This window comes from Lithobates pipiens, unplaced genomic scaffold (genome assembly GCF_037356315.1).
Source record: "Lithobates pipiens isolate NorthernLeopardFrog02 unplaced genomic scaffold, aLitPip1_a1.2 Scaffold_11, whole genome shotgun sequence".
Classification (NCBI taxonomy): domain Eukaryota; kingdom Metazoa; phylum Chordata; class Amphibia; order Anura; family Ranidae; genus Lithobates; species Lithobates pipiens.
Window position 1 is genome coordinate 19,974,558 of NW_027507696.1, and position 72,089 is coordinate 20,046,646.

General features: G+C 44.9%; 1 protein-coding gene across 1 annotated transcript; it reads left to right on the plus strand.

The window, feature by feature from the left end:
- Positions 1 to 12,871: 12,871 nt before the first annotated feature.
- Positions 12,872 to 45,110, plus strand: PCK2 (phosphoenolpyruvate carboxykinase 2, mitochondrial). The gene is made up of 10 exons (XM_077469433.1): positions 12,872 to 13,050; positions 35,229 to 35,483; positions 37,374 to 37,558; positions 37,752 to 37,955; positions 38,048 to 38,235; positions 38,359 to 38,521; positions 40,625 to 40,843; positions 40,927 to 41,064; positions 44,130 to 44,225; positions 44,321 to 45,110. The coding sequence occupies exons 1-10, from the start codon at positions 13,022 to 13,024 to the stop codon at positions 44,773 to 44,775; spliced, it is 1,932 nt and encodes a 643-aa protein (XP_077325559.1). The 5' UTR covers positions 12,872 to 13,021; the 3' UTR covers positions 44,776 to 45,110.
- The last annotated feature ends 26,979 nt before the right edge of the window (positions 45,111 to 72,089 follow it).

The window sequence follows — 72,089 nt, forward strand, 5'->3', positions numbered from 1 at the left end:
TACAGTTTGTATTCAGTGCATCATAAATCATTTATGTAAAAGTCTAAAAGTTTAACTAGAGAGGCCCATGTGATTACTATGACATTTTGCAGCATAATGAGCTCAGTTCAAAATATGTCTTCCTGGTTAGTACATTCATTCTACAGGATAGAGCAGGCATGTCAGACTCAAGGGAAAGACCCCTTTTCACACTGAGGGCGTTTTGCAGGCGCTATAGCATTAAAAATAGCGCATGCAAAACGCCCTAAAACAGCTGCTCCATGCACTCCAGTGTGAAAGCCCGAGGGCAGGGCGTCAGAAAAAGTCCTGCCAGCAGCTCCTTTGGAGCGGTGAACTCATTGCTCCTCCACCGCTGCTCCCCATTGAAATCAATGGGGCAGCGCTGCAACACTGCCGGCAAAACGCCACTCCGGTGGCGTTCTGCGGGCGGATTTAACCCCTTTTCAGCCACTAGCAGGGGGAATAGCATCGCTAAAACTACGGTTAAGCGGCGCTAAACCTGATATGCTGGTTGTTCCCAAGTTGATCGATCAATCAACTTGGGTACAATTATCTTGCCCATACATTATTCCAATTTTGGCTGGTCCTCGTTGAACCAGCTGAGATTCAAACCGTCTATGGCCAGCTTTAGGGGTGCAAAATCATACCATCCAAGTGTCCTGGATTCCGCTGGACCATTCTGAGATTTCATCAAATTCTCGACTAATCTCCAGACTAAGTCCCAGGGTCTGGTGCTGGAACAAGTTCCAGCACGTGACTCCACAAATTCACCTACCAGGGGCACCTGTCCTGCATCTCCTGTGGGGTGTCCTGGGTCTTTAGCGCTGCAATCTCCTCTGCAGCAGCCAGCAATTCTCCCTTCCAGCTGCCTGTAACAATATACAGTATCTCACAAAAGTGAGTACACCCCTCACATTTTTGTAAATATTTTATTCTATCTTTTCATGTGACAACACTGAAGACTTTTCTAAAATGTAAAGTAGTGAGTGTACAGCTTGCATAGCAGTGTAAATTTGCTGTCTCCTCAAAATAACTCAACACACAGCCATTAATGTCTAAACCACTGGCAACAAAAGTGAGTACACCCCTAAGTGAAAATGTCCAAATTGGGCCCAAAGTGTCAATATTTTGTGTGGTCACCATTATTTTCCAGCACTGCCTTAAACCTCTTGGGCATTGAGTTCACCAGAGCTTCACAGGTTGCCATTGGAGTCCTCTTCCACTCCTCCATGATGGCATCACGGAGCTGGTGGATGTTAGAGACCTTGCGCTCCTCCACCTTCTGTTTTGCCATGTACACACGATCGGAAATCCGGCCAGAAAAAGACCGATGAGGGCTTTTCATCAGAAAATGCAACCGTGTGTAGGCTCCATCGGAATTTAGCTGTCCGAATTTCCGCCAGCCAAAAATTGATAGCATGTTCTCAATTTTCCAGACGGAAAAACTTTCTATCGGAAATTCCGATTGTGTGTATGCAATTCCGACACGCCAAAAATCAGGCATGCTCAGATTCAACTATGAGACAGAAGCTATTGGCTACTGGCTATTGAACTTCCTTTTTCTAGTCCCGTCGTACATGCTGTACGTCACCGCATTCTAAACAAACGGGATTTGATGTGACCGTGTGTAGGCAAGACAGCTGGAGCGGAATTCCGTCAGAAAACCATCAGAACTTCTTCCGGTGAGAATTCCGCTTGAGGATGCCCCACAGATGTTCAATAGGGTTTAGGTCTGGAGACATGCTTGGCCAGTTCATCACCTTTATACCCTCAGCTTCTTTAGCAAGGCAGTGGTCATCTTGGAGGTGTGTTTGGGGTCGTTATCATGTTGGAATACTGCCCTGCTGCCCAGTCTCTGAAGGGAGGGGATCATGCTCTGCTTCAGTATGTCACAGTACATGTTGGCATTCCTGGTTCCCTCAATAAACTGTAGCTCCCAGTTCCGGCAGCACTCATGCAGCTCCAGACCATCACACTCCCACCACCATGCTTGACTGTAGGCAAGACACACTTGTCTTTGTACTCCTCACCTGGTTGCCGCCACACACGCTTGACACCATCTGAATCAAACAAGTTTATCTTGGTCTCATCAGACCACAGGACATGGTTCCAGTAATCCATGTCCTTAGTCTGCTTGTCTTCAGCAAACTGTTTGTGGGCTTTCTTGTGCATTATCTTTAGAAGAGGCTTCTTTCTGGGATGGCAGCCTTACGGACCAATTTGGTGGTGTGTGGCGTATGGCCTGAGCACTGACAGGCTGATGTTCCACCCCTTCAACCTCTGCAGCAATGCTGGCAGCACTCATATGTCTATTTCCCAAAGACAACCTCTGGATATGATGCAGAGCTTGTGCACTCAACTTCTTTGGTTGACCATGGGGAGGCCTGTTCTCTTTATGTAGAGCAACATTTTTTTTTCAAATCCTCAGAGAGTTCTTTGCCATGAGGTGCCATGTTGAACTTCCAGTAACCAGTATAAGAGAGTGAGAGTGATAACACCAAATTTAACACACCTGCCCCCCCATTCACACCTGAGACCTTGTAACACTAACGAGTCACATGACACCGGGGAGGAAAAATGGCTAATTGAGCTAAATTTGGACATTCTCTTAGGGGTGTACTCACTTTTGTTGCCAGCGGTTCAGACATGAATGGCTGTGTGTTGAGTTATTTTGAGGGGACAGCAAATTTACACTGTTATACAAGCTGTACACTCACTACTTTACATTGTAGCAAAGTGTAATTTCTTCAGTGTTGTCACATGAAAAGAATAAAATATTTCTAAAAATGTGAGATGTGTACTCACTTTTGTGAGATACTGTACGTCAGAGCCGAGTGAGGCTATGCCTATATTGACCAAAGTGCAGGCCTTATCTAAGAAGAAAAACAATGATCAGCCAATATTTATGTAAATCTTGGTCAGCCAGGGGACATCAGCTGAGGTCACAAACTAGAAATCTATCCATGTCAATAGACACCTTACATTTACTAGACTAATAATATTTGCAATTAAAGCAAATATTGCAAATTGACAAAAAACACATATATGTGAGACAGGGGTTGTATACAATATCACACCATCTTAGGCATCATCCCAGAAACAACAAACTGGTATACAAGTGGGACTTTGAATATGTCTCAGACGGTAACCAAAGATTAAAAAAAAAAAAAATCGATATCTTTTATTTAAAAAATGTTAACAAAATTGAAATCATTTTAAAATAACCATCGTTGCATGGCTTCCCATTCCAGAGGTCATGACCACAATCGATTACATCAAATGCTCCAAAGGGATGAGATTATGAGCAATGTGTATGGGTTGACGAGTTTTGTGGATTTGTCTGCTTCTTCAGGATCCTCGGCCTCGGGTAAGAGTACAACTTGAAGCTTTACTTCCACATTAATCTCAGGGGGACGTAGCTGGAGTGATGCTGACTGGGGCCTCATTCATCTACATACTAATGCACTGGGTTGGTGAGTGGCACCCTTTCTTTTCTTTAATATGTGTAGGGCTGATTTTCAGCTAGTATACTGTACAGTACATTTTACGTACCTATGTTTTTAGACATTGCATTGTGGCCTCTTACATACTATATAAGTCCTCATGCACACTGAACATTTTGCCATCTCTCCTAGATGTCTTTCCTTCTGGCAGCAAAATGCTTGACGCCTGTAAGCGCATGTCCTCATTGGATAGATTTATAGCAGCAGGAGCCGTTGACTCTCCGTGGGGGCACCCGATGAAGAGCAGGGGCCGGGGCACCCCACAAGAGAATGAATGGGACTGTTCTGTGCAAAACCCTTGCACAGAGCAGGTAAGTATAACATGTTTGTTATTTAAAACTCCTAGCGCTAATGCATGTTTAGATAAGTTCACACGCGTTTACACGTGCCAAGAGTTTCTTTGACCAAAACACCACTGCTCCTGAACACGCTGGCAGTGGGATTTTCTTTCTGCCTCTAAATGCCCCTGCCACTGTGTGCATGGACACATAGGCTACCATGCAGGGGCTTTTAGCAGCAGAGAGAAAAAAAAAAACACCAGACGACCCTAGGAGCAGAATAAAAATGTCCAATGTGCATGAGGCCTAAAAAAATAGACATCACTTTGTTGGCTGCAGAAATGAAATAGTACCTTCTTGATGCAGTTTACTCAAGTGACCTTTGCATTATACAGCTGAATGGAAGCGTTTGGAATAATGCCTTGCTGGTATGTTTGTCTGTATAGCAGGGCGTACCTAGAGCATTTGGCACCCAGGGTGGATCCTATATCTGGCACCCCCCCACTTTAAAATGTAAAAACACCCCATTGTGCCCCCTGCATACCTCCGATCTCCCCCAATATCTCTTTGTCACTACCTCTCCACATCTCCACCCCAGCTCTGGACCCTTGCACACTACACATTGCCCCCCCCCCCAGCTCTAGACCCCTGCACATTATACATTGTCCCCCCCCAGCTCTGGACCCCTGCACATTACACATTGCCCCCCAGCTCTGGACCCCTGCACATTACATATTCCCCCCCCAGCTCTGGACCCCTGCACATTACACATTGTCCCCCCCAGCTCTGGACCCCTGCACATTACACATTGCCCCCCCCCCCCCCCCAGCTCTGGACCCCTGCACATTACACATTGTCCCCCCCAGCTCTGGACCCCTGCACATTACACATTGCCCCCCCCCCCCAGCTCTGGACCCCTGCACATTACACATTGTCCCCCCCAGCTCTGGACACCTGCATATTACACATTGCCCCCCCCCCCCAGCTCTGGACCCCTGCACATTACACATTACCCGCAGCTCTGGACCCCTGCACATTACATATTTCCCCCCAGCTCTGGACCCCTGCACATTACATATTTCCCCCCAGCCCTGGACCCCTGCACATTACATATTTCCCCCCCAGCTCTGGACCACTGCACATTACACATTGCCCCCCCCCAGCTCTGGACCCCTGCACATTACACATTGTCCCCCCAGCTCTGGACCCCTGCACATTACACATTGCCCCCCCAGCTCTGGACCCTTGCACACTACACATTGCCCCCCCCCAGCTCTGGACCCCTGCACATTACACATTGCCCCCCCCCAGCTCTGGACCCCTGCACATTACACATTGCCCCCCCCAGCTCTGGACCCCTGCACATTACATATTTCTCCCCAGCCCTGGACCCCTGCACATTACATATTCCCCCCCCAGCTCTGGACCACTGCACATTACACATTGCCCCCCCCCCCAGCTCTGGACCCCTGCACATTACACATTGCCCCCCCAGCTCTGGACCCCTGCACATTACATATCCCCCCCCCAGCTCTGGACTCCTGCACATTACACACCCCCCCAGCTCTGGACCCCTGCACTTTACACATTGCCCCCCCCCCCAGCTCTGGACTCCTGCACATTACACATTGTCCCCCCAGCTCTGGACCCCTGCACATTACACATTGCCCCCCCCCCCAGCTCTGGACCCCTGCACATTACACATTGCCCCCCCCCCAGCTCTGGACACCTGCACATTACACATTGCCCCCCCCCCAGCTCTGGCCCCCTGCACATTACACATTGCCCCCCCAGCTCTGAACCCCTGCACATTACACATTGCCCCCCCCAGCTCTGGACCCCTGTACATTACACATTGCCCCCCCAGCTCTGGACCCCTGCACATTACACATTGCCCCCCATGCTCTGGACCCCTGCACATTACACATTGCCCCCCCCCAGCTCTGGACCCCTGCACATTACACATTGCCCCCCCCAGCTCTGGACCCCTGCACATTACACATTGCCCCCCCAGCTCTGGAGCCTTGCACATTACACATCCCCCCCCCCAGCTCTGGACCCCTGCACATTACACATTGCCCCCCCCCCAGCTGAGGGACCCCTGCACATTACACATTGCCCCCCCAGCTCTGGACCCCTGCACATTACACATTGCCCCCCAGCTCTGGACCCCTGCACATAACACATTGCACCCCCAGCTCTGGACCCCTGCACATTACACATTCCCCCCCAGCTCTGGACCCCTGCACATTACACATTGCCCCCCCCCCAGCTCTGGACCCCTGCACATTACACATTGTCCCCCCCAGCTCTGGACCCCTGCACATTACACATTGTCCCCCCCCCCCCAGCTCTGGACCCCTGCACATTACACATTGTCCCCCCCCCCAGCTCTGGACCCCTGCACATTACACATTGCCCCCCCAGCTCTGGACCCCTGCACATTACACATTGCCCCCCCCCCAGCTCTGGACCCCTGCACATTACACATTGCCCCCCCCCCCAGCTCTGTGCCCCTGCACATTACACATTGACCCCCCCCAGCTCTGGACCCCTGCACATTACACATTGACCCCCCCCAGCTCTGGACCCCCGCACATTACACATTGCCCCCCATGCTCTGGACCCCTGCACATTACACATTGCCCCCCCCCAGCTCTGGACCCCTGCACATTACACATTGCCCCCCAGCTCTAGACCCCTGCACATTACATATTCCCCCCCCAGCTCTGGACCCCTGCACATTACACATTCCCCCCCCCCCAGCTCTGGACCCCTGCACATTACACATCCCCCCCCCCCAGCTCTGGACCCCTGCACATTACACATTCCCCCCATCCCCCCAGCTCTGGACCCCTGCACATTACACATTGCCGCTCCCCCCCCCCCCCCCCCCCAGTGTATAGCAGTGTGTTTCTCACATTTGCTCAGATATTTCCCCCACACATTCCTGGACTGCTGCAGCAAAGCTGTATGGATGAATTGGGTAGGAATGAAGTATATGATGGGTACACAGGCCTCATACTGTATGCTTTTCACTCCATGACTTGTGTGACTCAGATAGAACTCAGTTTCTCTAAATGCTGTGTATGAGATTCATGGTATTATTGTGATAGTCATACATGTCTACGTGATGGTACGTGCACATGTGGAAGGAGAGGAGGAAGGGTTCACTACTTAAGACTAGTCCATTGTTACATCAGCTAGGTAGGGGGAGGAGGAAGAGAAGGAGGCTGAACTGGAGGGAGATGACTATACAGATGTTCCATACAAAGCTGCATCCCCTGCACACTGCCTGTATGCTGACTACTACACCCTCCACTGCTATGCTTACTGCTTACTGCTACAAAGTAATACTCAGCACTGATACAATGTACTACTTAGTATTGAAGCAATGTAACACTCAGCTTCACTGATGGCTGTATATTTAGTTATACTTTAACCTAATCAAGTCTAGGAGCTCTCTGGTGACTGCATACGAATAAAGGGACACTAAATAAAAACGATCTTCAAGTATGTATTGTTACCCCTTGGGTACTTTCTATTGCTTTCCGCCTTCTTTTTTTGCCCCGTACACACAAGCGGAATTTCCGTCAGAAAAAACTTGGATGGTTTTTCCGACGGAATTCCACTCAAACTTGCCTTGCATACACACGGTCACACAAAAGTTTTTGGAAACTTTTGTCAAGAACGCGGTGACGTACAACACTACGACGAGCTGAGAAAATGAAGTTCAATGCTTCTGAGCATGCGTCGAATCGTTTCCGAGCATGCGTAGGAATTTTTCGCAATGGAATTTCCGATCGTAACTTTTTCTGTCGGAAAAATAGAGAAACTGCGCTCAGTCTTTTGCTAGCGGAAATTATGGAGCATACACACGGTCGGAAATTTCCGACCAAAAGCTCACATCGGACTTTTGCTAGCGGAATTTGCGATCGTGCGTACGGGGCATTTGTGCTGACATCCTGTTAGAAGATGGCTACGTTCTTTCTCTATGGTCCCACTGTATGTAAGTGGATTCAAACAAATAAATCCAAAAAACAACACACTGCCCTGGGGATCTGCAGAGGGTGTCAGTACAAAGGTAAAGGATCACTAAACATAATTTTTTATTTAAAAAAAAAAATAACAAACATGTTATACTTACCTCCACTGTGCAGCTCATTTTTCACAGAGTGGCCCGAACCTGCTCTTCTGGGGTCCCTTGGTGGCTGTCTCGGCTCCCCCCCCCCCCCCCCCGCAAGGACTCAACACCTTCATGCGAGCTCTCTCACATGGTGTGGGGTGCTTGTGGGCGCGCTCCCGTGATACATCCGGCGGCCGTAGCCGCTCACTGTATCACTCGGCCCTGCCCCCGGCACGCCGCCTCATTGGATGTGATTGACAGCAGCGTGAGCCAATCCAACCAGCGCTGCTTTCAATCCATCCACTGTAACAAATCAACGGCCAGGTTGAGCAGCGAAGAGGATGGCGGGGGCGAGCGTGGGACTTTCAAGGGGTCAGGTGAGTAAAATGGGGGGGCTGGGGGGCCGGTATTGTTGGATGTTTTTTCACTTCAATGCATAGAATGCATTAAGGTGAAAAAACACGTACCTTTATAACCCTTTTAACAACCCCCCAAACTGGATCGCTTATTACAAAAGTATCATACGATCCGGTTCGGTGCGATTTCAGCCCATTCATAGTTAATGAGGCTGAACTTGCATTGCACAGAACTGCATGTGAATCGCACAGGAACACTGTGCGATTCCTGTGCGTTTCCCATGCAGTTCCTAGTGTGAAAAGGCTCTCAATTAAAAAAAAAGGGGGGGCAGACTTGATGGACCGCTTGGTCTTTTCTCTGCCGTTACTCTTCTATGTTTCTGTCAATGTAGCCTCCGTCCCTTGCTGACTTCCCAGATGGACTATGGACTTTGTAGTGTGTATAGACCAGTACACATGACCACAAATAGCATGGACTGCTCATTCCAAACAACAGAAGGGAGGGGGAAAAGGAGAAGTTCGAAAGTTCACTGCGGATGTTTAAAGCAGACAGAAAAAAATAGATTACAGAACTGTTAGTGGATGTTTATGTTTTTTTTTGTTTTTTTTTGTTTTTGTTTTTTGCAGCAGCATAGGGACATTTTTAGTGCCATTTTAACCCATTCATGACTACCACCTCCTCGGTGACTGTGATTAATTAACTCTTTCATGACTTGTACTTTCCTGTGACAGGATGCGTTTAACCAATTCATAATTAGCAGCCTGTACATAATTTGTGCCTGTACATTCACACTAGCTTCTTGCATTTGGAATAGTCTGGAACAGCTAAACAAACGTTATGCTTCCAAGATCAAAGCGTTTAAAAATATTTGAGATCATGTGCGTTTAGGCACATTCAGAGTATCTAATTTGCTCATGGACACATAGATTTTTATTGTTTCTAAACGCAGGTAAACTGAGTGCACTCAAGTACGGTGCGAATTAGGAAAAACGCGATTCAACTGCATGTTTTTACCGCAGCACAACCACAAATGAAACAAAGCCATACTGTGTTTCTTGAATCTTTTTAAAAGTGTCTCCCACCCTACTAAATTATGTGCCTGCTCTCACTAGCACCCCACAATACTGCTTGCAAATTTAACAACATCTAGCCAGCTTTTCCAGGCACCTGTACCCTCCAGAGAAGCCATTTCCCATAAGCTAAGCCTCACAGTAATGTTTATCACCCTTCCAAACTATGTGCCTTCAGCTGGACATCCCAGAGTACTGCTTGCTGATCTGTCAACACCTGAGTATCAGAAAACAGGCTGTTTTATATAGGAAGAACCACATTTTTTGGCAAGGTTTAGATTGGCAAATGGACCTTTCATTTTACAAAGTGTGCTGTCTCCTCAGCATTCCACAATGCTGCCTGAAACCCTGCCTATGCCTATCATTCTCAGATTGTTATGCCATGCAACCATGCTGGAGTATATACATATAGACTGGAAGTAGGTGCGAATAGGCTGCAGGAGATCAGCAGTGTTGAACAGCAACAAAGGGAGAAAAAAAAGGTATAATGTATATTTTATATTTAAAAAATTCTCTAGCAAACAAAGTGTCATACAGATTTACATCAACTTTCAGAAATGCCATCCACCCTGTCATACTATTAGGGATGAGCTTGATGTTCGGGTTGAAACATAAGTTTGACTCAAACATCGGGTGTTCGCCCGTCCACAGAACAGCGAACATTATGGGGTGTCCGTGGCAAATTCAAGCGCCGTGGAACGCCCCATAATGCACTGCAAAATCGCAGTGCATTGCTGTATGACGATTGGCCAAAGCATACACCTGACCTGCATGCTTTGGCCAATCACAGCACCCTCTGCTAAGAGAGCCATAATTGGCCAAAGGCTTTGGCCAATCATGGCTCAGGGGGACTAATTCCACTCCCCACACTATATAAGGCAACTTACACGGTGGCCCTGTGTAGTGTTGTTGGCATAGACAGAGAGATAGTTTGAGTTAGCAGGCAGGTTATGCAGTTAGTGGCAGAGAGCTGCTGTCATAAAAGGGGTTAAGTATGAACATATCAATGAGCAGATTGTGAAAGCATTAAAGCTCCATTCTGGCAGATCTCATCTCTCATCTCCTGTGATTTAACAGCTGCCTAGGGTTCCATTTTTACTCATCCACATACACTCAGCAGCTGTCAGTCATGAAAGAGTTAATAAACCACAAATCAGAAGCTGCTGGTCACAAAAAGGTTAATGAACTTCAAATCGGGGAGCTGACAGTCATTTAAGAGTTAAATATTCACAAATTGGGGAGCTGCTGGACATGAAAGGGTTTATAATGCCCAAATTGCAGAGCTGCTGATCATGAAAGGGTTAATAACTTACAATCACCTCACCATCAGTCATTGAAGGGTTGATAGGTCACACTTTGGGGACCTACCAGTCATGAAAGGTCCCCGAATGTTAATCTACAAATCAGGAACCTGCTGGTCAAGATAGGCTTAATAATTCACAAATCGTAGAGCTGCAGGCCATTAAAGGGTTAACTATCACATTCGGGAGCTGCTGGCCATGAAAGGGTTGTTTCGCTACAAATCAGGAACCTTCTAAGGGTTTAAAGCTCCACAGATCAAGGTGCTGTTGGTCATGAAAGGAATGATACGTCACAAATCCGGGACCTGCTAGTCACGAAAAGGTTGTTAATCTACAAATCAGGGTCTGGACAGTTATAGAAAGGGTTAACAATCCACAAATCGGGGTGCTGCTGGCCACGATAGGCTTAATAATCCACAAATCGTAGAGTTGCAGGTCTTTAACGATTTAAAAATCCGCAAATTGGAGAGCTGCTGGTCATGAAAGGGATAATCGCTCACAACTGAGAAGCTTTCAGTCATTGAAGGGTTAATAAATCACACTGGGGGGGACCTGCCAGTCATGAAAGGGTTGTCAATCTACAAATCAGGAATCTGCTGGTTAAGAAAGGGTTAAAACTCCACAAACCAGGGTGCTGTCGGCAATGAAAGGGTTTATCATTCACATACTGGGGACCTGGCAGTCATGAAAAAGTCGTTCATCTATAAATCAGGGTACTGACAATTTTTAAAAGGTTAATAATCCACAATTCAGGGACCTACCAGCAGTGAAAGGGTCTTTAATCTACAATTCATGGACCTACCAGTCATTGGGGTGCTGCTGGTCACGAAAAGGGTTAATGCTCCAGCAATCAGTGATCTGCCAGTCATAAAAGGGTTAATAATCCACAGCTCAGGGAGCTGCTGGTCATGAAAGGGTTAATGCTCAACGAATCAATGATCTGCCAGTCATAAAAGCATTAATAATCCACAGCTTGGGGAGCTGCTGCTCAGATAGACCAGAAAGATTAAAAAAAAAAAAAAATAATGTATTCATTATTATTTATTTGTTATTTATTGTATTTAGACATTTCATTTTTCTATTTGGATACACTAGGAAATATGTTACAACTCATATCAGTGTTTTTTCTCTTGCTGTCTGTCCCAATATGGTGATCTAGCATTACTTCCTGGCCCAGAGACACAACAGCAAGTGAGAGGAAACAACCCCTGCGTTTTTTGCACATGCGTTTGCAAAGGGGTTTCAGTGCGCTTACAGGCACTTTTTAAAATAATTTTCTTGTATTATTTCATTTTTACTAAGTTGCATTTGCGCACATCAATGTGCATTTTCAATGCACTGCGGTAAAAATGCTAGCACGCCGTGCATTTCTAAATTCACATGACAGCACTGTAATGGTGTAAGCTAGGCTCATACATTCATTTTTTCATTCATATGCATCTGTACTGCGTTTATACTTGCACCCAACTGCATGTAATGCCCTGTATGCACGGTCGGACTTTCCGGCGGAAAATGTGCGATCGGATCGTGTTGGCGGAAAATCTGATCGTGTGTGGGCTCCATTGGACTTTCTCCGTCAGAATTTCCGACACACAAAGTTTGAGAGATGGATCAAAAATTTTCCGACAACGAAATCCGGTCGCCGATCGTGTGTAGACAATTCCGACGGACAAAGTGCCATGCATGCTCAGAATAAATTACGAGATGAAAGCTATTGGCTACTGCCCTCTTTATAGTCCCATCGTATGTGTTCTACGTCACCGCGTTCATAACGATCGGATTTTCCGACAACTTGTGCGACCGTGTGTATGCAAGACAAGTTTGGGCCAAAATTCGTCTGAAAAAATCCGACGGATTTTGTGGTCGGAATGTCTGACCGTGTGTACAGGGCATAAGAGATGGAGGTAAGCGTCATCAGGCAGAGCTGGGGGGGGGGGGGGGGACACATGGGATTGCCTGCACACTGTTTTGGGATACAGGGGATGCAGATTTTTGTGTAACACCCCGCCTCCCGATGTCTGCTAGAATTTAGCTGGGTGGGGGAGGGGCACGACCAGGGGCTTGGCTGCCAGCAGCCAATAGTCACCTAGAAAAGTACCGGCTATTCTAGGAAGTTAGGACCTAGGAGGGGGGAGGGGACAGAAAATGGTGACTTGATGACATTGGTTGTTTGTGCTGTGACTCTGATACAGGATGTATAACACACTTAGAGGCAAATAAGACCTTTGGTCTAATTTCACCACCCCAAACCGGTATTCATGTTGTCCTGCCTCTTAATGTGTCCCTACCCCCAGTCCCTCCCTGTTTGCTGTATCCCCACACCTCCCCTTTATCCTCATCTTCTAGGATCTGGGTGACCCACTGCTGTCTCCTATCTGCTGCTAAGATGCCAACCTTCTCTGTGCGCACTGTGGGGTAAGTGAATGGGCTGGGGAGAGCGAGATCAGCACACACATGCATTAAATCCTACACATAACAAAGATATTCTTCACATAACTTCATTCATGACTGGAACTCATTTTTCGATTACATGCATATATATGTGGGACATCATGAGGTCATAACCAGGGCTTTGTTCTCAATGACAACTATGGGTACACCATCCAGTCATATGTGTACATGTAATAAGGGGTCATCTAAACCAGTGTTTCTCAACTCCAGTCTTCAAGGTGCCCCAACAGGTAATGTTTTCAGGATTCCCCTCAGATGAAACCGCTGTGGTAATTACTAAGGCAGTGAAACTGATCAAATCACCTGTGCAAAATAATGGAAATCCTGAAAACATGACCTGTTGGGGCGCTTTGAGGACTGGAGTTAAGAAACACTGATCGAGATGCATAAGATAAAGTTAACGGCAGATGGCAATAGGATTATATGTGATATCAAATCATTACCATCTAACTGCGCATGATCATATATAGTTCTAAAGCTGGCCACGCATCGATCAAAATTTGGCTGGTTCAGCAGGGACTGAAAAAATTTCAGTCAGTGTGTGGCAGCCCCTGCCCTGCCATTTCATTGGCTTCTGTGGAAGGGACATGTTGGAAACTTTGTCTCAATCTGTGGCTGTTTCTGATGATCAATGTATTCTGACAGTGGCTGGTGCTGTTATCAGAATACAATGTCTTGGAAGGAAGGGGGGGGGGGGTACCTGTATCCAACTAACTTCTGTATCCAACTAACTTCTGTGGATGGAGGTGTCTGTAAAGCTGATCATGAGGTTTTTTTTTTTTTCATTCGTGCAGTAGGTTGAATGTAAAAAAAAAAAAAAAAAAACTGACCTGATTCAATGTGGATGGGGGAATCCTCCCAGCTGCGTCATTGTATTCTGACAGTGGGGAGACTCCCTTGACATCAGAATACATAGATCAGCGCTGCAGCCTATTTCATATAGTGCTGATCGAGTTGAAATATACCGACAGCACTGAAAAGAAAGAAGTTGGTCAGTAGATCAACTTGTGTTCAACCACAGTGCCCATACATGGATCGAAATTTGGTCGGTCCCTGCTGAACTGGCTGAATTTTGATCCATGTATGGCCAGCTTTTCCTTTCTATCTACAACAATGAGTTATCCCCCAAAGGGACATTGTATTCTCATAGCGGTATGCGCAGCTGTCAGAATACTCTGATCATTGTATGGCGAGCTTTAGTGTACGTTTAAAGTCATTGTAAAGGATCTTTTTTATTGTTTTGAATAACAAACCTATCATACTTACCTCCACTGTGGAGCTCGTTTTGCACAGAGTGGCCCCGAACATCCTCTTCTGGGGTCCCCCGGCGGCTCCTCCCCGCATCAGATAACCCCCTAGGAGAAGCCAGACTCTGCCCTGGGTGTGCCCACGTCTTTGGATTTGATTGACAGCAGTGGGAGTCAATGGCTGCACTGCTATCAATCTATCCAATCAAGAGACGGGACCCCGTGGAGAGAGGGACAGCGCATCCCCACGAGGCGATGAAGGGGCTCAGCTAAGTAAAACGGAGGGGGGCCTGACTGATGGGTTTTTTTTTTTCACCTTAATGCATTAAGGTGAAAAACATGAGGGTTTACAACCCCTTCAATATGGGGGTGGAATCTACAGCTGGCAATAGATGGTTTGAACAGAGGCGGCTCTAGACTTTGTGAGGCCTTAGGCAAAACTTAGACATGAGGCCCCACTCACACCCATAATGGCAAAAATATTTTAAAAAACTATTAAAAATTAACTGTATAAATGCATATATTAACTTAAATCCTATGAATTCACAGTTGCTATAAATTTCTCTAACCAATTATTTTTTAATCAACTATCATAACATAGGGTGGGTGGGTAGGTATGATTATATATATATATATATATATATATATATATATATATATATATATATATATATATATATATATATATATATATATACATATATATATATATATATATATATAGATATATATATATAGATATATATATATATATAGATATATATATATATATATATATGTTACACGCACACAGATATAGATCAAATTGTGCAGCTGCCTACTTATTATTCTCTGTGCTGTCTGTCTTGTAAATGTAAAATAAATGTGTCAACAAACTTATTCTTGCATATAACCTGTTTAATGCAACAAGGATGCAACAAGTGATTTTTTTTACAAAAATGGAAAACATAAAAACATAGAAATATGTAACTTGGCATATTTGCTCAGTAGTGCATGGAACATAATAGGTGTAAAGTGCAATATTTCTCAAGTAAGAAAATAACTCAGTTTCTTGTTTTCTTTAGCAAAACATCAATAAAATATAAAAAAAACCTTAAATTGGAAGTTTTGTCAGAAAATTAAGTCCTGGTAGATTTAGTGTCTATACTGTTTAAAATGTAGTAGTAGTAGTACACTGTCTCACCCCACTTTGCACTTCCTTAGTTGCTCTCCATTTTTAGACACTGTTGAGTTTGTAGAGGCCAATCTGCTGACAGCCTTAAAGTGACATTAAACTCTCCTATCCTATACAGCCAAGGAAGCTGCTTCTGTTTGATCTGCAGCTACCATGGTGCTGCTCCAATAAATGCCTGTCAATTCTGTACACGTGTCTATTTACGGTGCCTGCAGGAAAACAGCCTGGTGTAAGAGTGCCCTATTAGAATTCTCAGGCACTTACTGAAAGTCAATCAAAACAAAAACAAACAAAAAAAAACTTTGTTTCAATATACAATGCCACAATACATGTGCTAACTATAGTTGGGGCTCATACACAAATCCCCTGGAAAGTTTTAACAGTAATACATTTTTTTTTAATGTTTCAATATCAGAAGTTTCAAAACATTCTCCTACATTTGGCAGTTGTAAATTCATCTATCACAGATGAATAATTTAATTTTGAAGCCAGATCACGTTCAATGGACAAAACTGCTAAGGCAGATAATCTCTCTTGGCTCATAGTTGATCTTAAGTAAGTTTTTATTAATTTTAGTTTTGAAAAGCTCCTCTCAGCTGATGCAACAGTAACTGGAATTGTTAAGATGACTCTCAATGCAATATAGATGTTTGGATAAACGTCAGTTAAATTGTTATCAATGAGATATTTCAAGGAATCGGACATATTCAATTTTGGAGGTACAGTACGCATACACATTCGTAGCTCTTCATACAATTCCAGACCTCTTATGTCAGAATCAGAAGAATTAGGTAAAGTAAGTAGGGCTTCAAGTTCTTTGCAGTCTTCTAATAAGTCTTTCTCAGATTTCATGCATAAAGAGGAGATATCATATAAAAATCCAAAATTGCTGACATAGCTTTTTAAACCTTCAAAGCGAGGCTCAGCACTAGCACGAATCTTGTCGACAATAACATTGAAATATTCTGCTCTAAACCTGTCTGCAGGGTTAACAACTGCTTCATCTGGACACTCATAATCAAACATTCTTTTGGTCCTGCGTATCCTGCACTGTCGAAATTCTTTTGGAATGTCCATTTCTTCAGCAATTTCTCTGGCAGTAACAATGGCAGAATTAAAGCCATGTTGGCGATATTCTTTCAGCCAGCACAGGAAGGCCTCCAAATGTTTTACTGCAGTGTCCAGCTGCATACAAGACTTTTGCCACACCTTGCTGATAAGGTTGATTTTTACTAAAATCTCATACCATACAATTAATGACAGAACAAACTCGTATGACAAAATTTCTTCTTTTAGTGAATTACATTCACTACAGAAAGCAGGATCAGCATTCATCTGTGTCATCTCTTCCAGGCACTCAGCAATTTCTTTTAGCTGGTAACGGACAGCCTTTACACTCTCGACTCTGCACTCCCATCTGGTTTCTGACAATGGCTTGAGGGTAATATTTACCTTCTCTTTTAAAATTGCCCATCTATTGGATGAGCCAGAAAACAATGTGTAAAGTCTTTGCAAAACGCCAAAAAATAATTTGGCTTTTACACAAGATGCTGCTGCATCACCCAGAACCAAATTCCAACTATGGCAACCACAGGGTGTAAAAAAAGCTAAAGGATTGATATTTAATATCCTAGTTTTTACACCACTTTTCTCCCCTCGCATGTTTGCTCCATTGTCATATCCTTGACCACGGCAATTTTTGATGTCCAAACCTGATTCCTCAATTTCCAGCAGTATGGTTTTAGTTAACTCTTCAGCTGTCGTTTTCTCAACTGGTAAAAATCCAATAAAATGCTCTTCAACATCTCCAGATATTTCATCAACATGTCGTAATACCACAGTCATCTGTTCAATGTGGCTCACATCCCTAGTGCAATCCAGAATTATGGAATAATATTTAGCTTGAAGAATTTTTTCAATTACTTTTTGCTTGACAAGTTTGGCCATCAATGAAATTAGTTCATTTTGTATGTTTTTTCCCAAGTAATGGTTGTGAATACGTTTCGCTTCAATTCGTTGCAAGTGTTCACGAAGAACAGGATCAAACCTTGCACAAAGCTTTATTAGATCGATAAAATTGCCACTATTCTCTTCCTCTAAATTATCTCTGTGTCCTCGAAATGGCAAGTTATGGCATGACAAGAATTGAACAGTGGCTATAAGCCTTTCCAGAATTTCATGCCAACGTTGCTTTTCCAGGAGTATTTGCTTTTGCACCGATGCATCAATAGTTTTCCCACATCTAAATCTTTTCTCAGTTTCCATCCATGTGATGATGTTCTTTAAGTGGTCAGAACTGTGTTCATGCAAACCAAGACGATTGCTCAGGTTCTTCCAGTCATTGCAGCCATTAGACACTAAAGCGCTCCCTAATGGTGAGAACAAACGACAGGCAAAACAGAAAACACAGTCCTTGCTTTTGGAATAAACTAACCAGCGCCGGTCTTGTGTTTCCTTGTTGCTTAGAACCCTGGTGTAATGAAAGGTAGAAAAATGTCTTTTTCCACTGTCTAATGGAAAAGTTAAATTTTCTTCCCTTACTGGTCCTTTCTGTATAAAACAGATTCGGTCTTTATCTTCCACTGGAAAAGTCCATTCTCCAGGATCATAACTTAGAGGCTGATATGTAGACTCTGATTGCTCAGAATCAGGAACACTAGGTCTTTCTTGAATTCCTTCTTCTGCGCTACCCCAAATGGCATACGATTCAGATTCAACAGAAGTGCTTGGCTGTGAATCATCTTCTATTTCAGTCAAAACTGATTCCATCGTCTCGTGTTGATGCTCAGGCACCTCTTGACTTGTATTTATCTTGCCTGTCTTCAAAAACTTATGCATAGAGCCACGTAGCTCTTGTTTGCATTCCTCAAAAGCAATATTCTTTTTTCTTTTTTGGTGACCAGATTCAAATTTTCGCCCTTTGTCACGTTCTCTTCCACCTTTTTGCATATTTGTTTTAAATTTATGGAAAACTAAAGTAAATTCTGCTAATCTAGTAATTACACACAGTGTACTAACACACAATTTTAGAACAAAATAAACAAAATGGTAAAAAGACCAATGCTGGAACAGAATTTAATTGATTGAAGTGATTTCTGCTTCTGGTCTCTCAATTGGTCAAACTGTTTTCATGCTAAATCACTTGCTGTTGTCACACCCTTTATAAGCAAACAAATTCACTGGTTAACAAGGGTACTTGCATAATGAGTTTTTCAGTGTATATCTGACAAAAAGCTAAGAGGCAGTCCAATCCAGTTAAGAGGTAGTCCGATCTGTGGGACAGTCAAACCCAGCTGAGGGACAGTCAAACCCAGCTGAGGGACAGCCAAACCCAGCTGAGGGACAGCCAAACCCAGCTGAGGGACAGCCAAACCCAGCTGAGGGACAGTCAAACCCAGCTGAGGGACAGCCAAACCCAGCTGAGGGACAGCCAAACCCATGAGGGATAGTCAAATCCAGCTGAGGGATAGTCAAATCCAGCTGAGGGATAGTCCAATCCAGCTAAGGGAGTGCGACAGTTCAATCCAGCTATGGGACTGTGACAATCCAATCCACCTAAGAGACAGTCCAATCCAGCTAAGGGAAAGTCCCAGATAAGGGACAGTCCGACCCAGATAAGGGACAGTCCGACCCAGATAAGGGACAGTCCGGCCCAGCTAAGGGACAGTCCGGCCCAGCTAAGGGACAGTAACAGATAAGGGACAGCCTGACCCAGCTGAGGGACAGTCCAATATAGCCGAGGGACAGTCCAATCAGATGGGGGACAGGCCAATCAAGCTATGGGAGTGCGGCAGTTCAATCCAGCTATGGGACTGTGACAATCCAATCCACCTAACAAACAGTCCAATCCAGCTGAGGGATAGTCCAATCCGGCTGAGGGATAGTCCAATCCGGCTGAGGGATAGTCCAATCCGGCTGAGGGATAGTCCAATCCGGCTGAGGGATAGTCCAATCCAGCTAAGGGAGTGCGACAGTTCAATCCAGCTATGGGACTGTGACAATCCAATCCACCCAAGAGACAGTCCAATTCAGCTAAAGGACATTCCCAGATAATGGACAATCTGACCCATTTAAGGGACAGTCAATCCAGCTGAGGGACAGTCCAATCCAGTTGAGGGACAGGCCAATCCAGCTATGGGAGTGCGGCAGTTCAATCCAGCTATGGGACTGTGACAATCCAATCCACCTAACAGACAGTCCAATCCAACTAAGGGATAGTCCAATCCAGCTAAGGGAGTGTGACAGTTCAATCCAGCTATGGGACTGTGACAATCCAATCCACCCAATACACAGTCCTACTCAGTTAGGGACAGTGTGACCCATCTAAGGGACAGTCCAATCCAGTCAAGGGTCAGTCCAATCAGATGAGGGACAGGCCAATCCAGCTATGGGAGTGTGACAATCCAATCCACCTAAGGGACAGTCCGACCCAGCTGAGGGACAGTCCGACCCAGCTGAGGGACAGTCCGACCCAGCTGAGGGACAGTCCAATCCAGCTGAGGGACAGTCCAATCCAGCTGAGGGACAGTCCAATCCAGCTGAGGGTCAGGCCAATCTAGCTATGGGAATGTGACAGTTCAATCCAGCTATGGGACTGTGACAATCCAATCCACCTGAGAGACAGTCCAATCCAGTCAAGGGTCAGTCCAATCAGATGAGGGACAGGCCAATCCAGCTATGGGAGTGTGACAATCCAATCCACCTAAGGGACAGTCCGACCCAGCTGAGGGACAGTCCGACCCAGCTGAGGGACAGTCCGACCCAGCTGAGGGACAGTCCAATCCAGCTGAGGGACAGTCCAATCCAGCTGAGGGACAGTCCAATCCAGCTGAGGGTCAGGCCAATCTAGCTATGGGAGTGTGACAGTTCAATCCAGCTATGGGACTGTGACAATCCAATCCACCCAATACACAGTCCTACTCAGTTAAGGGACAGTGTGACCCATCTAAGGGACAGTCCAATCCAGTCAAGGGTCAGTCCAATCAGATGAGGGACAGGCCAATCCAGCTATGGGAGTGTGACAATCCAATCCACCTAAGGGACAGTCCCAGCTGAGGGACAGTCCAACCCAGCTGAGGGACAGTCCAATCCAGCTGAGGGACTGTGACAATCCAATCCACCTAAGGGACAGTCCAAACCAGCTAAGGGACAGCCCAATACAGCTATGGGAGTGTCACAGTTCAATCCAGGTATGGGACTGCGACAATCCAATTCACCTAAGGAATAGTCAAATCCAGCTAAGGGACAGTCCCAGCTAAGCGACAGTCCAATCCAGCTGAGGGACAGCCAAATTCAGCTATAGGAGTGTTACAGTTCAGTTCAGCTATGGGACTGCGACAATCCAGTACACCTAAGGGACAGTCCAAATCAGCTAAGGGATATAGTCATAGTCTGACCCAGCTGAGGGACATAGTCCAACCCAGGTGAGGGACATAGTCCAACCCATCCAATCCAGAAAAGGTACAGTCCCAGCTAAGGGACAGCTAAGCCCACCTGAGGGACAGTCCAAACCATGACACAAGAGAAGGTCAGAGACTGTGTATGAACAATGATACAGGAGATGGTCGGAGACTGTGTATGGACAATGATACAGGAGATGGTCGGAGACTGTGTGTCGACAATGATACAGGAGATGGTGAGAGACTATGCAGACAATAATACAGGAGATGGTGAGAGACTATGCAGACAATAATACAGGAGATGGTGAGAGACTATGCAGACAATAATACAGGAGATGGTCAGAGATTGTGCAGACAGTGCTACAGACGATGGTCAGTGCGGACAATGATACAGGAGATGGTTTTATTATGGTAATGACAAGCAAACTCTTACCTGGTTAACACGATATCAAACGTTGGAGCCACAGACAGGGAGCTGACAGACAATCACCCCAGAAAGATGCAGGAGATGGTCATAGACTGTGCGGAAAATTATACAGGAGATGGTCAGAGACTGCACAGCCATGATACAGGAGATGGTCAGAGACTGTGTGTGGACAATGATACAGGAGATGGTCAGAGACTGTATGTGGACAATGATACAGGAGATGGTCAGAGACTGTGCGGCCATGATACAGGAGGCAATCAGAGACTGTGTGGCCATGATACAGGAGACGGTCAGAAACTGTGCGGCCATGATACAGGAGACGGTCAGAGACTGTGTGGCCATGATACAGGAGACGGTCAGAGACTGTGCAGAAAATGATACAGGAGACAGTTTTATTATGGTAATGACAAGCAAACTCTTACCTTGCCAACACGGTATGAAAAGTTGGAGCCACAGACAGGGAGCTGACAGACAATCACACCACAAAGATACAGGAAATGGTCAGAGACTGTGCGGACAATGATACAGGAGACGGTCAGAGACTGCGCGGCTATGATAACAGAATGAGCATAATTGATAACTTATCAGTGTAATGCTTCTTCATCGTCAGCAGGTTTAGGGAGAGGGTAAATAAAACTGCTGTATTACTTAATTGTAATAAAAAAGGTGGTACTGTCACACCATTCTGTACTGTCTGGCAGAGGAATATGAATCACAAAAATAGCTGCACAGAATTATAAATCTTTTGGTGGAGGAAACATTTCACATATGTGTGTGAATATGTGTGTGAAAGCAGAACTGCAGCAAGATAATGAATTAAAATAATTAAAATGAAAAAGAAAATAATCCCTCCAGTTTGAATGACAGCCAGCCTCATTCAACGGCATTCAACTGGAATGTACATGCCCTCAGCCTGTCATTCAACAAGTAAGGAGAAGGGCACAATGATGATCCCATCCAGTGGTGGCTGGTGCTCAAATTTTTTTTGGGGGGGTGCAAACTGAAAAAAAAGCAGCAATTGCAGGCTCACTGTGCCCATCAAACACAGCCACTGTGTCATCAATTGCAGCCACTGTGCCATCAATTGCAGCCACTGTGCCATAAAACACAGTCACCAAGCCCATCAAATGCAGCCACTGTGCCATAAAACGCAGCCACTGAGCTCATCAATAGTTGTCACTGTGACAGGGTACAGTACAGACAACGATGATGAGACCAATAGACAGAGATTGGGTACAGTACAGACAGACAGCATGTCTAAGACGGAAAGGATGGAGTGTAATGGAAGCTAATAAAAAGTAATGGAAGTATTGGATAGGAAAGTTAGGAAAAGGTGAATATGATCCAGAAAGGAAGAGTCACCCATAATACTAAGCTTTTGCTGACTCGCACATTGTGGATCATGTTACAGGAAATGGATAAAGATATGGCTTGTGCCATGATGGGCCCATTAGCTACTAAGGTTCATAGAGAACCAACCTTCAGTATGGTGGAACTATTCTAAGCCCCTGTACACACCGACTGAAAATGTCCGATCGGACTGCGTTGTTGGATAATCCGACCGTGTGTGGGTTTCATCTGACTTTTTCTGTCGGAATGTCCGACCAACAAAGTTTAACAGCTGGATATAAAATTTTCCGACAACATGATCCGATCGGACTTGGTCCAATCGTTTGTAGAGAATTCCGATTGGACAAAGTGCCCAGATCAAATTACGAGATCAAAGCTATTGGCTACTAGCCGCAACGTAGTCCTGTCGCAACGATCGAACGTCATCACGTTCCGAACAATCGGATTTTCCAACAACTTTGTCCGACCGTGTGTATGCAACACCAGGGCTAATTCTATTGATCTAGCAAAAGGCATACCAAAACCTCAGTAAAGCAGATGACAAGTTATTCTTTTTTTTTTGGGGGGGAAAATAAAAGTGTCTTGTTAATCACTTGCTTACTGGGCACTTAAACCCCCCTCCTGCCCAGACCAATTTTCAGCTTTCAGCGCTGATGCGCTTTGAATGACAATTGCGCGGTCATACAACACTGTACCCAAATGAAATTTTTATCATTTTTTTCCCACAAATAGAGCTTTCTTTTGGTGGTATTTAGTTACAGCTCGGAGTTTTATTTTTTACTAATAAAAATTACAATAAATCATGTTTAATAGTTTGTTATAAAATTTTGCAAACAGGTCATTTTTCTCCTTCATTGAAATGCACTGATGAGGCAGCACTGGTGGGCACTGATAGGCACGGTTAAGGTGGCACCAATAGGCACAGATAAGGCGATACTGATAGGCACAGAAAAGGCAGCACTGATGGGCACAGATAAGGCGGCACTGATGGGCAAAATGGGCACAGATAAGATGGCACGGATGGGTGGCACGGATGGGCACGGATAGGTACCACTGATAGATGGGACTGATGGGCACTGATAGGTGGCACTGATAGGTGGCACTGCTGGGCACTGAGGGGCAGCACTGATGGGCACTGTTAGATGACGCTGATGGGCACGGATATGTGGCATATGAGGTGCAGCAGTGTTGTTGAGGCAGATTGTGGGCACTGATAGGTGGCACTGTGGGCACTGATAGGTGGCACTATGGGCACTGATAGGTGGCACTATGGGCACTGATGGGTGGCACTACAGGCACTAAGGGCCGGTACTGATGGGTGGCACTTTTACTTTAATTAGGTTGCACTGGCAGGGGGCAGGTGGGTACTGATAACTTGGCCGTGATCGGGGCCGATCATGGCCGCCGGTGATCGGCTTTTTTTTTTACTGGCTCTGTTGTGATCACATGATCAGCTGTCATTGGCTGACAGCTGATCACGTGGTAAGGGGTCGGGATCGGCCCCTTGCTCCGATCCGTGATCAGGCGAGTCTCATAGACTCGCCGATCACAGAGCTCGCCACGCGCGCCCCTCAGGGGGCACACAGGCCGCTCGTGCACGGGACGACGTCAATAGACGTGGTCCCGGGAAAGCAGGTCCACGCTGTAGCCGTCATTCGGCTATAGCGCGGATCTCAAGCGGTTAAAGATACATGAATGAATAGGTCAACATTTTCAAAAGATTCATTTCAGAAAAGAAGCACTTTGCCATGAATGCAGAAAACAATTTAAACTCCTCCAATAATTCATAATAGGACTTGTGGATGCATTGCTGTAGTTTTTTTCACACGCACACACACACACACATATATGTATATATATATATATATATATATATACATATATATATATATATATATATACACACACATACATATATATATATATATATATATATATATATATATATATATATATATATATATATATATATATATATATATATATACATATATGTGTGTGTGTGTGTGTGTGTGCGTGTGAAAAAAAACTACAGCAATGCATCCACAAGTCCTATTATGAATTATTGGAGGAGTTTAAATTGTTTTCTGCATTCATGGCAAAGTGCTTCCTAAGTTCCTTATATATATATATATATATATATATATATATATATATATATATATATATATATATATATATATATATATATATATATATATATATATATATATATATATAAATATTAATATTAATTTATAGTTAGAATACCTGCTCCTGCTCCTCGCCTCGGTCCCCTGCTAAAGCCAGCAGGACAGGGAGGAGCAATACACGATGTTCTCTCTCTGCTTGCAGCAGTGCAATCTGGGAGTTGTAGTCTCACTGTCTCTGCAGAGCACAGGCACCAGATGGCCCTATTGAAGTCTGTGTGCTGTGCTCTGTTGGAGAACTACAACTCCCGCCATGCATTGGGGCCGCCATCGCTGACTTGGGGAAAGGCTGGAGGACGGCGCTGTGGCAGTGGAGCCTGCTATTGGATGCAGGCAGCTTGAGCCATGCCCAGCACCACCATCCACCATGATAGATTGTAGTCCCGCCTCGTCTGCCGCCGCGGATCGCGGCGGTGGCACGCCAGAAAGCACCGTGCACGAGTCAGCTCACCATGCGCAGAGCGCCCGCCGCCCGCTCACCCTGCCGCTTGCGAGTGCCGCCCAGTTACATAATGATGATGATGATGACAGTGAGTCAACACACAGACACACTGTCACACAACAACCGTAAATGCAATATGCAAATTAGGCAATCGCGCGACGGCGAGGCCCTTTCTGTGGGCGAGGCCTAAGGCAATCGCCTAATTTGCCTAATTAAAGGGCCGCCTCTGGGTTTGAATCTTGAAGAGTTTAGTAGGAACCAGCCGAGATTTTAACTATCTATGGGCAGGCTGAATGTACCTAAATTAATCCATCGATCGACTTTGGTACAACCTGCATGAAAGGTTTGTCATGCCATTATGCCAGGGGCTATAGCCACTAGAGCAATAATTGCTGTATGTTTTCCCAGCTGGGATGGCTCCCTGTTTCCCACCCCACCCCACCCCCCCCCTCCCCGCTAGGAGAACACAAGAGCTCCACAGGAGGGATTACCCCAACACTGACTGTATTGACGGGCGTATTAAAAGATTTTTTCTTTCTTGCAATCCATGGTCGCGGGAAAGAAAATCGCACCATCTATGACCAGCTTAAGAGTTGCTGGTCATTAGGGATGAGCTCAGGCGCATGGAACACGTGCAGCGCTGCGCTAATCACAGGCAGTGAGACATTGCCCGATCTCTGCAGCCACGCATTAGGGCATTGTCTCACTGCCTGTGATTAGCGCAGCGCTGCACCAACTTCCCGGCGGGCTCTGCGCGTGTTCCATGCAAACACACCTGAGCTCATCCCTACTGGTCAACAGGAACTGGATGAAATTCAAGTTGTAGGAGACCCAGACAACCCATTTGCCTGACATCCTACAATCTGAAAGTCGCAGGATCCGGGGGATGAATTGTCATCCAATCAGCTGCAGGCACTGTTTGTGTATTCTGACAGCCGCAGATGAGGGCTGTCAGAATATAGTAGCCAGCCAGCCAGGTACATTCCTTCATTCAGACTAAACCAGAATACATAGCTAGGGGCAATTCATACAGACCTCTCACAGTGAATGTCCAGCTAAAGCTTACGCTGGTTTACTTTTGATCTACCTCTAGCTACTCTGATGAGCAGAGATAGTGTTTGTCTAGGGATAACCAGAATGGAACTGTCAGCTATAGGTTTTCTGGAATTTAGTACACAGAATGCGGTGATAACTGGTCATGTTGGGTTAGCAGCTGAGCCCTCCAGCAGCAGCAGTCATGGTTATGATAGGGTTTCCACCTCATCCCTTTAAACCCAAACACGTATTAATTATACAGGTTCTGTGGCTGATTAAGGTGGTAATTAAACTCGCTTAGTGCCTTACCTGCATTCAATTAGCCACGGAACCTGTGTAATTAATGTGTTCGGGTTTAAAAGGCTGAGGGGGCAACTCTAGGTTATGAACACCCCAATCCTGAAAGGCAGCTTTGCTTATTCTTATGGGCAAGGTGCTGTCATCTACAGTACACAAAAGGTAACTGGCACTTCTTAGCTGTGTGCGTCTCTGCTAAATGTCGCCACTTCATAGAAAGCATAAGCAGGAGTATAATTATATATAATCATTGTCTCACGTTCAGTGCATAGGCTCAATTCAGCAACAGTCAATGTAGTACTATTTATACACGATTTCCATTTATAATATATACTGTATATACTACTCTGATATTGTCCGATTTACACCACCACATACAATTAGATAGGGTCAATTCTTGCACACAAATAAGGCAGATTGCAGTCATGATGGCTCTGCTGGCGTCCAAGTTAAATTGAGCATTTTCTATTTTCAGATATCTCCTAAACTAATCAGCCAGGGAAATATATTGCTATTGTACATGTGAACTATGGACCTTAGACTGTAAGCTCCTTGAGGGCAGAGACTGATGTGTATGTACGATATATGTAAAGTGTTGTATGAATTGCCTCCGTTATATTCTGCACTTGCTGTATATACTGTACCTGTAATAAAAAATTTACTGTCAAGATTAAAGGTGCCAGAAATGGTTTTCAAAGCATACAATATGTGGAGCCTTGTGTTATCTACTAGGACAGTGTTTAGAATCTCTGCCTTGCAGCACTGGGGTCCATGATGCAAGTCTCATCCAGGACACTGTCTGCATGGTGTTGCATGTTCTCCCTGTGCTTACACAAGTTTCCTCCAGGCAGTCTGGTTTCTTCCCACACTCCCTATGTGTGTGAGATAGGAACCTTAAGCTAGCCATAGACTATTTGAATCTCAGCTAGTCCAGGGACTGCCCAAGATTCAAGTCTCATCCAGGACACTGTCTGCATGGTGTTGCATGCTTTCCCTATGCTTGCATGAGTTTCCTCCAGGCATTCTGGTTTCTTCCTACGCTCCCTAGTGTGTAAGTGTGTGAGATAGGGACCTTAAGCTAGCCATAGACTATTTGAATCTCGGGCAGTCCTTGGACCGGCCAAGATTCAAGTCTCGTCCAGGACACTGTCTGCATAGTGTTGCATGCTATCCCTATGCTTACATGAGTTTCCTCCAGGCAGTCTGGTTTCTTCCCACACTCCCCTAGTTAGTAGGTATGTGTGTGAGCTAGGAACCTTAAGCTAGCCATAAACGATTTGAATCTCGGCCGGCCCAGGGACTGCCCAAGATTCAAACCATTTATGGGTAGGATGATTGTATCTAAGTTGACCGATCAACTGGGGTACAACCAGCATGTCGGATTTTGCATGCGATTTTATAAGCAGCAGCTATAGCCACTAGCAATAACCACCCAAAGAACGTATTGTGGCCGATTCAGCCGGAATCAGATGAAATTCAATCTCTGCATGGAGTGCCTATGGCCATCAGTATACATGCCCAGGTGCAGGATGTGAATGTATATCCTCCATTGATCTTCTGCACACAGTTGTGAATATTCAGCACCGAACCCTGCACATAGCATCAAAGGTGCACTCAGAGCTGACAATGACCAGTGAATAATGACCTCTTCCAGCAAAAGATCTATGGCTTCCCCTTAGGGCATGTCATCACATTGCTCCTGAAAGAATTGACAGCCCCTGTGGCTGCTAGAGGAGGCTGTTGCCATATTGTCAGACTGCTCTGTGCATAGTGATTCTGTATGGACCCACCAGCTTGTACATTCCAATGCCAGGTCATACAGACTGTGCAATCTTTTTCTGCATCTCTTATTTCAGTCATCCATATAACAATGTAAAGTGGGAAGGCATGGACTGGCAGATCTTAAATCATTCCCTGTGTCTAAGAGCACCTTTGGGCCACTAGATGTCTCTGGTGGCTGCTGAGGTTCAAGGCTATGGCCCCATGAGTACCAAATGCAAAGAGCATCCTGAATTTTTACTAACTAGCTTTCAGGCTATTATCACCCCCAATGGAGGGCACACCAAGAGAGCTATTGAAGTGAATGCCTAGTGAGGTTTGAAAACTGCATGCAGTGTTCAGTTTGAGGCCTGTCGCATTTGTTTGATGTCATAAACCTGTACCTTCCCAGGGTTTGGGAGACATTCAGTAATGCCAAGTGTCCCAATCTTGTGTCCAGGGCTTCCAAAAAGCAGTAGATACATTGACTGTAAATTTTATTCCCACTGAGTCAGCGCTGTAATAACCTAAAAATGATATTGTTATTATAGGATTAGCAGCGTAAGGTCATGCACACATTTGTGGGCTTAATATGCCAGAGATTTTTTGCATTTCCAGTCTTGCACTAGAAGTGGCAGTGGATCCATACCTCCTAAAGTACAGACACAGAGGGGCTGCCACGTCATTGAATTTGACAGCAGCAGGAGCCAATGGCTGGGCTGCTATCCATCTATCCGATCAGGACCTGAGACACCGGCTGGAGCTGGTGTGCTCATCCTCATCGTTGGAAAGACCGGGTTCAGGTAAGTAAAAGGGGGGGCTCTGTGGGGCTGTTGTATCGCAGGAGGTTTTTCACCTTAATCACTTGCTGACCGGCTCATGCTGATATACGTCGGCAAAGGGGCACAGGTGCGCGAAACAACGTACCCGTACATCGCTGCGTCATCCGCGGCTAGCGGGCACATGTCCTGTGTACTCAATGTCCGCTGGCGGCCCGCGATCCTGGCACGGAGAGGCAGAACGGGGAGATGCCTATGTAAACAAGGCATTTCCCTGTTCTGCCTATCAACATGACAGGGATCTACTGCTCCCAGTGATCGGGAGCAGTGATCTGTCATGTTCTAGTGAGCCCATCCCCCCTACAGTTAGAACATGCTGAGGGAAGACAGTTAACCCCTTGATCGCTCCCTAGTGTTTCACCCCTGCCCGCCAGTCACATTTACACAGTAATGAGTGCATTTTTATAGCACTGATCCCTGTATAAATGCCAATGGTCGCAAAATAGTGTCAAGTGTCCGATCTGTCCACTGAAATGTCGCAGTCACGATAAAAAACGCAGATCACTGTCATTACTAATAAAAACAAATTATTAATAAAAATGCCATAAATATATCCCCTATTTTGTAGAGGAAAGTATGTAGAAGAATACATATTGGCCTTAACTGTGGAAGAAATGATTTTTTGAATATATTTTTGGGGCATATTTATTATAGCAAAAAGTTAAAATTATTTCTTTTTTTTTTTTAATTGTCGCTTTTTTTGTTTATCGCATAAAAACCGCAAAGGTGACCAAATACCACTAAATGAAAAGAACATCAATTTTGTTTGGGTACAATGTCGCACCACGGCGCAATTGTCGGTTAAAGCAACGCAGTGCCGTATCGCAAAAAAGGGTTTGGTCAGGAAGGGGTTAAATCCTTTCAGGGCTGTTTAAATGCATTAAGATGAAAAACCTTGAGGGTATACAACGCCTTTCATTTGGCAAGCTGAAGTTAGAAGCCCATTGGTTTCTATGCACAGCTGCACCAGATTTTGCACTCTCCAGTTTTCGGAAATCAACCCTACAGTTGTATGCCTGCTACTTTCTGAGACTAGTTTCACACTGGGGCGGGCGTTGGTGATAAAGCAGCGATATTTTTAGCGTCATTTTACCATCATTTGTGGTGCTATTTGGCCGCTAGCGGGGAGGTTTTAACCCCTGCTAGCGGCCGAAAAAGGGTTAAAACCACCCGCAAAACGCTGCTGCAGCAGTGGTTTGGCTGCGCCGCCCCATTGTTTTTAATGGGCAGGGGCGCTTTAGGAGCAGTGTATACACTTCTCCTACAGCACTGCAAAGATACTGCTTGCAGGACTTTTTTTACCGTCCTGCAAGCGCACTGCTCCAGTGTGAAAGCACTCGGGCTTTTACACTGGAGTGAGCGGAGAGGCTCTTTATAAGTGCTATTTTTAGTACTGTAGCGCCAGTAAAGCGCCTCCGTGTGAAAGTAGCCTAATGCTGCCCTTGCACATTTAATGTTGGGTCTGCACGCTGGCGAGACGTTGTATGATAAACTATCAGAACAGAACAGGGCGTGCTTGCTCTGTGATATAGAAAAGCCATCTGTCTGGGATCCTATTTATTCACAGTACATACTCAGACAGGGGTCATGGGCAAATATAGGGTACAGTCTAAACTAGGGAAATGCTTAATACATGTTTATCCTGAGTTTCTGCATATCTTGTCAATGACCTTAGCTCTTTGTACGTGTTGTTTATCGAATGCAGGGTTAAAGGTCACTAAGGCTGGGCTGTAATTACAGAGCTAAGCAAAACAAGATGAACGGGTAAAAGTTACACGAACACATCACACATACACCAGTCAGCCATAATAGCCTTTTGCAGACTGACATAGAAGAGTGCTACACTTTGACCAAACGACATTGCAATAAGAACATCTTCTGGTACAAGGCGATTCTTTTTTAGAGTAAAATGGACTATATACACGACACCTTTTTTCTCTGGTCTCAACTGAGATGGAATCAAAATCCTGGGTGATAGACTAGTGTAAATTAGCAAATTAAATTGCATGGAGAGGGAATCAAAATTGCCTTAATTGAACCCAGCAGAAATTCTGATCACGTTCAACCAACTTTTTCAATAACCTTCATTAGAGGTGTCTGTTACAGTCCATTGCGATCGTTTGACTTCAGGTGATCAATCCGCCTCATGGGTGCTTGATTGCTTGTTTCACGGCAACCAGTTTTGACTGTATGTTCGATTCTTAGAGGATCAAAAGTGCTTGAAGTTGCCATGTGTATAGTTAGCTTTGTGATGAACCAGCCAGAATTCGAGTCGTAGGTGGCCCTGTTGGAATCTTTCAACCTGACCTACTTTGACCTGAAAATCGAAGGAGCCAGGAGAGAAATTGTCAGCCGAATATGAAGCCATTAGATGCATCCACACGGTATTTTGAAATCCGCAATTGCTGGATGTCAGATTACAATAGTTGGCAGGAGAGCTTTATCCATCTGTGCTCTTGACAGGGGAAACAATTTTTATTTATATTGGCCTAACCATTGTGAGCTACTATTGCCCAATTTGGTGATATTGCAACCGATAAGGTAATTTCCAGCTGTTTTATAGGAACTGACTTCCTGGGTCCTGAAAACTCTTTAAAAAATAAAAGCGCCCATATGTATTGTCATGTAGCCCCAGTTACTTGCAAACTTGTATGCTCATTCCTTTTGTTGCCAACATCTTCTATTTACCACATGATCCATTTTTTTCATTGACTACCCGTACTTGGCTTTTTTGCTGTGGCTACATTCACTGGTGGGGTGATTTGTGACGCCTCATTGTAACCGCCACAACATGCATGTCCCCTCCTAAGGATTACACATACATGTGCAGGCGATCTGTGCGCATACTTACACAGGTGGCACACAAAGGCTGCAGCTTGGGAGGATGTATTACTCCAGAATGCTGCTCGATAAATCACTATAATTGCAAAGATGTGTCTTTTAAATGACCGCAAATGTCAGCCTTAAAATGAGCACGTCACTATTGTCCCAGGTTCTGTGCATCACCATCTGCAATTCTTAAAACTGAACTTTGCTCATCCAGGGCAAAGTGACTGATAGATTACCATGATAACCTGCTAACCAACTGCAAGCCTGCAAGGGCTACATGTTCATAGGTATGCAAGTAAAAGATGTACCGTATTACTTGCTTATCTTGGCTTCAGCAGGCTCCAGCGCTGTCCTCAAGCTCCGGTTCGTGGGTTGACCCTCAGCATCATCAAACACAATGTGGGGTTATTAACCCTACATTGTATGTGAGGAGGCAAGCCTGCGACCACTTAGAGGGGATGCTGGTGGGGACTTGCCTGCAGCAAGAGTAGATTTTGCCTTATTCTGAGAGATTACCTTCCCAACATTTTACCTCTGACCTATTTCCCTGGCAAAAAAAGCCCTGTGAAAGCTCCAATTTGGCCTTCTTAGAGCTTGCACAGACTAAGGCTGGATTCACACCTATGCATTTTTAGTGCTTTTTGCATCTTGCAGATTTTCACTGCAGAACATGTTCCATAGGAAAGTCTAAATGGACTGTAGAGCAAATCTGCAAGATGCAAAAAGCACTAAAACTGCATTGGTGTGAATCCAGCCTAAGGGCCTGCCCCCATGTGCTAAGGCCTAAACCCCAGCATCACGAGGGGGAGAAAGTCACACACTCCCCTATACCCTGGAGTGCAAAGTCCTCACTCAATAGTAAATCACTACAGGAAATAGTAGTAATTAGGGGTCTGCAAGAAGAACCACTGGGTGCGGTGTAGGACACAGGATATTGACACTCCTGGAAGTATCAGGTCCTGGCAAAACTTTAACAGACAATTTCTCTTCAATTTAGGGGAATTCAGGCAGCATTAGTGGTAAGTATTTCTCTTTTTTACAGGTACAGCTGTTAAACATTTGCGAAAGAGTCACTTCAAAGGGATTTACGGCATGATCTAATTATGAAAACTGCAGTCCTGTTCAAAAGCCATGTGAAAATCCTGCTGAATCTTTACCAAGGAACTCCATGAAACGCAGATTAAAAGTACAAAATTGGAAATTTGAGTAAACATCCACAATCATAGCAGGCTTGCAATGTTTGCCGTAGCATTAGTAGTTCACATACTGACTGTAGGTGCCGCCTGAAGTTGATCATTATTAATATTCTTCGATGTGTATTGTGTGCTGTGACCTTTGCTCTATATTACAAATGAACAGTTGCTGGTTTTCTGAAGATGAAACAGCTGGTGAGGCCCTCTGCTGTTTGCGAGAGATTTATTTCTGTTATTTTTTTTATTATTTATGCCTAGCACATTCATAGAATTCCTAGAACAGATACAGATTTGTGTATTTGGTGGTATAGCTATATCCTGAGTGGTACCAATTAAGGTAAATTTGGGGACACATTTATAAAACAGGATTTTAGCAACAAAATATACACCAAATAGAGTCTTTGAGCTATAAGAAGTGTTATAAGGATATTTTAGGGAATTAATATATTTACGACAGTGTCTGTGTAAACACCCCCCCCCCCCCCCCCCCCATCCAACCCACTGTTACCTCTCCAAAACTTCCGACTGCTCTTAGCCAGCAATTGCAAAATATGATATGGGGGACCATGTGACATCCACCTGTGATGTTGTGCTTGGGCCTAGTCACTAAACTAAGAACTGGCACATGATGAAGAGTGTGACATCACTGCTCTCTCTCATTTCTGGGCATCAAGTATATTGGCAGTGGCTGTGGTAGAAGAAGGATTGGCTGGGGAGCAAAAGGGAAAATGACTTCAGTGATTGGGGGAAAAAAAGTTTTTACACAGAAAGTGTCAATTTACCCTGGTTGGGCAGAGTGACTGTGGGGGAGATTTACTAAAACTGGTGCACACAGAATCTGGTGCAGCTGTGGATAGTAACCAATCGGCTTCTAACTTCAGTTTGTTCAATTAAGCTTTGACAGTCAGCGAAGGTTCACATTGAAGCGATTTAACATGTCAAATTGCATGCCAAATCGGCGCCTATTGCCAGCAATGGCACCGTCTGAATCGGTGCGGTGCCACACCGATTCCCAAAAGTAGTTCCTGTACTACTTTTGGCAACTTCAGGGGGTGCATTGTATAGACATCTGTGTGGGAACCTGGCCAGATGTCTGTCAAATCGCCCCCGAAGTCAAACTGCATTGTCCAGTTGAAATTGCGCAATTTCAGCTGAACTCGCACGATTTCTAACACACTCCAATGTAAACCTAGGCTCAAATCTGGAAACCAATTGGTTTCCATGAAGAGCAGCACCATATTCTGTGTGCACCAGTTTTTGTACATCTCCCCAGTGTCTCTTTTGTGACAGCACTAGAGGCGTGTAAAGGTACACAACAGATTGTAAACTCGCAGGAGCAGGGCTCATCTAACCCTCTTGTTTTGAATTGTACTGTTGGTGTAGTGTCTCCCTTTACATTGTAAAGTGCTGCGCAAACTGTTGGTGCTATATAAATCCTGTATAATAATATTAATAACTGTAAAATTTGAAACAAACACATGAATACAAAGAGTAAAGTCTATAATTCTGTCATCTATTGATTTTATTTTCCATCAAAACCGAAAAAAATGCCATAAATATTTTTGTTTTTAATACGTTTATAGGGGTTGTATTTTATTTGACTAACTTAAAAATAAAAAGCATTTGCTTACTGATTGCTATAGGTTTGTATGGCACAGTAACTGTTTTTAAATTTATGGTAAATCACATTCCACTTGAATGATCTTGTGCATTTCCATTTTATGCAAGTTTGTCTTTTATGTCACATTTTATAAGTGGATGGCAGTCTCTTCTCCATATATTCTCCTTACTGAACAATGTGATTCCCTGTTTTGCTTAGTCTTTAGTTATGATGCTGTGTTAGTTATGCACATTTCAAGGTAATTTAGAGATCAGGGTGATGTTTCTATCATGCTTACTGTATGTTTAGAATGAACACAAGTGAAGTCTCACTGTTACTATTTCTTTTTTTTTTCTTGCACAGGCCGTGCTCCCGGACAGTTAAAGCATGGGTGGAGGCACAGCGGGTAAGATGCCGCAGGGCACATGCTGTGCAGACGCTCAGCGCGCAGATGGAGCGCCTCCCTCCAGGTGTCAGAGAATTTGTGATAAGAGGAGCTGAATTGTGTAATCCCCAAAACATTCACATATGTGATGGGTCACCGTCTGAAAATGACACCCTTCTGACCTTATTACAGCAAGAGGGAATGCTGAAGAAACTAAGCAAGTACTCTAACTGGTAAGGTGCCATTTCCATAACGTACAGTATACATTATAGCCAAGGGTATAACTATAGCCATAGCAGACCTTGCCACTGTCATGGGGCCTGGAGCTGTTTGGCTACCCCAGGGGTGCTTAACTTTTTTTAAGAGCTAGGGCCACTTAAGTGATATGATAACCGGTCATGGGCCACAATGAACTATGGGATTTTACCGTCCCCTAAACTGCAAATGTAAATGAGCCCATACTGTCCTGAGCTCCCAATAAGGCTGCTTTCACACTGATGCGCTGCAGTTTACGTGTTTTTTTTTTTTTCTTGCAGGTTAACTGCACTAAGCCGTAGACTTCTATTACATCTTGGGGGTGCGGTACACTTTCTGAAAGCACACCAAGGAGGGTTATTTACTAAAGGAAAATCCACTTTGCACTGGAGGTGCACTTGAAAGTAAAGTCGCTGTAGATCTGAGGGGGACACGCAAGGAAAATAAAAGACAGCATTTTAGCTTTCACATGATTGGATGATAAAATCAGCTCATAAAATTCCACTCATTTCAGATCTACCCCTTAGATTTAGAGTGACTGCACTTCCAAGTGCACTTGCAGTGCAAAGTGGATTTGCCTTTTGTAAATAACCCCCCAAAACTCCTGCATTCAGGATATAATATAAGTATATGGCTCAGTGTAGCTAACCCGCATGAAAGATGCAGGTGCTCTCAGCTGCACCTGTGGATCAGTGTGAAAGCAGCCTAAAAACCATTCTTTACTTTTGCAATGGGCATATTAGCATTCATACAGTGCATGTGATGTTTAATACACCTTTTCCCCTTTCAGCTACTGCTGGCATCTCTCTCCAGGATGCTAGAAAGGTCCCAGGCAAAGTGTCTGGGACAGGTGCTGGTGCTGCAGAGGCCAGTATTGGCTTATGCGGTTCCTGATTCTTCCGCAACCCATTGATCGTGATCTGGGCTTACCAACCCACTATGCTAGAGCATGGGCATGTGCTTCCCTGGTTTGAGATTGCAGGTCACATCAGAGGACTTAGTACCCCTAGGCTACACAATTATTCATGCAGGAACATTTTTTTAAATACATTTTTGAATATAGAATTTAGCAAACTCTACACGATTGCAATGAAATGAAAGGGGTTGTAAATCCACGTGTTTTTTCACCTTAATAATGCATCCTATGCCCCCCATCCCCCCCCCCCCTCCGTTTTACTTACCTGAGCCCTAGAATTTGACCCACAGGGACGCGCTCTCTGCCCGGGGTTCTCGGCTCTTGATTGGATAGATTCATAGCAGCGCAGCCATTAGCTCCCACTGCTGTCAATCAAATCCAATGACATGGGAGCAGAGGACACGGGGCCGAGTCCTGGATTCAGCCTCCATGGATGCCAAATGCTGGACTTGGGAGCATGCCCACAAGGTAATCCCCCGGGTGAGTGCTTCTCCTATGGGGTTATCTGATGTGGGGAGGAGCCACCGAGGGACCCCAGAAGAGCAGGTTCGGGGGCCACTCTGTGCAAAACGAGCTGCACAGTGGAGGTAAGTATGATATGTTTGTTGTGTTTTTTGTTTTGTTTTTTCTTTTTTTATAAGCAAACCCTTTCAATCACTTTAATTTGTATTAGGTAGGGCATATTGATGTAGAGTTTAAAGAGGAAGGGGGGCTTTAGTGATTTTTCTATTGAGTCCTATCACAAAGTTTTTGTACTAATTTCGACCAGTTTTCTTGGCCATGTTTTCATGATTGTTTATTTTATTAGTCCACATTCTTTTTCAGTATGTCCGTGTGTCCTTGTTGACATTGCTCAGTGTTTTATTTATTTTTTTTAAATAAATGTCAGGTTTGGCTGACTTTCTTTTTAAGCAACAAATTAAACTTTGATGATTTTTTTTTTGTTACCTAGCTGGCTGGCAAGAACTGACCCAAAAGATGTAGCCCGAGTGGAGAGTAAGACTGTTATAGTGACTGACAAGCAAAGAGACACTGTGCCAATTCCACTGGAAGGTGCAAAAGGACAACTGGGAAACTGGATGTCCCCTCAAGACTTTGATCGAGCAAAGGGTGAACGTTTCCCTGGCTGCATGAAAGGTTTGCATAATTTTTGGGGGTTTATTAAAAGCATGGATGAAGGTATCTGTGGGTTGAAGGAAAGGAAACTATACTTTTTATAGCCAGCTTTGTGTCATTCTTTCTGCACATATTCTCCACTCTTATTTCTTATATAGCCTCTCTCATCTGATTGTCTCTGGTCTTATTCATGTGTTTGATTTGTTTTTCTTAGGTCGCACAATGTATGTACTACCATTCAGTATGGGCCCAGTTGGTTCCCCACTGTCTAAGTATGGGGTACAGCTCACAGATTCTCCCTATGTAGTCGCCAGCATGCGCATAATGACTCGGATGGGCAAACCAGTGTTAGACGCACTGGGAGATGGTGAATTTGTGAGATGTTTGCACTCTGTGGGACAGCCGCTTCCTCTGAAAGGTAGGATAAAATCCTTGTTATCCTTTGATCATTTTGCATCATATAAATAATATATGTTATATATGGTGTCTCTTTATTTTATTTTTTAACAGCCCCTCTTGTGAATTCCTGGCCCTGCAACCCTGAAAAAACACTAATTGCCCATGTCCCCGATAATCGTGAAATTGTGTCTTTCGGAAGTGGATATGGAGGAAACTCTCTGTTGGGAAAAAAATGCTTCGCTCTGCGTATTGCCTCCCGAATCGCAAAGGATGAGGGCTGGTTGGCGGAGCATATGCTGGTGAGAGAGGAGCTTATAGCACCCTGTACACTCTCTCCTGCACTAGACCCTCTGTCTTCTGTTTCCTGAGCCTTTTCATGTTACTGTACATTCTTCTGTTATGGGGTTTTTTTCCCATGTTAGATTTTGGGGATCACAAACCCTGCTGGACGTAAGCGATACATCGCAGCTGCTTTCCCAAGTGCATGTGGAAAAACAAATCTGGCCATGATGAGGCCATCGCTGCCTGGCTGGAAAGTACAGTGTGTGGGGGATGACATTGCCTGGATGAAATTCGACAGTGAAGGTGCGTGGTACAATTCCTTTTTGTAGTTGGGCTGCCAACAGGAAATGCAGTGAACTATACAGTAAGCTTAAAATAGCAAGGGAAAAATCTGTGAAGATGGATGCATTTTCCTTCTTAAATTAAAGCTAAATTCCTTACAGAAATTAAAATGATTTATTTATATACGCATAGGGAATGCATCTAATATTCATTCATTAAATCTGTGCACCAGATTGCCCCAGTCTTCAAAGGTAGCCAGAAACCCAGTCTCCTAGCACACTCTTATCAAACATCTAGGCAGCTATTACTAACTTTTCTATAAATGGCTGGTTTCAGGGCTTGAATACTTTGTGAGTCTCTGCCCTAGAACAGGTATGCATATATGAGAAATAAGGACTACATATCTACTTAATTTGCTTTATACTTGTTTTTATGAAAGTACTTAATCCAGAGATGGTCAGATTACTAGAAGGAGGTCATTGAAGAAAACGGTATTAGAAAAACATAGGGGCGGCCATTATTGACCATGCTGAAAATGCCAGATGTCTGACTGTCACCTTAAAACAATGGCTTTAACAGTTTCTGAAGTACAGACCTGGAAAGAAAGCATGTAGATCAGAAGTTCTGACTTCACTCAAACTTTATAATCTGCATTTGTTCAGGTCAGTGACTCAGAAAGTACTAAGCCCAGAGACAGTCAGGGAATTGGTATTTTCAGAAAGTAGTACAGGCTGCCTGCAAACATCTGTACAATTTTGTTTCATACCAAGGCACGGCATTAAAAAAAAAAAAAAAAAAATTATATATATTATAATCCATGTGTCCGCTCAGCTCTGTACAGTACAGGCCTGTTCACACCTAGTATACTGCAACAGTATGTGCACTCCTGCCTGCTACTGCAACATGTGTATGCACATTGGCAGTCATTTTTATTGGCACCACAATGCACATACACATCACACCTACGTGCGCTACAGCGCACTGGAGTACACAAAAGGAGGATGCAGTGTACTGCGGTGAAGAAAAAAAAAAGTACTGCAGCCAAGTATTTTTTTTTGTAGGAAGAGAAAAACTCCCCCAAGCTCAACCGCTCTATAGTATAGTTGGTGTGTAGAGTAGAATCTTTCCTTCAGCCTGTCAGTGACATTTTGGAATAGTGGGCTCTTCCTTTTATACTGAGCCCCACTACTTCCAGTTGAGCAGGAGGGCCAAAACTCCCCTAATTAAAACTGCCCTAAACTGCTTCCGCTAAACAGCTAGCACCTGGGGGGAAAGCAGAGGCAACCCCCTGCAGGTGTGCCCAATAATTGTGCCCTCCTGTTATAGTAGCAGTTTATGGGATTATGGAAATTTGGTCATTTTTGCAATCTGTAACTAAAATATAATTGTAGCTATTTATACGTTATCGTTTATTACATTTAAAAACCGCAAGGTTCCTATTGCATTAGTCCCTATCATTGGCGTGCCCATGTTTAACTGGGTGCAGTCTGAAAAAGTTGCAATTCATTTGTTGACACCTGTAGCAGGAATGTCTGCCAGCCGCTTTTTCTCCTTAGTGAAAGCAGATTGTCAACCTAAACGTTTTCATTTTGTCTTTTTCTGCAGCCATAGCTGCACTGGACAGTGAATGAACGGGATAATGCTCTGTGCTGAGCTTCCTGTTCATTTACAAACTGGAGCCTAGTAAACGCGGTTTACTAGGCTTCAGTTATGAATGAACACAGTGAGTGAGTGTGTTAGAAAAGGAAGGGGCTGGTAAATGACAATGTTTACTAGCTTCTTCCCTCACTCTTGATTGATGGGAGCGCAAAACAGGGAGAAGCCCAGGCGATGGTGAGAATTGGCACACCCCCTGCGCATGCCTATGATTTTGGCGAATGTGGGTGCTAGAGCTCAGTAAGATCTTTTTTTCCTCTTTGTCCAATTTAGAAAGGTTTCCTTTAAACTCCTGTCTCTGGGACAGGAATCTTTCCACGAGTGCCACAGACAATAATGAAGAATGACTGAGATTCATTTCTAACCCTTTTACACCCTTGAAAAAAAGTGCTTTTTTGTTATATTGTAGAAGGTAAAAAAAAAAATATTACAGCAAGCACTCAAGTATAAACGTTTTGTCTTTTACAGGACGCCTCCGTGCTATTAATCCAGAGAATGGATTTTTTGGAGTGGCTCCTGGCACCTCTGTAAAAACCAACCCCAATGCCCTTAACACAGTACAAAAAAACACTATCTTCACCAACGTGGGAGAGACCAGTGACGGTGGGGTCTATTGGGAAGGGCTGGATCAAGAATTGCCTCCCGGAGTCACAGTTACATCCTGGTTGGGAAAGCCATGGAAGAAAGGTTAGTCTTCTTCTTTTTTTTGTTTTTCACTAATCTGCATGGTTTTTAAATCTCAAGTTGTAATGAGATCTTTATATCTACAGGAGACAAAGAGCCCAGTGCACATCCAAACTCACGCTTCTGTGCACCTGCTGCTCAGTGCCCCATTATGGATGAGAATTGGGAGTCTCCAGAGGGTGTTCCAATAGATGCTATTATTTTTGGCGGGAGACGGCCTGAAGGTACGTGATTTCAAAATATATACACACACATATGTGCAGTATTAGCACTTAGTCTGAAACCTGTTGGTTCCCAATTCATGATGTCATCTCCAGCATCGGGGGTTGCTAAGGCATTGTCCTGGCTGGTTGTGCTTCCGGCTACCAGTGTTTCTACTGTAGGTTGGCTGTTTGTAGTCTCCCTACGGGGCAATAGTTTTTGACACTGCCTATGAATGATAGTTATTGTTTATTTTTGCATATTTTGTAGCACAAATTATGTTTAGGGTGGTTGTTCTGGTGGGGGTTGGTCTTTAAAGGGCTAATTATGTACTACTATGTAATATATGTCTGTTACTTTGATAAAGGAGGACTGATTCGCCAAAATGCCAGTGCAATAAAGCGTTCCTTTTTTCCTTGAGTGCCTACTATACTTGTTTATGAATATGTCCTAGCCTTTCACTCTTTAATGTGCTTGTCCAGCACAAACACCATTTATGTTAAGGGTCAAGGTGTGTCAGAGGGACTGTTCCGTGAAGTGCCGGTTCACACAGTTGGACGACTTCAAAGTAGTCCAACTCTAAATCCGCCTCGTACAGCGTGACTTCATGGCGGCTTGCAATACAACTTCTGTATAGAACTCAATGCAAGTTGCCCCAAAGTAGTACAGTAACCTTTCTAATTCGGAGTGACTTGAAACGCTCCTATTATAACAGTTCCGTTGCTAAGATCAGAGCGTGATTTGTCAGGCGGCTAAGCCGCCTTACAGGTCGCCACTGTGTGAACCGGGACTTTCTGTTCAAAAAAAGAAAAGATGCATCATAAGACATTTACTAATAAATATTCACTTCTATACCAGGCCCTTTCTGGCACTTTTTTGTTTACATTTAAAGTTACTTAGAATCCCCAAACATTATTATTATTATTTATTCTCTAGGGTCTCTTTTTTAAAAAAAAAAATATATATATAAAAAAATTTTTTTTTTTTTTTAAAGAGACCCTAGAGAATAAATTGCCAGGTTTTGCAATATTTTATGTCGGTATTTGCGCACAGGTTTTCAAAGAAACTTTTTTTTTAATTTTAATGCAAAGAAACACAATACATAACCCAATTTTTTGTAAAATATGTAAGATGATATCACACCGAGTTACTAGATGCCAAAAATGTCATACTTTAACCACTTCAGCCCCGGACCATTTTGCTGGTCAAAGACCAGACCACTTTTTGCGATTCGGCACTGCGTCACTTTAACTGACAATTGCGCGGTCATGCGACGTGGCTCCCAAACAGAATTGACGTCCTTTTTTTCCCACAAATAGAGATTTCTTTTGGTGGTATTTGATCACCCCTACGGTTTTTATTTTTTGCGCTATAAACAAAAATAGAGCGACAATTTTGAAAAAAAACACATTATATTTTACTTTTTGTTATAATAAATATCCCCCAAAAATATATAAAAAAAAAACTTTTTTTTTTTCCTTCAGTTTAGGCCGATACGTATTCTTCTACATATTTTTGGTAAAAAAAATCGCAATAAGCGATTATTGATTGGTTTGCGCAAAAGTTATAGCGTTTACAAAATAGGGGATAGTTTTATGACATTTTTATTAATAATTTTTTTTATTTACTAGTAATGGCTGCGATCAGCGATTATTATATATATATATTTTTTTTTTTATTGTGACTGCGACATTATGGCGGACATATCGGACATTTTTGGGACTATTGTCATTTATACAGCAATCACTGCTATATAAAGGCAGTGATTCCTGTGTAAATGACACTGAAGGGGTTAACCAGTGGGTGGCAGTGTAGGGGTTAAGTGTTCCTAGGGGTGTGTTACTAACTGTGGGGGGCTGGGCTTTCCTTTAGTGAACACTGATCTCTGCTCCAATCACATGGAGCAGAGATCAGCGTCACTAGTTGCTAGGCAGCTGCCCCGTGAGACGATCGCAGGTATGCCCGCGGTGATTGAGTCCGCAGGACCCACGACCGGACTCATGGGGGTCCCGGCCGATGGCGCGCTCGTGTGGCAGGGCGGCAAATTTAAAGGGACATACAGGTACGCCCATTTGCCTGCCCATGCCATTCTGCCGACGTACATTGGCGTGCGCTGGTCAGGAACTGGTTAAAATTGTTTGCGCCCATGCACTGGCAACAAATAACATACATTTTGCTATCCATAGGCAACGCTTTAAAATATTTTACAGGTAATCACTTTAGATTTACAAAGGAGGTCTAGTGCTAGAGTTACTGCCCATGATCTAACATCCGTGGTGATATCTCAAATGTTTGTGACTATCGCTTTTTGCGTACGTTCAGGCAGAACCAATGCACGTGTTCGCCTGTGCACGAGCACAGGAGGACAGGGGCACTTTAATTTTCTTTTTTTTTTCTTTTATTACACTGTTGCTTTAAAATTTAAAAAGGGGACTTTTATTTCAGTCACAAAGAATTTAAATATCCTAATAGGCATGTGACAGATACTCTTTATGGAGAAATCTGGGGTATAAGACCCCAAATCCCTCCTCATCCCTTAAAAGCATTCAAAACACCAAGATCGTTATTTTCAACTGCTTTGATTATTTTTAAAATGGCGCCATTGACATCCGGGTAAACCAGAAGTGCTGTTAGATCATCATTTCCAGGTTACCATAGGGGAGAGCTGATCAAAGTTGTCGGGTTTCCAAACAGCTGGTTGCTCGGGTCCCCTAGTGGGGCAGGAGAGCCCGAGCAAGCCGCGGAAGGTGACAGGAGTCCCCTCCCACTGCTTGTTGGCTGCTAAGATTGCTTTTACAAGCGAAATGACTGTCTGTTCTAAAAAAAAAAAAAAAAAAAAATGGTACCAGTGTGATGCCTGAAGCTACAGGTATCATTCCAGTATAACAACCTGAAGTCCAGCAACGTAAGCGGTACGTCACTGGTCCGGAAGTGGATACGTTGGATCAATAATGAGCACCTTTTAAAGCACAAGTGTGCTGGTTACTATCCTTGTACTCTAATTGCATAATTTGCAACAAACAAGCTGTGTATGTTTGTCCAAAGACCTTTACTATGTATGTTAAGTTGGATATTGGAATATTTTTAGGTGTGCCACTAGTATATGAAAGCTTCAACTGGAATCATGGTGTGTTTGTTGGGGCTGCTATGAGATCTGAAGCAACAGCGGCTGCAGAGCACAAAGGTAAGTCAAAAGATGACTTTTCTACAGACACAACATCTCTTTTGATGTATAAATGGTCCAAATTCTTTTAAATTTGTATTTTTATATTCATTCAGGCAAAGTGATAATGCATGATCCATTTGCAATGCGTCCCTTCTTCGGATATAATTTTGGCCACTATCTCTCTCATTGGCTGAGCCTGCAAAAGAGGGAAGGTCTTCGTCTCCCTAAAATCTTCCATGTCAACTGGTTCCGAAAGGATGAAAATGGACAGTTCTTATGGCCAGGTTTTGGTGAAAATGCACGTGTGTTAGACTGGATCTTCCGTAGAGTAGAGGGAGAAGAGAGTGCACGGCAAACTCCTATTGGCTATCTCCCTGCTGAAGGTGCACTGAATTTACAAGGGATAGGTGGAGTTGACACAAATGAGCTGTTTTCACTCCCTAAAGGATTCTGGGAAAGGGAAGTACAAGAGGTGGGAAAATACTTGACAGAGCAAGTTAATGATGACTTGCCCCCACAAATTATGGAGGAGCTGAAAGGTCTTCATACCAGGGTGAGCCGTATGTGAAGCACTGGAAGGCCAGAAAGGGAGTGATAAGCAAATCTCAGTTCATACATTGCACAAGTGCCTTTCTTTACATATCTGTAACACCAGTTAAAACATTGCAAGCACCCTTTTGAAACGAACGAACTATAAAAATAGGGGCAAGAAGTTTAATCACTTTATGAAGTGATTCAGAAGCTTCAGGACGCAAACCAAAGAAAAAGCAGCAAGATACTATGTAAGATGTATACATCAAAGAATTATATTTCTCTCAAACCGCCATCTGATGACCTCAGGAATTATGATTGTATTTTTCTGTCTTTTTTTTTATTACGAATAAACATTTTTTTTTTTTTGTCTTTGGTGTCCTTCTCCTATTAACCTTCTGACATTTTTGGGTCTGTTGCGTGAATCTGCAGTGTATACTGCATGCTAACAGTGCCAAAACAAGTGTCGTTATCAGAGGTGATAATAATGCTTGATAGAAAGTTTCACATGTATTAAATTATGAAATTAATTCAAGGGAAAAGTTTTGTGCATTTATAAGGTGTTTTGCAATTTTAACACTAGGTGACATTTTCTGCATGGTCCACAGTTTGTACATCTTTATTGTTAACTGTTTCCTGTGCCCTTAAAATCAGCTTGGTCTGGATGCAACTCCCATCCTCCAGCAGAGGCCTGGGGAATGAGCACTCAAAGAACCATGCCCCTGTTTTGAACACCCCACCAAAGACTGGGATCCCAGCAGGGAAGAGCTTTGCGCTTTTGTTGATGGCATCCATTAGACATCATTTTGAGAAGCTTCTGAGGTCATTCAGGATTCCTTGACAAGTGTATTTGACCTGCAAATGTCCTCCTCCTGATCTGCATTTGACTTTCTTTAACCACATAAATACCATGCCATAGCTGCCCATCAGTGCAGCCTCATCAGTCCCCATCAGTGCAGCCTCTTCAGCACACATTAACAAAGAAAATTAAAACCCAGAGGTGATTAAATACCACCAAAAGAAAGCTCTATCTGTCTCAAAAAAAAAAAATTATAAAAATTTCATATGGGTACAGTATTGCATGACCGTGCAATTTTCATTCAAAGTGCGACAGCACTGAAAGCTGAAAATTGGCCTGGTCAGGAAGGGGGTAAAAGTGCCCAGTATTGAAGCAGTTAAGTGGGTTTTGCACTTCCATATACAAGTATGGGAATGCAAAACCTACTAGACTCTCATTTGTGTATTAAATAGTATCACGAAGTGTATACTATAATAGGCTAATATGTGAAGAAGAATAGGGGAAAAAGGGGAAGCTCCCCTTATCTGCCTCCTCCCGTGTGTGTGTGTGTGTGTGTGTGTGTGTGGGGGGGGTGGGGGGGGGTTACCTAGTACCCACTCCCACTGACTTTGCCATGGCAAACTCATCTGGAAATTCAGCCTCGTTCTCCTGCCATCGGGCCATTCACAAAGCGCACACATGTGCAGTATGGAACCGGATGTGAAGCCGCAAGGCTTCACTGCCGGTTTGCCTTACCCAAGATGGTGACGGCAGGGGTGAAGACATCACTGGATTTCTGGACAGGTAAGTGAACAGTCACCTTGTAAAATAACCCTTTCAGTTTAAAAGAGAAATTAAATCCAAACATTTTTGCAAAGATATAACAAAAAAATATATAAATGCCTTTTTCCCCTTTTTTGTATAAGTGATGATATTCCCTCTGTTGTCAAGCGCTGGGGGGGGGGGAGAAGCAGCAGCTCATTGGCTGTGCGGGGAAGGGGGTGTCATTGGAGGCAAGCAGGAGGAGAGCAGGCTGAGTTCCCAGCATAGCTGGAGAACTGACCACAATGTGTTCCCCTGCTTAGTGTGATCAGTTTTTAATAGGAAAGCAGGGGGACTGGCAGGAAAATTAGAAATATATAATGTTGGGGTAAGAAAAACTTTGAATTGAAAGTCCAGTATGCAACCTCCCCGTCCCCATCTTCCACTGCCTATGCACAGTAAATTTGTATAAAAATAATTTGATTCTCTCTGACATCACTGAATCTAGCACACGTGCAGGACCCTAATCCAGACAGTACTAACATAAGCATGCCAGTGCTGCCTTTTTTGTTCTTCAAGGGGATAGTAACGAGACCAGATGCCCTGCTCAAGGAGGAAGAACTGCAGTGCTCGGCCATTGCAGATAGAATCTGCTGCTGTGAGGCCTGTAGATGCTCAGGTTTAAGATTGGTTTACACAGGCTGTGTTGCAGTGTATCCCAAACACTTAAAAAAGTACCTTAAAGCAGACTTTGCAGTACGATGCAAGGTCTACTTATACTCTCTGGGCCACCTGCCCGTTTACATTTGTATTTACATTTACTATTAGTAGGTGTGAAATATGCCTGTAAAGAAAAAGTTAGGGCTTAAAGTTGCCTCACCCCATCTTCCGCCAATGGTGCCTAGGTGAGGATGATGTCACACTCCTCCTGCCCTTATTCAGGGGAACAGCCAAATTCTCGCAAGAATATGTTCTTGCAGTGGACTGGCGTGTCTCCTCTCTGTATTCTCCAGGAATCTTCCCAGAGGGATGGTGACATCCAGCCCACCGATGTGAAGAAAAGGGTAAGGTGAATGTAAAACTTGATTTTTTTCATTAATATATTTTTACTGTAAGAAATGGCATTGTAATAAAACAAAATGCTTATTACCAATAACCTGGCTACACATTAGCCACCTCTATTATGGGATACAACCTGCTCTCCTGTCTCTCAGCATCTCGGAAACTCAAAATTGCGCATGTGTACAGTGAAGAAAGATGTACTATCAATGCCAACTTTTTCAAGAATTCAAAATACTGCAGGATAATCAAAAGTAGGAGAGAGAGAGAAAAAAAAAGAAAGGGGGGGAGGGGAAAGAGAGGGTGGTGTCTGGCAGAGAGGGTTCGCCATGCAAGTCTGTCATAAGGAAAGATTCAATGTCTGTTTAGTAATATCTAACAGTAGGGGGTCGGCCAGATATAGATTACGCAAGGAAGGGAGAGACAGAATCTCATATAATATACAAACGAGGGCGATTCAAGAAACTCCACCTACGGGGTCCAAACTTCTCTAAAACTTGCAGTCAAAAACTTGTTGTAGATACTAGCTCCTCCATCTGCATAATGTTGTTCATATTCGCTACCCACTCCCATAGTGTTGGTACTGCTGTTGATTTCCAATGCCTTGGAAAAAACCCTCTACCTGCCATCAGCAGAAATCTACATATTCCCTTTTTAATAGATTTAATTGATCCAGGGATCATGGAGAGGAGTGCTATCCCCGGGGTCTCTTTATTTTACAGGTACATTTTACACCTACTAAACAGCAAGTGATTTCTAAAGAGAAATGAGGCCCTGGCAATTGGAGCAGACCTCAAAAATTGTAAATTTATAGCCATAGGCCCAAGCCAGGCTAGGACAAAAAAAATAAATCATGCATGTGTTTTGTGTAAGGGCCAGTTCACACCAGATGCAGTTCCACGCAGTTCCGTTTTTTCTGCACCAATACTGTCAGTTCCGGAAACTGACTGTATGGTGTGAACTAGAGCCATTGGAATACATGGATGTGCATGCATTTTTAGTGCAGGAAAAAAAGCACACGGAACTGTGTCTGGTGTGAACTAGCACTAAGAGGTGATCCCAGCAGAGGGGTGTTACTTAAAGGAGAAGCCTGAGCTTGTTTGGCTGTAATTCTATGGATCACAAGAGTGCAATTAGTTTTGTACTCCTGTGACCCATTTTCAGCAGAGAGCAGACTGAAGTTCACTCTCTCCTGACATTGCCAATGTCAGTCCAGGCACCACATTATCCCAGCAACGTAGTCTGGATCTGACAGGGAGCTGCTGAGAGCCTGAAACGGCTGCCCCAGCCCCCTCCACAGCGCTCCAGTGAGCGAGGAGGGAGAAGAGCAGAGAGCTGTGCCTGACAGTCTACAGCTCTCTGCTCACGGAGCTCTGAGAACCAAGGGAGCAGCTGTGTTTGATCGCTCGGTTCTCAGTGTGGAGGTGCCGTGGGACAGATGAAGTATCAGACTGATGCTGCATCCACCTAGGTAAGTATGATTGGGGGGAAAAATTCCTTTACTTCCAGTGGCGGCTGGTGCTCAAAATTTTGGGGGGCGCAAACTCAAAAAAAAAATCAATTGCAGCTTCACTGAACTATCAATTGCTGACATTGTACCCATCAGACGCAGCCACTGTGCCCATCAAATGGTGCCACAGTACTGCTCCAACTGTGACATCAAATGCTCCCACTGTGCCCATTGAATGCTGCCACTGTTGCCCCCCCGCCCGCCGTCTGTCCAGCACTCACCCTGTCTCGGTGGGGCAGTGGGTGACGCAGCAAGCAGTTTCCTCCATGTCCTCGATGTCTTCTCCCCTCCTCTCCTATGATTGGGTGCCTAGGCATCCAATTACAGCCCCTGTTGTGTCAGCCAAACAGGTAACAGACCCGAGTACTTGATTGGCGGAGAGGCAGTTTAGTGTTAGGAAAGCAACCATTAATTTGCTTTTCTAACACAGCTGAGTGAACTGCGAGAGCGCCAAGCATGGCTTGCTCGGTTTTCTTTTTGTTCAGCCCACTGGGTTGATTGAAAAAACATCTAGTTTGTACCTAGCATAAGAAAGGCAAATATTGTGTGCTTGCAGACTGCAGTGATGAAAATTTGTCCCTGTTTCCAAAGTTGCAAAAAAGTGAGAATTTTGTTTTTCTTCTGATTTTAATGGCAGGTTACAGGAGAGCTTGCACAGCAATAATGTATAATTCAGTATAATTTTATAACGGATCTAAATATTTATTTAAAGTGCAACTAAACCTATTGATTTAAGTTTTTCCCATAACAGGTACAGTTAGATTCTATGCATTAAGATAAAAAGCCTTCTGTGTGCAGCAGCCACCCCAGCACCCCCTAATACTTACCTGAGCACTATCTCTGTCCAGCAATGTCCACAAGTGTCTAGGCCGTCCAAGACTCTCCCTCCTGACTGGCTGATACACAGCAGTGGCGCCATTGTCAAAGTCAGTCAGCCTATTAGGAGAGAGGGAGGGTGGGGCTAGGCCGCAGCTCTGACTCGGCTCGGGTGCCCCCATAGCAAGCCTATTGCTGTGGGGTTACTCGACAGGAGGGAGAGGCCATGAACACCGAAGAGGGACCCAAAAAAAAAGAGTATCCAGGCTGCTCTGTGCAAATCCACTTCACAGGGCACGTGAGTATAACATGTTTCATTTTTCTTCTTCTATAAAAATAACAGACTTTACAATCACTTCAAGTTGTCACATAAATATAAGAACTGTGTATGGTCCACAGTTGCCAGTCACATTCTTCCTTTTTAGCACATAAAGTCTGACCGTTCATATCTGATTATAGGCTGTGTTGAAAACAAACTGCTGTTTTAATACTGATTTAGCACACCCACAAGAGCCAGTTAGAGCAGAAGATAAGAAATCTATAAAATATATCGTGGATGGATCTAATTGCAAGGCCTCCAAGCTGCAAGGCAGCAACTTTACCAGTGCACTGCCACTAAATTAGATCAAGAATTGGCTGTATGTGGTCTATAGCTGCTAATGAGTCTGGTTATTTACAAAAGGAGTTCATATGCTCTGTTACTGATAAGGACCTTTTTATCTAATGTGTGCAGAGAAGATAAGTGACAGATCAAAGTAATCAACTGTTTCTCATCATCTTTTAGTCATTGCCCAGATGGATATTGTAATTCATCATATGCTATGTTTGCTTGCGGGTCAATGCTTTTTAATAGGTCATCCGAACAATCTCTTTTCTGCTGTTGGTAGCAATTACTTAAATACATTATGTCATATTAGCAATAAGAAAGCCAGGATAGTGTTTTCTAGTCATATCCAATCTACGGTCTAAAAATAATCTTTTCATTGAGACGTTTCCTAATTTCTGTGGATAAAAAATACAGAGCTCGTAACACACAATATAAGTGAAATCAACAAAAAAGTCCAAATAAATGCAACTGAAGTGTTAGTCCACAATGAAGTAGGTGCAAAAAATGCTTCACAAACTTGCAGCAGTACAGTGACGCCCCTTTTGCACCCCCACTCACCAGAACAGGACGACCCCCAGCTTTGCAGTCCAGGGGTCACTTCAGGCTTGTAAATAGTATCCCACACACGTGGATTGGTGTCAAAACATCAGATGGTGGATCGGTGTAAACATCAGATGATAGATTCCAATAGGAGGCTCTCAACAGGATATACAGGCACTCAGAAATGAAAAGAGGATGCGTCCTGTATCTACAGCTCTATATACATGCCTGTTTCATCTGATGTTTTGACATCACTCCACGTATGTGGGATACCATTTACAAGCCTGAAGTGACCCCTGGCTTGCAAAGCTGGGGGTCGTCTTGTTCTGGTGAGTGGGGGTGCAAAAGGGGGTGTCACTGTACTCCTGCAAGTTTGTGAAGCATTTTGTGGACTAAAACATCAGTTGCATTTATTTGGATTTTTATTTGGACTTTTTTGTTGATTTCACTTATATTGCGTGTTGCTATCGCTGTATTTCTTTATCCACATTTATCCAAGTGATTAGTACCTTGTCCACAGCAGCTGCATTTCATTATCACTTAGTTGTTTCCATCAGCGCAAGTTTATATTTAGTAATATATTTTCACAGATTCCTAATTTCTACTATCATAACAGTAAATAGAGGCAGCGTCTTTTCAGGAAGTGCACACAGGACAGAATGTACTGTACTTCTGTGGTCTATTACTCCCTGCAGTATATTGATATCTGTTAATAAAGATGAGATGAAGTGAGGGAAAATATGTGACAGGGTTTGCAAGCTTATTGGCGTTATTTATAGGTAAAACCAACATGGATGAAAGTGTTGCATTCACTACGGGCTCAAAAGAGGAAGCTTTGGAGTTAGAACTTTAAAATAGATCATCAGAGTGGAAGTACACAAGCAGTTTACAGGGCTTGGTTACACCGTAGTTGTATACAGTATGCATTATTATGTGCCTTTTATTGTGACTGTGTCAAAGCCGCAGCAAGTAAGGTTTTTTTATTCCACCATACCTAAAATGCACAGGTGTGAATGGCATCTAATTGGAGCATGGCTGGCTGTTCTGACCCCTGCCAAGCATCCTGCAAACGTAGATCCAGAAGTGTGTACTTGGACAAATAGTTCACATTTCTCAGTTAGGGACACTTTGGGAGTTATTTACTAAAGTAAACTCCACTTTGCACTGCAAGTGCACTTGGAAGTAAAGTCATTGTAGTTCCGAGGGGGGACATGCAAGGAAAATAAAAAACAGCATTTTAGCTTGCACATGATTGGATGATAAAATCAGCAGAGCTTCCCCTCATTTCAGATCTACCCCTTAGATTTCGAGTGACTGCACTTCCAAGTGCATTTTCAGTGCAAAGTGGATTTGTTTTTCGTAAATAACCTCCTTTGTTTTAAGTGGCAGGCTGAATGCAACCTGCAGCATTAGGAGATTGCCAAAAAAGTACCAATACCTGGTTTAATGATCATGGTATCACTGTGCTTGGATTGGTCAGCAAATTCGCCTGACCTAAACCTCATAGAGAATTTGTGGGGTATTATCAAGAGGAAAATGAGAGACACCAGACCCAACAATGCAGACGAGCTGAAGGTCACTATCAAAACAACCCGGATTTCTATAACACCTCAGCAGTGCCACTGGCTGATCGCCCCCATACCACGCCACATTGATGCAGAAATTCATGCAAAGTAGCCCGGCCAAGTATTGAGTGCATACTATACTGTACATTGATATACTTTTTCAGTAAGCCAACTTTTCTATATTAAAAATCTTTTTTTTTTTATTGGTCTTATGTAATATTCTAATTTTCTGAGATACTGAATTTTGGGTTTTCACGAGTGGTAAGCCATAATCATCAAAATTAAAATAAAACAATGCTTGAAATATATCACTCTGTGTGTGATGACTCTATATGAGTTTCGCTTTTTGAATTGAATTACTGAACTAAATTAACTTTTTAATGATATTAAAAAATTTTGAGATACACCTGTACATACATGTTTTTGGGTGTTGCAACATTCTCCACTACCTATTAACCTGGAATCCTGATTTTGGACTGTGCTCCTGTTTTCTTTTTATAAGTCAAGATTAATAATTCACATGGTTATTTTCATAACCATTACATTAAATTAGTTCCTTTTAGAAGAAGTGGTTAGCATTTTATGCCGGCAATACAACTGCAGCTGTGCCCTTAATCTGGGGTTCTTAAAAAATCTTTTCTCAGTGCTGGCACAGATATAAAGCATACAAGCACACTGTGTCCAACTCTGACATGTTTCACCCAATGGGCTTAAGAAACATGGCAGAGGGGCATGACAGATGGGTGGGGACTTGAGCCGAAGTGTCAAGGTATGGAGTAAAGCATATTATTCCCAATGCACACATTCCTGTAGAAATGGCTGTGTACAAGGGCTTCTCATGAAATCAGTGGGTCCGTGTGCAAGATAAAAAAAAAAAGCGCCATAGCGAAATGTGGGCATGGCTTACATTGCACCAAATAATGGGCATGGGTAAATGGGGTGTGGTTTAATAGAGTCTGAGATGACTTGCATAGTACAGAATGCAGTAATTTTAAATAAAGAAAGTTCAGTGAGGAGTGGGTGGTGGGTAGTATGTGCAAGAGAGGAGCAGGGTGTGTATAGTAGTGGGTAGTATGTGCAGAAGAGGAGTATGGAGTGTATGGTGGAGTGTAGTATGTGCAGGTGAGGAGTACAGAGTGTATGGAGGTGGATAGTATGTGCAGGAGAGGAGTGTGGTGTGTATGGAGGTGAGTAGTATGTGCAGGAGAGGAGTGTGGCGTGTATGGAGGTGGGAAGCATGTGCAGGAGAGGAGTGCAAAATGTATGGAGGTGGGTAGTATGTGCAGGGAGAGGGGTATGGACATGGGTTGTATGTACAGAAGAGGAGTTCGGAGTGTATGGAGGTGGGTAGTATGTGCAAGAGAGGAGTGCAGAGTGTATGGAGGTGGGTAGTATGTGTAGGAGAGAAGTGCAGAGTGTGTGTAGGTGGGTAGAATGTGCAGGTGAGGATTGCAGAGTGTACAGCGGTGGGTATTATGTGCAGGATTGTGTCAGTAGGGCAGTGGACAGTGTCAGTAGTTCTTTATTTATTTTTATTTTTTTTGTAACTCACGTTTATTAAAGATTTTACATAAAGAACAGGTTACAAAGCAAACATTGAACAACGTACAGTTATACAGGTGGTAATCAGGTTATTACATCAAAGGAGGGTCTACCTACAGTTGGGAGTTAGTTAAGTGGAAGTTCATTCATGGGGAGTATGCAGTTAGGGTGTTTGAGCCACAGGCCCCAGTTCTTTTGGAATCTAGGAAGTTGTAAGTAGGCTTTGGCATGCATAAATTCCATTAGGCGGTGGTTGTTCAAGAGGGCAGTTATTTCTGTGATAGAGGGGAAGTTGGGAGATTTCCAGTTTTTCTCAATAGCCAAGCGTGTTGCAATAAATAAATACATGGGAGATGATTGTGCGTGAAGAGCAAGGCCATAATTCCATGTCTAGGCCTAATAGGACCATTTGCGGTGTTAGGGGTACAAGATTTGGTTGAATGGAAAGGAGGAGTTTGGAGAGCTTAGTCCACAATGTGGTGAGGATTGAACAGTCCCACCATATGTGAAATGGGGTTCCTGGGGATCCACAATTTCTCCAGCAGAGATTAGTTGAATTAGGGTAGATCCTGGCAAGTTTGGATGGCATGAGCTACCAGTTGTGAAATAGTTTTTGGACAGTTTCCCAGTGGAGGAGACATCTGGAGATTTTCAGAGGCGCCTGTAATGAGTGATGCCACTGTTGGGGGGTGTAGGAACATTGTAGTTTTTGCTCCCATTGTACCATGGTAGGTGACCTAGAAGTGTGGCCGGTGCCAGTAAGCAGTTTATAGCAAAAGGAGATTCCACGTTGTCGAGTTTTGAGGTTGAAGAACGTGATTATATGAAATGGTAATAAGTCATCAGACCACTGTACTTTAGAGAGGATCGAGCGCATCCTGAGGTATTTGAAAAAATCTTTGTGTCCAATGTGGTAATCAGTTTGTAGTTTTTGGAAGGACATGAGGGTGGAGCTTTTATATAGGATTCCAATGTTGGAGATTGTCAGAAACCATGAATCAGACAGAAATACAATTAAATTACACTTGTTTATTAACGAAAAATAAAAGGGTAAATAGAAAAAGCATAGTCAAAGCATAGCCAGAGTCCAGTAACCGGATAGAGCAGTCAGCCAGGCCAGAGTTCAATAACCAGATCGGGTAATCAGCCAGGCCAGAAGTCAGGTATCCAATAGACAGGGCCGTCTTTAAGGCAGGGCAAAAGGGGCAGCTGCCCTGGGCCCTGTCATTGTTGTGGGGCCCAAAACAGCTGCCTCATACTTGCCAACTATCCAGGTTTAAATTCCCTTGTCCCTTGAAGTTTTATTCCTGTGCTGTGTCCTAATATCTGAGTGAAGTGCTGGTACTAATGCTGCCCAGCTCTGCCCTATTGTTGTGTGGAAGTTACTCACCTGCAGACCCTGTGTTTACATATAAATAACCAGCATTCATATGTAAATAGCAGCGACAATACTAAGTAAATAGCTGCGACTGGCGGCATTGATATGTAAATAAAGGTGGCATTCCTATGTATATCATGCTCCCCTGCTGTGAGGAGGTGATGTGCTGTAACCTCTAGCAACTAATCAGTGAGCCGAAACGTGCTGTAACCTCTAGCAACTAGTCAGTAAGCAGTAATGATATGCTGTAACTGCTAGCAACCAATCGCAATTGCTGCCTGATCTGATACAGAAAAATGATTTTAGGTCTAGCTGCTATTTATTGTATGTCTCAGAGTAGGTGGAGAATTGCATGGGGGGGCAAGAAAATTTTTGCCCAGGGCCCAATCTATATTAAAGACGGCCCTGCCAATAGAGCAACAGCAAGCAGGATAAGGAGCTAGAAGGGATGTCAGCAAGCCAGTCTTTAAACAGAACCGCAGGGATGGTTTCTTGTGATGTGACCAAGGCAAAGTCAGAGGTGAAGTTAGCTGGACAGCTTTAAGTAGGCAGGTTAGACGAGCATGATCAGGATCAGCTGGTAACTGTGGAGAGAGATGAGAGCTGGCAATTAGCCGACAGCTGAGCAGCCAGCCCAGAGAAGGAAGGGCTAAGCCAGCTCTGACAGTACTCCCTCCTCTATGACCCCTCTCCATCTGAGGGCCACCCGGCTTGAGGGGAAACCATCTATGGAACTCGCAGAGGAGGACAGGGGCATGTACGTCCGAGGATGAAACCCAGGAGCATTCCTCCGGACCATACCCCTTCCAATGCACCAGGTACTGTATGCGCTCACGGAACCTACAGGAGTCAACAATGGATTTTACCTCATACTCATCATGGTTCTTAACCTGAATAGCGTGAGGGAGTGGAACTGAGGTGGTAAATCGGTTACAGACCAACGGTTTCAATAAGGAGACATGAAACACATTTGAGATGCGCATACTATTATTATTATTATTATTATACAGGTTTTATATAGCGCCAACAGTTTGCTCAGCGCTTTACAACATAAGGGCAGACATTACATTTACATTACAATTTGGCACAAGAGGAATAAGAGGGCCCTGCTCGTTAGAGCTTACAATCTAAAAAGGAAGGGGCAATTGATACAGGAGGTAATTGCTGTGGGGGATGAGCTGATGGGGGAAGTAAAACAGTGTTAGTTAGAAGCAGGATAGGCTTCTTTGAAGAGAAGGGTTTTCAGGGATCGTCTAAAGATGGATAGATTAGGGGACAGTCGGACAGATTGGGGTAGGGAGTTCCAGAGGATGGGAGAAGCTCTGGAGAAATCCTGGAGGCGAGCATGGGAGGAGGGGACAAGGGAGCTAGAGAGCAGGAGGTCTTGAGATGACCGAAGAGGGCGGTTTGGTTGGTATTTTGGGACCAGGTCAGTGATGTAGCTGGGGGCAGAGTTATGGATGGCTTTGTAAATTATTGTTAGTACTTTGAATTTTATTCGTTGGGTGAGTGGAAGCCAGTGCAGGGATTGGCAGAGAGGGGTGGAGGACACTGAATGGCTGGTAAGGTGGATGAGTCTGGCAGCGGCATTCATTATGGACTGGAGGGGGGATAGCCTATGTAAAGGTAATCCAACGAGGAGGGAGTTGCAGTAGTCGAGGCGAGAGATGACCAGGGAGTGAATTAGAAGCTTGGTGGTGTCATTAGTTAAAAAGGGGCGTATTCTGGAAATGTTGCGGAGGCTAAGGCGGCATGATTTGGACAGGGCTTGTATGTGGGCCTGAAAGGACAGTTCGGAGTCTAAGGTTACCCCTAGCACCTTGGCATGTGGGGATGGACTGATAGATGTGCCATTGATCTTGACAGAGAAGTCAGGTGAAGGGGTACGTGGGGGAGGAAATATTAAGAGCTCGGTTTTAGATAGATTAAGTTTGAGGAAGTGGTGTGACATCCAGGCTGATATGTCTGTTAGTAGATCAGCGATGCGTGAGGAGACTGATGGGGGTGAGCTGAGGGGTAGAGAGATAGATTTGGGTGTCATCAGCATATAAATGGTAGCGAAAGCCATGGGAGGCTATCAGCTGACCCAAGGAGGATGTGTAGATCGAGAATAGTAGAGGTCCAAGGACAGAACCTTGGGGGACCCCAACGGTAAGAGGAGTTGGAGAAGAGGAAGTGGAGTTGTAAGTGACACTGAAGGTGCGATGAGATAGGTAAGATTCAAACCAACGGAGAGTGCAGTCATGGAGACCAAGCAAATTGAGTTTTTTGAGGAGGAGGGGGTGGTCAACTGTATCAAAGGCAGCAGAAAGGTCCAAGAGTAAGAGTATGGAATAATGACCGTTGGTTTTGGCTGTTAGTAAGTCGTTGGTGAGTTTTAGAAGGGCAGTTTCTGTGGAGTGCTGTGGGCGAAATCCAGACTGAAAAGGATCGAGAAGGTTATTTTCAGTGAGGTGGTTGCTCAGTCGGTTATAGACTAAACGTTCGAGGAGTTTGGAGGCAAAAGGGAGTAAAGAGATGGGTCTTAAGTTGTTAAGATTGGTGGGGCCTGAGGCCTTTTTTGGTATGGGAGTGACTAGTGCATGTTTTAGAGGGTTGGGGAAGATGCCAGTAGAGAGTGAGAGGTTGAAGATATGAGTTAAGGAGTGTAGGATTGAGTCAGATGGTGACCGTAGTATTTGAGAAGGAACAGGGTCCAGGGGGCAGGAGGTTAGGCGGGCATTAGAAAAAAGTTTAGTGACTTCCTCTATAGTAGCTGGGTCAAAAGAGGAAAGTATTGATTGTGCAGGAGGACAGGGAGTGTAAGGTGAGGGAGATGTCTGTAGAGCGGAGATCTCGAGACGAATCGTCTCAATCTTATTTTTGAAGTGATAAGCAATCTCCTGGGCAGTGAGTAAGTTAGTGGGTGGGGGTAATGGAGGACGAAGTAGAGTGGTAAAGGTAGAAAAGAGTTGACGGGGACTGCGTGAGAGGGTGTTAATGAGAGTGATAAAGTAGGTCTGTTTGGCAGCGTGCAGGCAGGAATGGTATTTTTGGAGGGCAGATTTATATTGGCTGAAATCTTGCTGTGACTTAGTTTTACGCCACAAACGCTCAAGAGCACGGCTACGTTTTTTGAGGCTTCTGGTATTGTCTGTCTGCCAGGGTTGCAGCGGCCGGGGCTTGATTCTGTGCGTAGTAAAGGGGGCCAAGGTATCCAGGGTGGATGACAGCGAACTGTTGTAGACAGAAGTAGCCAAGTTGGGGCAGGACAAGGAGGAGATTTTGTCGTAGAGACAGTCTGTAGCAGAGAAAAGAAGAGAAGGGTTAAGATGGCGAAGGTTTCTACGGGTAATAGTTTGGTAGTTGGAAGGCAAGGAGGAGGCAGACAAGGAGAGATTGAAACTAATAAGGTGGTGATCAGATAGAGGAAAAGGAATATTGGAAAGGGTGTGCGGAGTGCATAGGTAGGAGAAGATAAGGTCAAGGCAGTTGCCAACAGAGTGAGTGGAAGCACTTGTCCATTGTTTTAGATCAAAAGAGGAGGTTAGGCTCAGCAGCTTAGAAGTGGCAGGAGTGTTAAGATTAACAGGGATGTTAAAGTCACCAAGAATGAGTGTTGGAATTTCAGAGGAGAGAAAGTAGGGTAGCCAGGCAGAGAAGTCATCAAGGAAGTTTGATACCGGTCCAGGGGGGCGATAGATCACAGCAATTCTCAATGAAACCGGAGAAAATAGGCGAATACAGTGAGCTTCAAATGAAGAGAGGGACAGAGAGGGGGGTGGATGAAGAACCTGGAAAGTGCTTTGAGGGGATAGGAGAATTCCAACACCACCTCCTTTCCGTCCACTAGGTCTGGGAGAGTGAGTCCACAGGAGGCCACCATAGGAGAGAGACGCAGGAGAAGGAAGGTCAGATTCTTGAATCCAGGTCTCAGTAATTGCAAGTAGGTTCAGAGAGTTAGTGATAAATAGGTCATGGACAGTGGTGAGTTTGTTACAAACAGAGCGGGCATTCCAAAGGGCACAGGAGAAGGGGAGGCTGGCTCTAGGCTGAAGAGGAATAGAAATGAGATGGTGTGGATTGCGGCTGCTAGCAGAGGATGGGCTGTGCTGGGTATGTTGGCCGAAGGTAAATGATTGTGGTCCAGGATTTGGGGAAATATCTCCAGAAGTTAGGAGAAGCAGAAGGGTGAGAGAGGTGATATGGGAGTGTGACTTATGTGGGGGGACACGTCCCAGTGGCCTGCAGGCTTTATTGGTATAAGGATTTAGCGTTAGCAGGAGCTGATGAGTGCAGTAATAAGGTGAAGACAGGAGTGAGGGTGATATATATAAGCTGTGGGGTGGAGAAGGTGGGTGAAGGAGTGAGAATTTAAGCAGAGACGATGCAACTGTGAGAAGGAAGAATAGAGAGTGCATGATACAGAGTGGTGAGATTGGGAGGAAGCATGAATAAGAGAAGAAAAAGTTTGGAGAATCAGGTCACCTGTAGTCTGCTGTGTATTTTCGCTTTGTGCATTCGCTGAAGTGCTGAGCAGAAGTGCAATACTTAATCCAATATGAAATACTTTATCCAAGATGTTAGTAGCCAATGCAACCCCATGCCTGTGCAAACCCCTTGCCTGGGCATCCCCTATGGTATGCCTGATTTTATACTGAATTTGGGTGGGGGTTTTGCCAATTAATTAGTCAGGATTGCATAGGAGGAACACATGGCTAACAGAATGAACTTCTCACACCAAGACTCACTACAAGACACAGCAAGAGAGCAGAAAAGGTCAGTGCCATAAAGATAAGAACATCTCCTAAATTTTAGGTATAGTGAGACAATAAGAAAGTTAAATAAACATCATTCTGATATGGACAGAGGTAAAGAATTTGACAGCAGCATAGATCACCAAAAGCACATTACACAGAACTAGCAGGATGTTCCTAGTTGCAATTAAAGGTGGAAGTTGTGAGCTGACACATACACAGAACTAGCAGGATGTTCCTAGTTGCAATTAAAGGTGGAGGTTGTGAGCTGACACATACACAGAACTAGCAGGATGTTCCTAGTTGCAATTAAAGGTGGAAGTTGTGAGCTGACACATACCTGTGGGAGGAGAGAAGGAGTTATGTTAGATAGTGCTGAGCAGAAGTGCAATACTTAATCCAATATGAAATACTTTATCCAAGATGTTAGTAGCCAATGCAACCCCATGCCTGTGCAAACCCCTTACTAGGAGGAAGGTACAATGCGTAAGCCACTGGGTTAATCCTACGAAGGATACGGAAAGGCCCAATAAACCGAGGTGCAAACATCAGTGAGGTACCACGAAGCCGGAGGTTGCGAGATGACAGCCAGACCCAACCTGGTAGGAAGGCGCAGGCAAGCATGGAGTCTGTACCTATCATTAGCATGACACAAAGCCTCCTGGACTTGTACCCAAGTGGAACGAAGACCACGGAGATGCTCCCCTAATGCAGGAATACTCTGCGGAACAAACGAGTCAGGCAACATGGAAGGTTGGAAACCATAATTCACCATAAATGGAGACAATCGGGAGGCAGAATTCAAGGCACTGTTGTGAGCAAACTCTGCCCATGGTAAAAGGTCTGACCAGTTGTTATGGTGGTCAGAAATATAGCAACGTAGGAATTGCTCCAAGGACTGATTGGCTCGCTCTACGGCCCCATTAGACTGCGGGTGATACACAGACGAGAACGCAAGCTGGATTCCCAACTGTGCACAAAAGGCTCCCCAGAACCGGGAGACAAACTGACTGCCCTTGTCTGAGACAATCACCTTGGGTAGCCCATGTAAGCAAAAGATCTCCCAAGCAAAAATGGAAGCCAGTTCCTTAGAGGTAGGCAACTTCTCAAGTGGAATACAATGACACATCTTTGAGAACCGGTCAACCACTGTAAGCATAACAGTGTTGCATTGGGAGTTGGGCAACTCCACAATGAAATCCATTGACAGGTGAGTCCAGGGCCTCTCTCCATTGGGTATGGGTTGTAGGAGGCCCACTTGAAGGTGTCATGGAGTCTTACTCAGAGCACACACGAGACAGGCAGCTACGAAGGCAGTAACATCAGCCCGTAGACTAGGCCAACAGAATTGTTGGGAAATGGCCCAAATGAGTTGATTCTTCCCAGGCTGGCCAGCTGCCTTGGAAGAATGGTAAGTCTGGAGCACAGCAGTACGGAGACTCTCTGGGACAAAGCAGTGGTCACAAGGTTTATCAGGAGGAGCATGGACCTGAGCAGCAAGAATTTTGTCACCCAAAGGAGAAGTAAGACTGGTGCGAACCGTAGCCAAGATACGATCAGGAGAATCATAGGAACCAGAACTGACTCCGACTTGGAAGTGGAGGAAAATTGTTGTGACAAGGCATCAGCCCTTACATTATTAGTACAGGGTAAGAATGAGACAATGTAATTAAAGCTTGACAAGAAAAAAGCCCATCATGCCCTTCTGGGAGAGAGTCGCTTAGCCTCAGACAAGAATGTAAGATTCTTATGGTCAGTAAGAATAAGAACAGGCACAGTGGTACCTTCAAAGGAGATGTCTCCATTCTTTCAGGGATAAAATGATCGCCAACAGCTCTCTGTCACCAATCTCATAATTGCATTCAGCAGGTGACAATTTCTTGGAAAAGTAGCCACATGGATGCATAGTGCTCTCAGAGTTATGATGTTGAGACAGAAGGGCGCCAACTCCAGTCTCAGAAGCATCAACTTCTAGGATAAAAGGCAACGTAGGTTCAGGATGTGCCAACACAGGAGCACAAACAAAGGCAGCCTTGAGAGTCTCAAAGGCCTTAATGGACTCCGGAGACCAACTCTGTGGGTTACCGTCCTTTCTGGTCATAACAGTCAGGGGCTTGACCAGAGACAAGAAGTTATGAATAAACTTCCGATAGTAGTTGGCAAAACCCAGAAAACGCTGCAGAGGATGTAAACCCACGGGTCGAGGCCACTGTAGGACTGCTGAAAGTTTCTCTGGGTCCATCGAAAAACCAGCAGTGGAAATCATATAGCCCAGGAATGTAACCTGTTCACGATGGAACTCGCACTTCTCCAGTTTACAATAGAGATTGTTCTCACTTAGTTTCTGAAGCACACGACAGACATCTGTGTGGTGGCTCTCCAGGGACTTGGAAAATATGAGGACATCATCGAGATAAACCACCCCACATAACTGCAACAAATCTCGGAGGACATCGTTCATAAATTCCTGGAAAACTGCTGGGGCGTTACAAAGGCCAAAAGGCATTACCAGGTATTCATAATGGGCTGTTTTGGTATTAAACGCACTCGTCGCCCTCCTTAATGCACACGAGATTGTATGCCCCTCTCAAGTCAAGCTTTGTGAAAACCGTTGCTCCCTTCAGGTGGTCAAATAACTCTGTAATCAATGGAATGGGGTAGGCATTCTTAATCGTGACACAATTGAGACCCCTATAATCGATACAAGGTCTCAGTTCACTGCTCTTCTTCTTCACAAAGAAGAAACCAGCACCAGCAGGAGACAAGGATTTTCAGATGAAACCTTGAGAAAGTGTGTCAGCAATAGGGATGGCCTTGCGGTTCGCCCGGCGGTCAGTTCACCCGGCGGTCGGTTCGTGGCGAATTTTGCGTGTTCATGATTCGCCAAACCGGCGGACTTATGCGTTTACATTGTGAAAGAACTTTGACCCATGATGACACATCCATCATGGGGTACAGGACAGCCAATTGAGACATTTCAGCACATGGACAATTGGACATACCCCCTACCTTATAAATAGACCTGATCTGGCGGCCATTTTACATTCTGTCTTTTGTCAGTGTAGGGAGAGGTTGCTGTGTGGAGCAGGGACAGACTGTAGTGACACAAATCACTAGCTATTAGGTCCACAAAAGTCCTTTTAAGCACTGGTATAGGTGTACAGTATATAGAGTTCTGGTGCACTGCTGCTGACTGCTGTGCTGCTGATTGCTGAGTGCACTGCTGACCGATTCTGCAGCTGTCTTTTATCAGTGTAGGGACTGGGGACAGTCTGCAAATCACTAGCTACTAGGTCCACAAAGGTCCTTTTAAGTAGGGGTGCACCGAATGGGTTTTTTGGTGCCGAAACCGACACTGAAAATGAAAAATACCCTAGGCCGAAAACCGAAACAGCACCGATACCGAAACATATTTTTAAAAAATATATTTTTATACAGGAGATGGTCAGAGACTGGGGACATGGTACAGGAGATGGTCAGAGACTGGGGACATGGTACAGGAGATGGTCAGAGACAGGGGACATGATACAGGAGATGGTCAGAGAAAGGGGACATGGTACAGGAGATGGTCAGAGACAGAGGACATGGTACAGGAGATGGTCAGAGACTGGGGACACGGTACAGGAGATGGTCAGACTGGGGACACGGTACAGGAGATGGTCAGACTGGGGACACGGTACAGGAGATGGTCAGACTGGGGACACGGTACAGAAGATGGTCAGACTGGGGACACGGTACAGAAGATGGTCAGACTGGGGACACGGTACAGGAGATGGTCAGATTGGGGACATGGTACAGGAGATGATCAGACTGGGGACATGGTACAGAAGATGGTCAGAGACAGAGGACGTGGTACAGGAGATGGTCAGAGACAGAGGATGTGGTACAGAAGATGGTCAGGGACAGAGGACGTGGTACAGGAGATGGTCAGAAACTGCACACATGATACAAGAGATCAATGCAGCCTCACCAGTGCCCGTCAGATGCAGCCAGCCAGAGTGTCTCCCATTGCAGCCAGTGTCGCCTTATTGCAGCCAGTTTCCCCCATTGCAGCCATTGTCCCCCATTGCAGCTAGCCTGTGAAGGGAAGAGAGGAGAGCCTCCTCCGTCGCCTGTTTGATCACAGCGCTGGGAACATCACAGCTTTCATTTCAATAGCTGTGTGTTCCCGGCCGCGCGCCATCACATATAGCCCCTCCCCCTTGTCCGGGCACTTTGATAGACAGATCACTCGCAGGATTGGATGGATGATCTGTCTATCAAAGTGCCCTGACAAGGGGGAGGGGCTGTATGTGACGGCGCGCAGCCGGGAACACACAGCTATTGAAATGAAAGCTGTGATGTTCCCGGCGCTGTGATCAAACCGGCGGCGGAGGCGGCTCTCCTGCACTATAGCATGATATAGCTTTTCATGATGGGCGGCACCAGGGGCGGGGGGCAGAACTTTGCCCCCCACCCAGGCCACGCCCCATTTTTGGCTCCATTATCTGCCATTTTTCTCTTTCGGCAAATTGCTGAAAAGGGCATTTTCGGTCGATATGTTTCGGCGGCTGAAATTTCAGGGCATCCCTACTTTTAAGGACTGGTATAGGTGTACAGTATATAGGGTTGTACACGTATAATATACTTTCTTTCAAATATAGAAAGCCTATTATACTTGACCGTTGACCGATTCTGCAGCTGTCTTTTATCAGTGTAGGGACTGAGGGTCTGAAAATCACTAGCTACTAGGTCCACAAAGGTCCTTTTAAGGACTGGTATAGGTGTACTATTTGGTGTGCAGTATATAGGGGTGTAATACAGGTATAAAATACTTGCACATATAGAAAGCATAGTATAGTGCATTTCCACTGTGCAGCATTGTGACTGCTGAGCGGTTCTGCAGCGATACTACAAAGAGTGACAAACGCAATTAAAAAAAAGTATTATAACTGGTGTGATAGACCAGTGGCCCCCAAAAACGACAGATTGAAGCGGAGTGTTATATACCTTCTTCCACATACATACTGAACTTCTCTAGAGACTTTTGTCACAGGGTCATTTAAAAAATGACAGGCAGAGGAAGAGGCAGGCCCTTCCGCAGGGGTGGTAGGGGTAGGGCAGGAGCAACAGACTTGAGCCAAAGTGGCAAATTGCAGAAGGTGCGTGCGATTACGTCAAAGGACGCACCAGACTTGGTTGAGTGGCTCACTCAGCCTTACTCTTCTGCACCCTCCTCATCATCTCGATCTGCACCCTCTTCACTCTCTGCTGTGTGCTCCCCCAAAGACACTACCACCAACACCACCATATACCTTCCGCTTGAGTCACAGGAATTATTTTCCAATCCATCACAAGACATTTCCGATGCGCAGCCATTCTTGGCATTGGATCAGGAAGAGGAGGTAGCAACAACCGCCACTCAGCAGTCTGATGACAGTACCGAGATCAGCCCAAGGAGGTTGGCTCCCAGTGTTGTTGCCTACTCCGAGATCTCTAATTATAGCGGTGGGGAAGGTGACATTGATGATGACGTGTCTAGTGCTGTCACATGGGTGCCCACAAGAAAGGAAGAGGAGGGGAGTTCAGAGGGAGATATGGACCAGCAGATAGGGAGGAGAAGCAGGCGGAACTTAGATTGCACAGGAGGGACAAAGCAGACTGCTAATGTATCAGGAGCGAGGCATCAACCATGTACGGTCACATCTGGCGCTCCCAGGACGCCGGCACATGGCTCTGCAGTGTGGGCTTTTTTTAACGTGTCTGCTGCTGACAATAGTGTTGCCATCTGCAATCTTTGCAGTGAATGCATAAGTCGCAGTAAGCCCAACACTCACCTAGGGAGGACCGCCTTAAGAAGGCACATGAGCTGCCATCACCGAGCCCAGTGGGAGCAAGAGAACCCACAAAGCCACACTCCAGGCTCTCACCATCCAGCCTCATCATCTACTTCTCCTTCTCTCTCCTCACAATTGTCCTCCACTCCACCTTCCATCATGTCATCCTCACATTTTTCTGCAAAAAGGCAGGCTTCCGTGGGCCAAATGTTCGAGCGTAAAAAAATTATGACGCCGGATAACCCTCTTGCCTAACGGTTGATGGCTGGCTTGTCAGAACTGATAGCCCGCCAACTACTGCCATATAAACTGGTGGACTCTGAGGCCTTTCAAAATTTTGTGGCCATTGGAACACCACAATGGAAGGTCCCAGGAAGGAAGTATTTCTCACAGAAGGGCATCCCAGAGCTATATGGCCATGTTCAGTGGCAAGTGAATGTATCTCTGGCACACAGTGTCAGTGCCAAGATACTGTACATCTGACCACAGACATGTGGTCTAGCAAACACGGGCAGAGAAGGTATATAACTTTTACTGCCCACTGAGTGAACTTTCTGACAGCCGTCAAGCATGTAACCCGTGGCACCCGTGTAGATTTGGTTTTACCGCCACGGATTGCATGCAGGCCTGCCTCTTCTTCTCCTCCTCCGACTCCATCCTCCTCCCTCTCCTCCTCGGCTGACTCCTCCTTTTCCGCTGCTAGCGTCTCTTCCGCTGCGCCGCCCAAGCTCCCCAGAACCTATTCAACATGCCAGGTGAGACATTGCCATGCTGTGCTGCGTCTGTTGTGCCTGGAAGCCAAGAGCCACACTGGCCCTCCACTCCTTTCAGCTTTGCGTTCACAGGCAGATCAGTGGCTAACACTGCTCAATTTGACAGTTGGTAAAGTGGTGTGTGACAATGGTGCCAATCTGCTTAGCGCATTGAAACAGGGCAAAATTACACATGTGCCATGCATGGCACACGTCTTAAACTTGGTCATGCAGCGATTAGTTGTCCAATACAGGACATCTTGCGGCAGGCAAGGAAAATCTCAGCCCATTTCAGAAGATCTTATACGACCATGGTTTGCCTGGCTGACATTCAGCGGCGACACAATCTGCCGGTCAGACGTCTTATTTGCGATTGCCCGACGTGATGGAACTCAACCTTCTATATGCTTGATAGGCTGCTCCAGCAGAAACGTGCAGTTAACGACTACCTGTACGAACTCTGCGGCAGAACAGGTTCTGGGAGCTTGTTTTTTTTTCACCCCGCCAGTGGCTGCTAATGCGAGATGCATGCAGACTTCTGCGGCCATTTGATGAGATCACCAAACTGGTCAGTCGCAGCCATGGCACCATCAGTGACATCGTACCTTATGCCTTCTTTATGGAGCGTGCATTGCGTCGTGTCATTGATCAAGCCGTGGTGGAGCAGGAAGATGAGGAATTTTGCAATGCTGGATGAATTCCCGGGGGGGGGGGGGGGCTACTCTATCTGAGACAAGTCAACAACAGGAGTCTAAAGAGGAGTCAGAGGAGGATGGTGCTGGGGCAGATGAGGAGGAGCAAGAAGAGCATGCTTTAAACCTTTCTGGGGTCCCTGTTGTTGTTCGTTGATGGGGAGAGGAGAACAAGGAGGACAACATTATCCTGGATGATGAGCAGGAGCCAGGCCACCACACCACTTCCAGTTTAGTGCAAATGGGGGCCTTCATGCTCCAGTGTTTTAATAGGGACCTCCGTATAAAAAGCATAAAGGTCAAGGACCAGTACTGGGTGGCAACGTACGTAGACCCCCCGGTACAAACACAAAATGGCGGAAATGTTACCACCATTACAGAGGGCTGTCAGAATGGAGCACTTCCAGGCCTTGCTTAGAGAAATGCTGCATTCTGCTTTTGCGTGCGCTGGCAGAGGAATTCCCACTCCCAGAGAAAGAGTTGCGGGTACCAATCCAAAAGCGCCTGCAAGAAGAGGGCGGTTTGAAGATGTGTTGGTCACTTCTGATATGAGATCATTCTTTCAGCCGACCCATCGACAGGTCTCATCCGGATCCATCATCAGGGAACGCCTAGACCAACAGGTGTCCGACTACATTGGGTTAACGGCCGATGTGGACGCTCTGAGAAGTGATGAACCCCTGGACTACTGGGTGGGAGGCTTGACCTCTGGCCAGAGCTTGCCCAATTTGCAATGGAACTGTTGGCTTGCCCCTCGTCCAGTGTCCTGTCCAAAAGGACATTCAGCGCAGCAGGTGGGATCATGACCGATACGCGCACTCGCCTAGCTCACGACTGTGTTGACTACCTCACATTTATAAAAATGAATGAGGCATGGATCTCGGAGGAATTCAACACATGTGACCAGTAGACCATGTATATGCATAACTCTATAAACGATTTATATAATCTAGCACACGTACCTTTTCTCTACTTTTGGCTCACTTCCTTGTACAAAAAAAGCACACCGTACTATATGCCTGTACCCTCCTGTTTGAAGAGGTTGAGTGGTGTCATATTTTTGGGTCCCGCAGCGAGTTGCTGGTATCAGTGCTGCTGTCCGTGCTCTCTATCTCAGTGCTGGTGTCAGTGCTCTCTCTCTATCTCGGTTTACAGAACCCTATTCCCAGTACTGGGCCCCCAACTACTTAAGGTTTTTAATGCCATGGGGTCGGGAGAGACATTCGCCGCCGCTACCCTGGGTGCCCATGTCTCTGTGATCCCTAAGGAGGGAAAAGACCCGGCGTCCTGTGGCAGTTATAGACCTATATCACTGCTTAATGTGGATCTTAAACTATTCATCAAAATACTGGCTAATCGGCTGGCATCGCATCTCCAGCAACTTATCCACATGGATCAAGTGGGCTTTATCCCGTCTAGGGAGGCTAGAGACAGTACCACCAAAGTGCTGAATTTGTTACATATTGTGAAATCGAAGAAGACCCCGTGTCTATTTTTAAATACTGATGCCGAAAAGGCGTTCGACCGGGTTAACTGGTCGTTTATGTTCACAGTACTTTGACATATAGGACTGGGGGAGGTGATGCTGAGCTGCATAGCTGGTATATATAGTAATCCTACAGCCCAGGTGAAGGCGAACGGTGTACTATCAGAACCCTTTAAGATCACCAATGGGACGAGACAGGGCTGCTCATTGTCCCCCCTCCTTTTCGCTCTGTCCTTGGGACCGTTTTTAGCCAAGATCAGACTGAACCCTGATATACAAGGGGTGGCAATTGGCCGACTGCAATGTAAGCTGTCAGCCTATGCAGATGATATGCTCTTCTCCATCACTAACCCGATTATTTCCCTACCGAACCTCCTTAGTGCATTTGAGACATACGGGAAACTCTCTAACCTTAGGCCGCGTACACACGGGCGGATTGTCTGCCCAACTAAATTCATCAGACAATCCGACAGACAGTCCGTTCAACTTTTGAATGAACGGACTTGACCACACACGATGAACAGACAGTCCGCTGAAAGCTTGCGCGATGACGTGTACAGCACGTACGACGGGACTAGAAATACGACGTCCAATACACTGCAATGCAACCTTCGGCGTGTAAATCCTTTCTGAGCATGCGCCATACTTAGTCCGTCCAACTTGCCTACACACGAGCGGACTGTCCGCTGAAACCAAGTTTGGACGGACAAAATTACGGAAATTCCAAAAGACTTAGTCCGTCAGACTGTCCGCTGAAAAAGTCCGCTGAAGCCCACACACGAGCGGATTGTCCGCTGAAACACGTTTCAGCGGACTAAGTTGGACAGACAGTCCGCCCGTGTGTACGCGGCCTTAGGATTAACTTTATTAAATCTGAAGCAATGGGAATATCTATTCCGACACATGCCCTCTCGGTGTTACAATCCACCTTCCGATTTAGATGGATGTCCTCTACCTTGACCTACCTGGGCACAAAAATCCCAACTGACCTGTCTCGCATCTATGATTATAACTTTCCCTCATTGTTAATGAAGATCAGGACACTGCTAGACACATGGCATAAGGGACTACACTCATGGTTTGGGAGATGCAATCTACTAAAAATGAGTGTGCTGCCCAAATTGTTATACCTCTTTCAGGCTCTCCCGATCAGGATACCTCCCACATACTTTAAACAGGTGCAGACTCTGTTTACCCAATTTGTCTGGGCATACAAGAAACCGCGCATACCACGTGCCCAACTCTCTGCGCCAAAACACTATGGGGGACTGGCACTCCCTGATGTTAGGAGATACTACCAAGCAATACACTTAGGTAGAGTCGTGGACTGGGGGCGACATCAAGAATTGAAACTATGGGCACAGATAGAACAACGGCAGGTAAACATTCCCTTGCGCTCTGTGCTATGGTGTAATGACTCCCTCCCCCCTGAGATAAAATCGCATCCCTTGATAGGGAACACTCTAACGCAATGTCTTCAGGCGACGCTTCAAAACTCCCTGACTACCAAAACATCACCCTTGACCCCAATTCTAGGTAATCACCGGTTCCCCCCTGGGAATTCACCTACACGCTTTCAGACGCTGAGGGACTCAGATTGTGTAACGGATGCACGATTCGTGCGGCAAGGTAGATGGCCTTTGATAACGGAGCTAACCGATCCCGCCGGCTCATTCTAGCTCTCTTTCTGGGACGCAGTACAGGTACACCACTTTCTTCAAAGCATCCCAAATCCCTAGTCTTACGCAAGACCGCTGACCTCATATGAGGAATTCCTCACGGGCACGGAACCAATTTCTCGGGTCCTCTCTAAAATGTATTCGATACTAAATACACCCGCCGAGCCTAGCGTGCATAGACAAGTGGGAGGCAGAGCTTCAATGCACCTTTACTGCCGTCCAGAAACAAAATATAATTGATCATTCTCTTAAAACGTCGTTGTGCACTAAAATTCAAGAGACCAATTATAAAATCATGACACGGTGGTATCTTACACCTAGTCGCCTACACGCCATTTTCCCGGACATGTCAGAACGTTGCTGGCGATGCCATGAGGAAAGGGGGACCATGTTACATATGTTTTGGTCCTGCCCTAAGTTGACGCCTTTCTGGACTGCAGTACGCGAGGTGTCTCAAAAATTTACTGACCTACTGATCCCCAACGACCCGGCATTCTTCCTACTCCATGTGTCCATTCTGCCCCCTAGAAGATATAAGAGATCTATACTGCGACATTTGACTAGCGCAGCTAAGTCCTGTAATTCCATACTTTGGAAACAAGACTGTCCTCCAACCGTAGCGATGTGGTTGAGGAGGGTAGAAGACATGAATAAAATGGAAGACTTAGGGCTGACAGCACAGCACAGACAGGACACCTACAGGAAAACCTGGTCTCTCTGGAATATGTTCATACTCTCAGATGAAGGAAAGTCCCTGCTTGCGACTTGAGCTGTTGTGATTATACAGACTCTAGGCAGTATACGGCGGTTCCAACCCCATGGACATGTACCCCAGTCGAACGCCTCCCATTATCCCTCCACATCCCCCTTCCTTCCCGATCCTCCCCCTTCCCCTGGAACTTACCTTTCTTTCTTCTCTCATTCTTTTCTGGTAGCGATATGTCGGCCTATCTTGTTTAGACCTTGGCTGTACCAATGGACTGAGCCTCGGGGTGTATAGACCCGGGTTATATTCTCTTTCTTGTGCTGTTGGAATATGCACTGTATTTTATAACCTATCAAGATGTGTGACTTGGAGGCTGCGATCTCCATTTTTATGCTACCGCTGTATGTTAAACGGGCCCTTGCCCCATTGTTGAAAACTACTAAAATATATATTTGAAAAAAAAAAGAAGATATATCTGAGCAAAAGGGGGAGCAGAGAGGCGGCATCAAAGAGACAACAGAAAATTGGTGAAAACCTTCTAGAGGTTGCAACGGCCTCCCATATGGAAATGGAGGAATTGTGGGCTACAGCAAGCAATTTGTCAAAAAGAAATGTGGAGTTATAAGAACAGCTTAAGAGCTCTCACTGCTTCCTCTCTCTCCTCCCCCTCTCTCTTTCTCACCCTGCTCTCTCTCTCACTCCCCTCTTTCGCCCTCTTGCTCTCTTACTGTATCCTCTCTCTCTCTCTCTCTCTCTCTCTCTCTCTCTCTCACACACTTTCTTTCTTTCACCCCTCTCTTTTACCCCCCTCTCTCTCACCTCTTCCCTCTCTTTCTCACCCCTCTCTCACATTCTCACATACAAAGCATCACCCTCTCCGCCTCCAGTTTACAGTGTAATTTATGTACATGGGGAGTGGGACAAGGC

Excerpts from the sequence above, each read along its gene's own strand:
- PCK2 (XM_077469433.1), top strand. The coding sequence starts at position 13,022 with ATGCCAACCTTCTCTGTGCGCACTGTGGG. Across the intron at positions 37,559-37,751 it reads TTTCCCTGGCTGCATGAAAG|GTCGCACAATGTATGTACTA; the intron begins GTTTGCATAATT and ends TGTTTTTCTTAG. Across the intron at positions 44,226-44,320 it reads AGCGGCTGCAGAGCACAAAG|GCAAAGTGATAATGCATGAT; the intron begins GTAAGTCAAAAG and ends ATATTCATTCAG.